At 41.1% G+C, this 72,089-nt stretch overlaps 1 protein-coding gene across 1 annotated transcript; it reads left to right on the forward strand.

Annotated features, from left to right (window-relative positions):
* Window positions 1-5,549: 5,549 nt before the first annotated feature.
* Window positions 5,550-58,345, forward strand: LOC115254630 (titin-like). Its single transcript, XM_062855349.1, has 4 exons — window positions 5,550-6,031; window positions 49,156-49,272; window positions 54,778-57,189; window positions 57,249-58,345. The coding sequence occupies exons 1-4, from the start codon at window positions 6,017-6,019 to the stop codon at window positions 57,513-57,515; spliced, it is 2,811 nt and encodes a 936-aa protein (XP_062711333.1). The 5' UTR covers window positions 5,550-6,016; the 3' UTR covers window positions 57,516-58,345.
* The last annotated feature ends 13,744 nt before the right edge of the window (window positions 58,346-72,089 follow it).

The following is a 72,089-nucleotide window of genomic DNA, read 5'->3' on the forward strand; positions in this document are numbered from 1 at the left end:
ATTCACAATAGCATCGGTGCTTAACAGTACCGTCTCAAGTACTTCGTCACTTGGATGACAAAAATATTCAGCGATGGCTGCTGAAGCGGCTTTGACGGAGCGGTTCATTCGCCCCCAGCATCTGCCCATGTGAGGCACCGATGGTGTATTACAATGTCGAGTTGTTCTGGCGTTTGATAATCTTGATGAATTTTCTGCATTTGTTCTGTCAGTAGCTTGCTATTTCCTTGAAGCAGGTTCCTTTGGCGGAGTAGAATGCTGATAGGAATCCTCTACGATTAGTAAACCGACGAAATTGTCATCACGTAAAACTGCGTCGATAAACTGCGTGGATGATCTCTAAGTGTACCGCACGTATAATCAGGCACGTGAACAATTCCACACATTATTCTTACTCAACCATTATTAGGCCGAAGTATCCAGCCGGTAACAAAACGAACGAATATAAGGAGTAAGCAGGACTACCGGAAGTGCTGCAATCATTGGTGCTAACGGAACGGCCTTCATAATTTGGCACAGTTGTCCGCTCGATGACCGGATGCAGCTGTGGAATTCTGAACCGCTGTCACATTTCGTTAAACACCGTGTCGTTGTATATGCGCAGGAAGCGTCGGCGATAGTTATCAACTAATAGGCGAGAGAGTTCGTGATTATTTGATAGACTTGGCTTTGAAGGAAGACAGCACTAGGATCCGGCTGTTCATTCTGATTACTCCTTCTTCATTCATAAAAGGCTGTTCTTGATTTAGTTCACTCAATTTCTCCAATTGCTAAACCCTGTGAAACCGGAATTCTTCCAAGTGTTATCATAGAAGAGGTAGAATATGATGCAGCATATTTTTTCTGGAAATCCTAAGTCATCCAAACTGTTCTTGAGTTCAGATCCTAAAATCTAAGGGGGTAACAGTAACGTATTTCATTATACAAAGCTACGATTTGTATTCCATCATGTCCAGTGAATCCTCTGAAAGTTCAAAAGATAGTATCAGATCAGTCGGGTTAACCTAGGTCATAAAAACTGTTCTTGAGTGTAGATCCCAAAGTCTAGGAGTGTAACGGTAACTTCTTTCATTATACAAAGCTATAATTTGTAAGCTATCATGTCTAGTGAGTCTTCTAAAGTTCAAAAGACAGTATCAGATCAGTCGTCCAAACTGTTCTTGAGTTCAGATCCCAAAGTCTACGGGTGTAACGGTAACGTATTTCATTATACAAAGCTACGATTTGTATTCCATCATTTAAGTCCTCTGAAAATTTAAAAAACAGTATCAGATCAGTCGGGATAACCTATGTCATCCAAACTGTTCTTGAGCTCAGGTGCTGAAGTCTACGGGTGTAATGGTAACTTTTTATATTATACAAAGCTACGATTTGCAATCTATCATGTACAGTAAGTCTTCTGAATGTTCAATGGACTGGGGTCATCCAAACTATTATGATGTTTAAAATCTAGCATCTACAGAAATTGAAGTTTCTATTTTGGCTATATAGAGTTATGTTGTTTAATCTATTATACTTACTGGAGCTCACATAATTCAATCAGAGACAATAATCTAGCTTCGGGATATTTAGAATCGCACACACTGTCCTGAAATATGGATAACCTGTACCATGGAGTCTACAGTCGTAATAATATCTAATTATCACAAATCTATCATGAGGTAACCGTTGAGAGTTAACAGGATCATGGATCGTATTTAACTGTGTATTGTAACTATCTTCTAAGCTCCATAACAGTAAGGATGGACCATAATATTCCAAAAATATGTGTTCGTCCAACGGACTGGACCCTTTTTGTTGTGATGGATTTTGGGAATAAAAAACTGCTAATTATTCGCCGTCCTGCCATAGCGAAGGCATGTGAGCAACTGATTTTTATCGATATCGCTAAATTTTACGTAGGTGGTAGTAAGCCTGAGATGGTGCATGGTCTACAAACAATATGTAATAACGTTTATTGTTCCTCTAACTACTAACAAAACTACTGGCAAAAGCTATGGTCTTTAAAGTAGTTTGGTTGATCTAGAATATTTTAAAACTATCTTGGAATGACGCATAGCTCATTGGGAGAATAACTACTGTTACTGTCAATAGTTGAATTTCATAACCGTTTAGACGACGGGCGACCCTTAATGTCCTAAAGGCTCATAATACTATATGGTGGACTTCAGGTTGGTCCAGTAACCGCAATTGATTATGCAACATTACCCAGTATATCAGATATGGCTGCTGTCACGAGTGTAGACCAGAAGTTCTGAACTTCTGAGATAGTTTGGCTGACCTGGAATACCCCTAAATCTCTAAATCACATTTGAGATTTCAATAGCTTCACGGATTACAGCAGTGCTATTATTTATGGCAATGCTATTATCCATGGCGAAAACACAAAAGTTATTCTTATAGATTTAAAGGACTTCGTTATAGGACAGTTCGGACAACCCTGAATGTCCCAAAGGTTCAGAATAATATCAAGAAGACTTTATCCAGAAACCGCGATTGATTATGCAATGTTACTCAGTATAACAGATATGTGTAGACCTGAAGTTCTAAACTGCAAGGTAGTTTGGCTGACCTGGAATATCCCTATAGTGTCTACAAATGACATTGTAGATTTCGAGAGCTTCGCAGATCCCAGTAGATTATGTAGTGCTATTGTTTATGGCGAAAACAAATAAAATAATTCTTGTAGATTTAAAGGACTTTACTACAGAACAGTTTGGGACACGTAGAATAACCCAGAATATGAAACACCTCAGTGTCGAGCCCTCGGATAAGAACGCTGCTCTGGGGTCGTTACCATTGGTCTCGGCTCATTTTATTCTGATGTTGATTTTCCGTTGCAATGCTTTATTACGGTCACCACCTTAGAGTCCTTAGAGGATATCGATAAGCCGCATATAAAACGCTAATAAGAGCCCCGATCCTCAAAGGAGAACAGACGCTTAAATTAACGGAAGCAAACTTTTGCTTTTCCCGGCAGGCTACGACCAAAATTCTAACCGGAGTGGGTTACCCAATCTACCCTAAGGTTGCTCGCAGTTTTCGGCTGGAACCACGGGTACGTAGGGATAGGGTTTGCTAGGCAGAGGCTTGTGATTTCAATGGAATCTGTAGTACGCGATACCCACCTTTTACAGTCTATTTCTGTTATAAATTCTTCTTGAAATTTCTTTTGGAACTCTGTTATGAATTACGATTAAATCTGAAAAATGTAAAGCCACGAGCACACTTTTAAAGCATTTGTACTTCATATAATTTATTGCATGGCAGAATTTCTTCTACGATGATATCGTTATTTATATTAAAAATGTCTAAAAACTTATTCTTTTTCAATTTCAGTCATTCCATATGAGAAAAAATATACTGTTCTAGAAAAGTTGTCAGAAAGTATGAATGAAGTATTTCAAACCTTTTAAAATACTCACTTCAAACGATTTGTTTCAGTAAGCTAAAATGAGTATTTCAAACAATACTGTCCCGGGCAGACGAGAATATCTGAATCATAGCTAATTCCGAACAAATTTTGATATCATAGCACAAGGTGTTATTAAAGTGTTATTCAAAAAATTATTGCATATCACAATCATAACTGAAAGTGATATGATAGCAATTTTAGCTCTCAGTATGATATTGGGTTGTGATTACCAGCCACACTTTCAAATTAACGTGAATGAATACAAATTGTTGCGACCACGGATAATGCTTCATACGTGGGTTAGTAATAAAAGCTTTTAGTAATTCCCGTAAGTTTTTGCGATTTTTAGAACTGTTTAGAATGTTTTCGTATGGGCACAAACGACCTAAAGGTATTGACTCTCTTCACATAAATTCATTGCAAAAGGCGGCTTATGAAGGCAATGATTGGTTCTGATTAATGTTGACATTTACATGACTTTTTGCTCTAGGATATTACATACTTTTATCAATTACATCCACCACCGGCACACTATTCCACCAAGGCTAGTTCTGCTATTGAAATTCCGTCGAAAGCATATATTAACCTTCTACTTAAGCTCCTTTAGGCACAGTAGGGCTTGTAGAATTATTGTGCCTACGGTTCGGTACCGGCCGCGAAGCTTGAATTTCGCGAACTCGAGAGCATTTCGTAGAAGATACTTCCGGGCGACCGGGCTTTCCAATCAATTGTAGGAGCGGCTCCTGGGACTTTTATTTGGTCTACTTACGATGAGTGGATCCTATTTCTTCTGCCTATTCTACGCGCAAATGTTGACGATCTCTGCGGAGGCCCCAATTCATCACAGAACTTGTCTTTGACAAAAGAGCAACGTTTTACAGTCAAAACAACTTCAAAAAGTCTGAAACTGTGCATTTTTTTAGTTTTTTTCTCGAAACTTCTGTTGACATTGAGATAGCAGATAATATCTATACAAGATCAAATTTTGTTCTTTTAAAAGAACTTACACACATACATCCACGCGGTGATTAAATGTTAGTGTAATGCCGTTAGTTGATTCGTTGGATGTAAAAACGAAGAACTTGATGCTCCTTTTTTCTTTTTGATTTCAGCAATAAGCAACAGTTGAGTGGTAACTATCACCACCAGCTGATCCGAGGGTCATGAGTTCAATATTGGTTATTGGCTTTTCGTTACTTTTTTTTTCTTTTTTGTCAGATAGCCTGTCAGATCATATTTTGATATTGATTTGCCGTTCCGTCGGCAACTTTTGACTGATATTATTTTGATCTTGCAATATCTTATCGAAATATTATAAAGCTATTTCCCATATAAATTTTTGATATTATTTTTGATGTTTTAGCTCTTATCTCAAACAAACCAATAGCACTCCTTGTTCGCCAGTAATTCAATTTTAAATAGCTAAAAGTGATATTCGTTAGATGTTGCCGTCTGCTCGGGGTGTTTTCATAAAAACTAATATCATTGCATATAATCAAGCTTTAAGGGCTATCCAGAAATTGTTGAAGAGCATATTCGGCTCATAAAAATTATAAATAATTATACTACTCTATCCGCCTTTCAAGCCTGTACACGCCCGATCAAAATAAAAACTATTTGCAGTAAACGAAACATCCCTAGACCCATCAACAAAAATGTAAACATTGCGTGTACCGTGCAAAATACACGTTTGCATCTTCTGCTCTATTCCCCGCGTATTCAACTTTCCGCAGAAACACCAAACTTGTAGTTGTTGATACTTGGGAACGACATGGTACACCGGTAAAAGACACACGGTGCATCATACTGCAGTCAAAGCACATGTGCGCAAACTTCCATGCAGAAGACCTGAACTCACAACCACGAACAAACCACGCGACCGGTTGCACTCCACGATCGATCGCCGAGCAAAAAAAAAAACAGAGACGAAACCCCAACAACCCGACCTCCCGGACTGAGAGACCCTTGCGCGCCGCGCGTGTGCTTTGCCCACATGAGCCAAGAGAAAGAGCACGCGTCGCGTCCGAACTGAAGTGCTTTCGAAGCGGGAGCCCCCGGCCACACGCGGTCTCTGCGGTAATACCTCTGGGGAAGAGATAGATTTTATAGTAAACATTTCTTTCTTTTAAATTCAGTATCGTTTTGGCCGTAACCGTGAACGGACGCGTTTCGGATCCTATGTGTTTGCCGTTGTCGCCGAGAAGCAGCCGAAGAAGCTGACGACAGGAAGCGGTGTTCTAGCTCATCTTTGCTCATTGTCGCGAAAAAAGTGAAGCACACGGAGAGAAGAGAAAGATTCTGTGTAGAAGTGGCCACAGGGGGAAGAAGTGAATCCTGCTTAGAGGAGATCGTTTCCGGGTGTGAAGAATCATTCGGTTTCGGGCTTAGTGTAGAATCGGATGGACTGTTTTCCGGACTTGAGGAAGAAGTGATCGTATAGGATTTTGAAGAACAGTGATCAGTTTCCTTCGAAGAAGTTAGAACGATTTCTCTGGAAGACGTTGAGCACACCCCCAAGCAGCAAGTATTGGATAATTACGTCGAATCCATCGATCGGAGAGTACCAGCCATTTCACCAAGACGCTTCACTAGGGAGAGAAAATGAGGAAGTGCTACGTAAGTGATTAAAGTTGATTTTACTTAACCCGTATCTCGTCTCGTACTCGGCAGAGTGTTGTGTGAAACCACAGCATGCATCTACATAGTTTGTTACGAGAGAGACTGATCCAAAAGATAAGGGAGAAGAAGCTAGTGTGGTGGCGAGGCACGCGGAGAAGACATATAGATAATCAATTTCTTTCGTCTCTGTACTTTGGGGCTGCTTTGTGTGGTATATGCACTTGCTAAGAATCGCTGCTCGTGGACTCCGATGTGATTAATTGTGGAGCGGAGAGACTCGGAAAATTGCTGAAGATTATTTATGGCAGAGATTTGCAGTGATAAAAGGCGGCAAACGAGTGTCGGCGTAGCATTGTGAGGTGTTGAGAATGTTGATAAACTGTTGTTATGAGGGCGTCACATGATTTTTTCTAGTAGATATGTGTAACAAGCCGGTCTATTGCAGGGGCAGTTTTAATTTTTAATGAACAGATTTGAAAATTCCTGAACGTTAATGGAACATTAATTTATGTGTGCTGTAACTCTTAGAATAACTTCATTGAATTGTCTGTGATACACTGTCGAATGGTAAAATGTAAACAGAACAAAATGTTGAGTGTAAAAATAGGTCGAATCAAGCTTTCAAAGGCACATTTTCCGAGAAAAAATAATTGTCTACCTTCTGTCCCTGAGCCATTGCAGCATGTTGACAACATTTTACTACGATTTATCTCCTGAAAACATGAACTATTTTCAAAAGCTTCAATGAACACGTTATAATTAAACTGACGTTTGCACCTGGACATTCATGGACATTACAGTCGAAAGTTCTGCATTTTTAGATACCCAATATAGCCAAACTCATAATCAGAAACCTTTTTGACTAAGATGCAGTCAATTACGAAATCGTATGATATTGATTACATAGTAAATTTCTTCATAACAGTTCAACGCGATATTGTATGATTAATTCTCTGAGCTGTGCGCAATACCCATAGCCTTACAAAGACGTTTTTAAGATATTATACTTGTCGTTCATCTTGAAAGATTGTGAACTTACCACACATCACACTTGTCCTAACAATACAAAATACTGTACACATAATTTTAAAACGACACCAACATTTCAAAGGGGCGTAACAGCTTCTGAAACATGTGGGTCGTATTTTCTTTGTTGTTATTATAATTATTGTCAGCTTTCATGGAGATTTTATCTCCTTCAGGCCCGTCGTTGCACTCTTCCAAAATAGTTTTGACCAATTGAATTATTGTCCGAATTATGCTGAATTACCTGACATCTTTGTACCTAAACGTCAGAAGGGCGTAGCTACTTATGAGTTCATTGCCTGGGAGACATACGTTTGTACATTTTTCAAAGAATGGTAACATAACAGGAAAAGTTCGTAGATTCCCTTTTTATATTGGCGTAGCTAGGATATTTTTCTGAAGGAAGCCCAGGGGAGGCCTGACTTGAGATGACTTTAAGGCGAAACTGGAAGCATTTCCTCACTTTTTGGTTTTTGATTTTTTATTAAATTACGAAGCAATATTTTCAAAAACGGTTTTCGTACACATGTAGAGGATGGATCAAGGTATCTTCTGATTTTTTTTTCGTAGTGGAAAATGTTTTTCGTTTTTGCAGAAACCATTTTTGAATGAAGTTTCACAAAAAAATGGTTTTAGAAAAAATGTAAAACTTTTTTAACACCAAAAAAAATCAGAAGATACATTGATCCATACTCTACATGTGTACGAAAACCGTTTTTGAAAATATTGCTTTGTTATTTTTTTTTTAATCAAAAACTGAAAAAATGAGGAAATGCTTCCAGTTTCGCCTTAAGCGGTATGGTCGCCCGATATGTGAATATACAAATCGGCATTGAAGTTTTAAGGAATCAAAATTACTGTTTTAGATTTGTTCCTTCTTCTTCTTCGGCTCTACGTCCCCACTGGGCCTGCCTCGCTTCAACTTAGTGTTATTTGAGCACTTCCACAGTTATTAATTGAAAGGCTTTCTTTGCCTGCCATTGCATGAAATTGTATACTGTTATTGTTAGGCAAGTACAATGATACACTATTGCCCAGGGAGCCAAGTAAATTTTCCCGTCCGGAACGGGAATCGAACCAGCCGTCTCCGGATTGGCGATCCATAGCCTTAATCACTAGGCTGACTGGAGACTCCAAATCCTTTATTTTTTGTTTTTTTTTTTTTATTTGTTCCTATAGTTTCATAAACTATATGAGTATGAATACTTCCGCCATGAATTTTGCAGTGATTCCATTATGGATTCCTTCAGAGATTCCTTCAAGAATTCATCAGGGATTCCACCAGACATACCTTTTGGAATTTGTCCTGGGATATCTTTAGATGTTCCTCCAGTGATTTTTATTTTATTTTTTTTGTGTATTTTAACTTAAATGCTTATTCTACATTCCAGTGATTGTTCCAGTGCTGTTTTTGCATTTTCCTTCATAAATTTCTCCAGAGATCCTTCCATAGATTTCTCCATATATTACTTCCAAATTTCCGCTAGAGATTGGTCCTATAATTCCATTTGGTTTTTCTGCAGGAATGGCATCCAGAAATTTTTCGAAAATTTTACTATAGATTATTCAAAAACTAATCCAGGAATTGCTTCAAAATTTTGTACAAACAATCCTTTAGGAATCCATCCAATAATTCCTTCAGTACTTTTTTTATCCAGAAAATCCTAAAGAAATTCTTCCAGAAATTCGCTAAGAAAGCTCTCCTGAGATTCTTTGAGGCATGCTTCCGGGATTCCTCATGTTTTTTTTTTCAGAATTTCCTTCAAAAATTTCTCCTGGGATTCACCCGAGAATTCTTTTTGTGATTCTTTCAAGAACGACTTCCGTTATTATTTTAAAAATGCCTTCAAGAACTCTTCTAGTGATTTCTTCAGTAATTCCTCCTGGAATCCTTTTATAAACTCCTGAAGGAATCAATCCAAGTCTTCATCCAGAAACTGTTTAGAGATTCTTCAAGAATTCCTTTTAAGATTGATTCCGAGATTCCTCTTGAGGTTCCTTCAGGAACTGCTACAGGTATTCCTCCAAGAGTTCCTCTACGTAATCGTTTTAAGATTCCTTTAGGATTTCCTCAGTACTTCCTCCTGGGATTTCTTCAGAAACTCCTCCTGGAAACATATCAGAAATTGATCCTTACATTCCTCCAGAATTTCCTTCAGCAATTGTTCCAGGATTCCTGTGGGAATTCCTGCAGGGATTCCTGTAAAAATCCTACAGGGATTCGTCCAGGAATTCCTCCAGAGATTCACCCAGGTTTTCCTCTAGAGATACCTCAAGGAATACCTCTAATGATTCCTCCAAAGGGATTTCTCCAGGAATTCCTTCAAAGATTGCTCTGGGAGTTCTTTCAGGGATTGCACCAGGAATACCTGTAGTTAATCCTTCAGAAATTCCTTTCCTGAAAATTTATTCAAGGGCTCGAAATTTCAGGAATCTGTCCATCATCTTTTCCAGGGATTCACCCAAGCATTTTTCCAGAATTACCTAAAGTTTTTTTATTACTTGAAGGATTACTGAAGGAATACCTCCAGCGATTCCTATTTGAATTCCTTAAGATAATTTTGGTGGGATACAGGAATCAGGAACTTCTCCAAGAAGTCGTCCAGGAATTTATTCTGAATTCCGAGAAATCTTTAAGCAGTTCATCCACAGACTTAAGGACCCATTAGATATGACAAATATTTGCTAAAACAAGCCCAACAAATGTCCAACACAACGTGAAACATAGCAACTTTGGAAAATTGTCGGAATTCAATGGCTAATATTTGGGGCTGTCCATAAAACACGTGGTCATGAGGGGGGGGGGGGGGGGGGGGGTGTTCGGCCAATGACCATTTTGTATGGACAAATAAAAAAAATTCTATGGACTAATGACCACGGGGGGGGGGGGGGGGGGGGTTTGAAAAGTCCCAAAAAAATGACCACGTGGTTTATGGACAGCCCCTTTGGCATAATGACAAACAGTCAAATGTCACCTTTATGCAGGAGTTCATTCATGATTTTCTATAAGAATACACCCTTCTGCTCCTGCAAAGTAGTTTCTTCATAAGTTCTCCCTGTGATTCTTTCAGAAATATATCCTGTTATTCTTTTACAGTCACTGTGATTGAAGGAATTCTCTCCGGGTTTCCTCCCGAAATTTCTCTAGCTAGAGCACCATGAATTCCTCTAGGAATTCGTTCTTAAATTTCTCCAGTCGTTTCGTTTTGAATACATTCCAACTATTCGCCCACAAATTCCTGCAGGTGATTTCCAGGATTTTTCTATCATTTGAGAGTTTTTCGGAAATACCACCAAGAAATTCTTCAAGAATTTCTCCAGGGATTACCTTCAGAAATTCCTCCAGTGCTAGTTTCAAGGCTTTTATAAGAATACCTTAGAAAAATCTTCTGAGAATACGTTATTTGACATTTCTATAAGATCATGTTTTGAGATGATTATATATGCACACAGATCGAAAAAAGAGTGTAAAATTTTGTGACATATGATGCACATAATTGGAGCGTGAGATATCACAGAAGTTTACATGACATGTCATATAAAAGTCATAAAATATCATGTAAACTTCCATTATATGTCATGTAATTCAGCATGACTCTGTGTGTTTACATGACATATAACACAAATTTACATGATATATCATGTAAACCATCACAACACTAAGTTTACATGACTAAACTGAAGTTTACATGACGTGTGAATCTCATTATTTTTATCTGTGCAGTATTAGGAGTATAAAACTGTCTTTAGAGAAACTCCGGTAAGGATTCCTCGGAACAAAACAACTGATGGTTTATTCTTAGAGGAATAGAGATCCAAGTTATTCCAAGATTGCTAAGAAGCATAGACAAATTGAATGATTAGTTATTGAAAATTTCCAGCTAGCCATATAAGACATTATGCAGAAATTTTCAAAAAACCTTCGGACGGACTTACATTATGTTCTACTGGAGAAAATAACTGGTTTCAGACACTTAGTGTTCGAGATGGACTTTCAGACATATTTTTCTGTTCCGTTGAACCGGGTCTGGGTTCAATTTTAAATATTCGTGTTTTTTCAAGAATTCTGAACTGTTCTGAACTGTTTCGGCGTTATCCGAAATATTTCTTCCTGATATTTCTTAAGGGATGTTTTTTCATGGAACAGCTCTATCGATTCTTCCAGTGATTTCTCAAGGTATTTCTTTATGGATTTCACTCGGTATTTCTGCAAAAACTTCTCAAAGGCAAGGTTGCGACCATTCATTTGCAAAGATTTACATTCATTTGCTATTATCTCAGTTCAGAAGCATGCTATCGAAAAACAATGTATGGATGAATTTAACCTTGTAGTTTTATCTGAAAGTTTGCCGAATAACATTGGGGTCGCAAACGTATACCAAAGTCGTTAGCGAGCTGTGAAGGCAACTCTCCACGCGGTGAATGTAAATTACATTAACGCTGTGGAAAGATGCCATCACAGCTCGCTCATGACTGTGGTATGCGTGTGCGACCCCAATGTTATTCGGCACACTTCCAGATAAAACTACAAGGTTAAATTCATCTATACATTGTTTTTCGATAGCATGCTTCTGAACTGAGATAATATCAAATGAATGTAAATCTTTGCAAATGAATGGTCACAACCTTGCTCAAAGGATTTATCCAGGAATTCCTTGTAGGGTATCACTATGAATTCATGCAGAAATTCCTCCAGCGATCCCTCCTATGATTTCTTTAGAAATTCCTACTATTGTACCTTCCGGAATTCTTCTATGGATTTTTCAGGAGATTTCTTTTGGTATTTCTTCAGGAATTCTTGGTGAGAGGATACAAGACAATCTTCTTTGGGTTCTTACAGAAGTATTTTCAGCGATTTCTCCAAAATTTTCTTCAAAGATGCGATTTTAACCAGAGATTCCTCGACAAATTTCTCATGCGATCCCTCTAAGAACTCGTTTTAACCCACATCCAGGAAATCCATCTGAAATTCCTCCTGCGGTTCATCCAGCAATTTCTCCTAGGACTCATCCAGCAATTCTATATGATGTACCTCCATGAAATCTTCTATGGACTATACGAGAGATTGCATTCTCGCTGGATTCTTTCGGGCAATCTTCCTGCGATTCCTTCAGGGACTCCTTCGTGCATTTCTCCAGAATACCTCTACCGATTCCTCCAGGGATTTCTCGAGGGATTCCTCCTGGTGTATATTCAAGCATCTTCTTTTAGGATTCCTTCAGGCATTCCTGATGGGATTTCACCAGAGATTTGCTAGCTCCCGGAATTCTTTCAGGGATTCCTCTAGAGTTTTATTTTGGGAATCCTTCAGCTGGAATTGCTGGAGGGAGGCCAAGAGGAGTTCCTGGAGGAATGCCATGAGAAATTTCCAGAGTTATCCATGGAACAAATTCCTCTTTCAGCAATTCCTCCTAACACTCCTCCAAAAATTCTTACTATAATACCTCCCAGAATTCTTCTAGGGAATATCCTAAGAATTATTCCTGAGATTCCTTCAAAAACTCTAGTTGGGATTATTCAAGGCGGATTATTTGAAAATTTAAGAATCGTTCAAGAGTATGCTCCTGGACGGGTCAACAATCGCTGAATTAACGAATTATTATATGTTTCAACACCAAACCCCTACCCAATATTTTGGCATTTGCCGTTTTATCACTCAACCGTCGAAGCAATAGGAATTTATGGTTGAAGTCTTATGTAAAGCACTGGTGGATTACTGAAGACATCTTAAGAAAAATTATTGAAGTTCTTCAAAACATTTCTACGGAAATTTTTTTTTCGAGAATACCTCCAATATTTCCATATCATTTTCGGAAAATCCTCCGGGAAAAGCTTTTGAGGCCTGAGTAAACTGCATATATATACTTGGAACTGAAAACTTTGAAGTAAAAATATATTGCGCAAGCTTTGCCGGCATGCCTGAATAAATTATTGAATGAATTTCTGGAGTCCATCAAAGACGAGCTCTGAAACGCGCCTGGGGTCCAATGGACCCCAGGTATCCCTTTTAGGGTTAAATAAATAAACTAGATTAAAAAACTACTGCCTTGGCTTATGGATATGCTACAGCTGTTAAGATGGCGTGCGCTGATTTTATACCCTACTTCGTCTGCCAAGTATCTCGCCAGTATCTCGTGGCGGGCACTGAGATACTCTATACCCAAGGAAGTCAAGAACATTTTCATTACGAAAAGTTCCTGGACCGACCGAGAATTGAACCCGTTATCCTTATTTGAACAAAACAAGATCGACCTAATTCCTTGTTACGTTCTCGAGTTATGCGCTGCAAAAATATGCTACTGCATTTTTTGTATATAAAATACATATTTAATATGCTTTTGTTAAGTTGCACTTGAATGCCTGTCATATGTTAAACCAATAATACGGGTAAAAAGATCCCAGATCAAGCCTTACTTGACCATTCTGTACGAAAAATACGTAAGTATAAAATGTACCTACCGATAATGTGTAATAATTAAGCATACATCCGGTAACGTATTTCTTTATTTATCTACCTTCCAAATTATTTTTCTCAACCACGAGGCATTTCCAAAACCGTAACGTAATTTCCTGCATAACGCCAAAGGGTCAATATAATAAATCAATAAACTGATGCTTCAGGCAATGGATTTTCCTGTTCATAATACACATGCATGTCCAATGCTCATACTCATACACATGGATCAGTAAACTACTTGTGCTTCCAGGTCCTACTTAAACACTATTAGGCAATGTAAGCTTTATAAAATGTACCGTGAAAACACAGAGAGAAGTCAAAATCCGATCAACATCAACGTCGTATGACGTAGATATGCCTCTTCACAGCGCATCACATGTTTGCAAGCATGTTGAGATGTCTAACATTAGATACAGATATGCACTGAATCGTGCGGTCGTACAATAGGTATCGTTTGTATATTAATACTAGCGTACGAGTGCCATAAGTAATCTCACGCTCCCAAATTCATCCTATACGAATTACGGCATCGACTGATTCCGTTCTTTTTAATTTCATGCTTGATCACTTCTAACAAAAAATACAAAAATTAGAAACAAAACCAACAGCACTTTAATTCTTTGCTTTTATTGGTATGAAAACGGTAGTCACATGCATGATAAGGGAACTAATACACTAGAAAAACTGAATATGAGAATTAGGTTGTCCCAAAAATTGCACATGGTCAAAAAGTTTGGGGGCTCACCCTGCAAATGATAGCAAACTTTTGTATGACGGCAACTTTCAGAAATGACGTTTAGAGGTCGCACACTGGAGTAACAGGGTCCAATTCATGGCCAAAAAGTTTTCACACGTTTTTATGGTGTATTATGTATGTACTAGCGGTAAAATTGTGAATTTAGATATTGAGGAAGCATTTTGGATTATAAATAGCCATATTAATCCACTTAAAGGCTAGAAATGATTTCTTATAACCTCTCTAAGGACAACGTTTATTTTCACCCCCAAAAATCGCTTGAAGCGTCGAACATTTTTGTTTGACAACAGAGAACTGAAAAATAATTATATTTCCATGAAAAATATTGTTTGGAAACAAGGGCCACCTCGTTTCATAGAAATTCTCCAAGAAGTGTGAGAGAAATTCAATTCTTTTATAAGTGTAGATAACATGTTTATGTCTTCAGCAAAGTTGTAAGGAGTGTCATAATTGGCAAACTTGTTGAACAATTGTTCTATCTTCACAATTTTTGGGAATATGGGCCGTTATTTTTGAACGGTCCCTTAAACTCAGTTTGAATGTTGTACCTTTTTCTAGATATTTTGGGAATCACATTTTCATTTTGGGGTAACTTTTATAGTGCCCTGGAAAACACATCAAAACTCAAAAATTAATCATGGATTGAAATTTTAGGAGTTTGAACATGATATTAGAAGCCGTGTGGAATATATCAGTTTGAATTGTTCTATTAAAACATGGCATTTTAACACAACTTTATACGTAAAAGTAAGTTCGTGGAGTACTGAGTGAAAAACTCAATGAGTTTAGCTATAAAAAAACAATATATATCTGAAAATATTTTCTGAACGGTGCATCAACATATGATTACATGCTACAAATAGTGAGCTCTTTATTTGAGTTGTTTTTGATTTTTTTATAACAAATTTTGAACACAACAGTTCTAGCTACATTAGATAACTACTGCATTGCATATATTTAGGCGTTTATCGGTGTGTGGAGATTTCTGCCCAAATTTACTAAATTAATTCCATTTGACACATTTTGTTAAGAGATAGAAGAGCAGATTTGTATTCTGCTATGATCTATCTACCGAGAATAAGTGACCGTTCATTGAAAAAGTAGTCGAAACGAAGTTGTTATATCAAAATGAAACATAAATTGTAACTAAAAACTAGTCAAAAAGGTGTAAATTTCAAAATGATTTATTTTTTCGTCTGGTACTTTCTGGTACCCGTTCTCTTGCGATTCACAAAGAATATGCCTTATATTTTATTATAATTTTATCCAGATCGCGGAATGCTGCAGAATCTGAAAACTTTTTGAATGCTGAAACTGGTTCAAAATTGGCAAACAACATGATTTTGACAACTCTTCTGTAAGAGAGCAAAATAAATGAAACCAGGTGAAGTTTTTTGTTTAAATGATACACCCTTATCAGGAGAACTGTGTTACATACTCAGTTATTTTTTCAAATGGTCAATATTTCGATAATTGAAGTTCTTCCGATGAGTTATGATGCAAATGAAAAAAACAGTAGCGAAAATCGTCAAATTTCGGCATTTATTCTTAAAAAAAATATGCATCCCAAAATATTTTATTGATTGCCACATGATGAAACATTACTTCATTTATTTTTAAAAAATATTAGACTCTGGAAAACCCTGAAAAAAAATTTCGACTTATGGCCAGGAATTTGGCCCATTTACGCCTGTGTGGGTCGCCCCGGCGAGATTATTGAAAAATAGCCATTTTTCATAATTAATTTCATACAAATATTTTTTACCGTACAAAAAATGGCAATACCCACTATTTTTATATTTTTTGATATGGATCCAAACTACTTGGGAAAAATAATTAACGACATGTTTTGAAGGTAACTTTTTCATACTAAATTTTTGAATTTACTATAATTTGTCATTTTTTGATATACTGTGCCTTTTACCCATCATAAAAAGTATCTGAACTTAATGCTAATTAAAAACAATTTCCATAAAAAGATCGTAAATTTTATGAGAAAAAACTTTGCCGAAGACAGCATTGCGTTTTTTCTATCCGTTTTAGAGTTATTCACGATTTACTATTTAGTGAAATTGGAATTTTTAGGTATTTAAAAAAATCACTAAAGAACTGCCCAAAAACACATACATAGTAAAAAATCACGTTTAGGAATTATGGTTGCATCATTATTGAATTTTCTTTTCCGTTGTCAAATTCATTTTCTTTGATACAGAAATTCACCTACTAGCGAGAAACTTTATCATTAGGTACCATTTTGAGATGCCTCAGTAGGCCATGGCATTTTTAACGGTTATGTACTGACAATGGTTTATACGAGCATAATACACAATCAAACGCACGGAACATTTTCTATACCATTTAGAAGGTGATACATTCCACAAAACATGCTGATTTTATTGTTCAATGATGTTGTTCTAATAGTTCAAAGACATAAATAAAACGTTCTAGTAGTCCCTATCATTTTGATCAACATATAGGACGATAAAAATGACGTCACTTGTTTATGCCCAAAACTGTAGTTTACCAATAATAGCCTACCTTGTCTTATTGTATCTATGCCATGTATGTGTTATGGTAATCAAATTGTTCTAACCTTGGATACCATTACGTTAACTCACTGGTTCATCTCATCCCACCCGTTTCAATTTGCCTCGGTGTATCTTATTTTAGGTGTTGATAAGATAGTTCAAATCAGTAAATGTCAAAAAAGACATGCTCTGTTTTTCAGAATGCCTTGAATTGGTATACATATTGGTATTCTTACGTAAGATCGCGTTTTGAATTTGGTATGATGCAACGTATTCGCCTTTATTCACTTTGCCACTGTATCCTGGGCTGTTTCACTGGTGCAGGACTCATACGTCTGCGTGTAGAAAAATAATTGAGAATATCGACAGGAAAGTAGGATAAACGCAAAAATATATTTAACATTTTGTGGAGAATATCTTTAAAAAATCAATTGGCAGTACAAAGCTTGTCAATAGAGCTATCTTTTTTTAAATCTTTGCTAGTTAATTTCTATATGGAGGGACTGAATAACAAAAAATCAAAATCAATCAATGATGTAACCATAATTCCATAACACAATCAGGACAAAAACTTAGCATACGTGATTTTTTACTTTGTATGTGTTTTTGGGAAGTTCTTATGTGACATTTTTAGAAAAAATACCTGAAAATTCAAATTTCACAAAATAGCAAATTGTGAATAACTCTAAAACGGATAGAAAAAACGCCATTCTGTCTTCGGCAAAGTTTTTCCTCATAAAATTTCCGATTGTTCTGGCACCACTGCTAAGCTTCGCCAGGATAATGACAACCCGAAGAATGACAGACAAAGCGGTCTGTCAGAAACGTCATGAGTTGGAAGCAGCAGGGAAAAATAGCAATAAGACGAAAGACTTGAGTAGTGGGCATGAAATGCAAGTGCAGATTGAAATCTAAATTTATTATAATTCTAATTGAATTCGGGCCAACTGCAGCCAATAATTGTTGAACTAGTTTGAATCATTTGCCAATTGACTGCGTGCGATTCTCGCTGTGAAAAGAAACGGCCGGTACGAATCTTTAATAGTTTTCGGCATGAAAGTTTATTTTTAAGGTTAAGCGATTATGACTAGCGCTAATATTACATTCTTGTAGGCCGCAGATTACTATTGGTAATTTATTCGGAAGAGGCTCTTGTAGCGATCGTAAGAGTACTAAGCTGATAAGTACGAGCGTAGGAGGTATTATTAATCTATATAGTATTTATTACTTCTTCCCGAATATCATTATTTACATTTTTGATCCTTTTACTGTGAACTTATAGGGGAATTGGGGCACGATAAACCCTTGTGAATTTGAGAAGTGTCGACAAGTTATTGGGAGAAGAACAAATGTAAGACCGATAGCTACTTATATAATGTGGTAAAACTATTATTAATGAGACCAATAAATTTTCAGCTTTGAGCTGCGTTGACGAAAGGCGCTGCTGCAGAGAGTTTTTTACCTACAAGAACATTCTCAAAGATTTGGCCAAACATGTCTCATGAACAGGATGCGAGAACCCGAACTCGTTCGAAAACATGGTGATGTGCGACGCATGCCTGGATTGGTATCATCTGGGCTGCGCTGGTGTTACACCCGGAATAGAGCACAGACCGTGGCACTGCGAAAAATGTACGCCTCCTGTCCCTCCTTCGATCGGAACAAGTCTGGACAAGGATAAAAGAAATAAGAAGTTAACAGCGAAGGATGCTGCTGGTTCAATCAACCCGGAGAACAGTCGTAAGAAAGACGGGGATAGAGTGGATCATGAAAAACATGGAGCATCGCTGTTAACCGCCAGCGGCCTCAAGAACGTGCCTCCACGCGCGTCATCAGCCGTCGAAAAAACTCCTAAAAAGCACCCGGATATCTCGAAGCGAGCTGAAACTGTGAAAGGATCAGTGCGAGCCAGTACCCATAGCTCTCGCGGCTCCATCCAAGTATCATTACAGCGGTTGGAAGAGAAAAGAAAGTTGGAACTTCAGAAGCTCGAAAACCAGCGACGAGAGCTAGAACAAGAAAGGGCTCGCCTGCGGAAAGAAAAGGAGCTAGAGGAACAGGAAAATGCGATTGCCCGGCAGCAGCTACGGGATTTGGAGCAGTACTTGGAAGAGAAGCACGAATTAGAGGAACAACTTGAAGATGAAATTGTTTCTCAGTGCACTTCACGATCCCGAAAGTCGATGACGCGACAGTGGCTGGAAGACCAGGAGTCGCGCGACGGAGTTAGGCGAGAAAAATGCGAAAAAGAAGAAGCTTCAGTGGCCGGCGTCTCCGCTGCTGGAAGATCATCGAACGAAATAGAAATAACAGCGAACACTCCTCCCATGTTCTCAAAAAGCAAGCCTGCTGCTTCTGAGAGAAGAGCAACAGTCGAAATCGGGAATAGGCACCGTTTCGAGAAGGAAAGGGAAGCACGTGTTAATGAAGAAATCATAACACAACCGAATGCAAATCAACTTGCCGCAAGACAGCTTTGGCCAAAAAAGCTGCCATCGTTCTCGGGTGATCCCGAGGAATGGCCTATATTTTACAGCAGCTATTTGGATTCCAATTCAGCATGTGGATTTTCACCGGTCGAGAATATCATTAGACTCCGCGAATGCCTTGTAGGCCCAGCACGTGAAGCTGTGGTGACAAAGTTGATGTTCCCGCATGCCGTGCCATCGATAATGGAAACCCTTCGAAGATTGTACGGGCGGCCTGAATTGCTCGTGAAAAATCTTCTTGCGAAAGTTCGACGTCTGGATGCTCCAAAGCCGGAGCGGCTAGATACCCTAGTGAATTTTGGAATGGCCGTTCAGCAGCTGTGCGACCATCTGGAGGCCGCGAATCTACGTAGTCATCTGACAAACCCGACACTACTAGAAGAACTTGTGGAGAAGTTACCGGCTGCTATTAAACTTGATTGGGTCCGACACAAGCGGTTATTCGTCGATCCATCTCTGAAAGAGTTTGGCGAATTCATGGACCGATTAGTGGTGGATGCTAGTGAGGTGACGACTCTCATACCACCTAAGAGCAGCGGCAGCAACTCCGAAAGAACAAAGTCAAATCAGAAAGCCCACATCCACACTCACAACGAGAATGCAGATACGTCGAGAAACGACCCCCCTCGAAAGCCATGCCCAATTTGTGCAAAACTTGACCATCGAGTTCGAAACTGTGACGAGTTCAAGCAGCTATGTCTTGAGGCGCGTTTAAATGCAATAGAGAAGAACAAACTGTGCGAGATTTGCCTCTACAATCATGGAAACTGGCCGTGTAAATCAAGATACTTCTGCAATATCGGAGACTGTCGCGCTCGGCATCATCCTCTACTGCATCGAGACGCAGAAGCGACTGTGGTGCGAGCCGACTGCAAGGCGCATCAAATTGCAACGTCGGCCGTGTTGTTCCGCGTCGTTCCAATCACATTGCACAATGGAACACGGAATATGGACAGTAGTATGGGACACGCTTGTATGGGAAAAATAAATCCTCGCTCCAGTCGACTTTTTAGATCCCGTTCAGGTCCCATATGAACTGTACAAAATTTCAGCCCAATCGGTGAAACTATAATTTAGCGCAAGCGGTTCAAAGTTTTCATAGGATTTACTATGGGAAAAGTTACACTTTCAAACAAAAAATCCTAGAGCTCAACCTTTGTCTCCTTAATTCAAATCAATCATTGCTTCTTGTAGAAAAATCATCTACGAAACTTTCTGTCGAAGACCGCAAAACGATTGGATGCTTGTGGAAAAAGTTATTGATTTATTACCGATTAGTGATCCAACGAACGGCTTTTTGTTTTGTTTTATCAGCAGCACTGCTGCTACCGTTGTTGCATGGGGTGGCGGGAGGCATCACCACCCCCAGAAACAGCAGCAGCCAAGGCGGCAGCTACAGTGCTGCTAATAACACGAAACAAAAAGCCGTTCGTTGGATCACTAATCGGTAATAAATCAATAACTTTTTCCACAAGCATCCAATCGTTTTGCGGTCTTCGAAGGAAAGTTTCATAAATGATTTTTCTACAAGAAGCATTGATCGATTTGAATTAAGGAGACAAAGGGTGACCTCTGGGATTTTTTATCTGAAGGTGTAACTTTTCCCATAGTAAATCCTATGAAAACTTTGAACCGCTTGCGCTAAATTATAGTTTCACCGATTGCGCTGAAATTTTGCACAGTTCATATGGGACCTAAATGGAATCAAAAAAGTCGACTGGAGCGAGAATTTGATATTTGTCTCATACTAATGGACAGTTTCGCTTTTCTTGATGAGGGCTCATCTCACACCTTGATCGATGCCAGTGTGACGCGTAGTCTAGGAATCGTCGGTATTGCGGAGCCGTTGGAATTGACGTGGACCTCGAATGTTAATCGAAAGGAAAATTTGTCAGAGCGCGTTGATTTGGTGATTTCAGCAAGGGGTGCACAGGAGCGATTCAAATTGTCAGACGCGCGCACTGTAGCTGCGTTAAATCTACCGAAGCAAAATTTGCAAATGGATGAAATGGCCAGTCGTTTTAAACACCTGGAAGACGTTCCTATGGCTTCGTTCCAAAACGCCGAACCGAAGGTACTTATTGGTTTGCGCAATCTCGAACTCTTAGTTCCGATTGAGAGTCGAGTTGGTCGACCGAATGAACCCATCGCTGTAAGAAGTGTTTTAGGCTGGACAATCTATGGGCCTTCGGGCATGAACCCCGATGCACGCCCATTTTTCGGGATCCACGGGCACAAGACTATCGCTGAACGGGAGCTGAACGAGATGATTAGACAACAGTTTGTTCTAGAGGACACCGGAATCAGTCCTTCTCCATTGCCGGAATCTGCGGAAATCACTCGGGCTAGGGAGATTCTGGAGCGAACAACAGTTCGTGAAGATGGGCGATTCGTCACTGGATTACTGTGGAGAAACGACGAAATATGCTTTCCGGATAGCCTACCTATGGCGATCAAAAGACTGAGAAATCTTGAATCGAAGTTAGCAAAAAATCCAGATTTATGCGACAACGTACATCGGCAAATCCAAGAGTACATCGAGAGAGGCTACGCTCACAAAGCGAAACGAGATGAACTTCAGGAGGCCAACCCTGATCGAGTGTGGTACTTGCCACTCAACATAGTGACACATCCTAAAAAGCCAGAAAAAGTACGACTTGTGTGGGACGCAGCCGCAAAAGTGAACGGAGTGTCACTAAACTCCCAGCTGTTGAAGGGACCCGACTTGCTGGTTCAATTGCCGGGAGTTATCTGTAAATTTCGTGAAAGACGCGTCGGCTTCGGAGGAGATATCGAAAAGATGTTTCACCAGATTCGTATCAAACCAGAAGACACCCATTCGCAACGGTTCCTTTTCCGTTTCAATACAAGCCAGCAGCCCGATGTCTACATCATGGACGTTGCTACATTTGGAGCCACTTGCTCTCCATGCGCTGCACAATTCGTTATGCACAGAAACGCGGAAGAAAGCGCGATTGAATTTCCGGAAGCAGCACTGGCCATCAAAGAGAAAACGTACATGGACGATTACTTCGACAGTGCTGATACTCCGGAAGAAGCGTCGGAACGTGCCTTGCAAGTAAAACTGATTCACTCGAGAGGCGGATTCAATATGCGAAATTGGGTAAGCAACAGCATCCACGTTCTACAAAGCTTAGGAGTAGCGTCGGAGCAACGACTGCTCTCGATTGACTGCAGTAAAGAAGAAAAACGACAACGTGTTCTCGGCATAGCCTGGGACCCTGAAAAGGATGTCTTCGTATTTTCAACGAGCTGGCACAGTGATTTGACTCCGTACGTGTTCGAAGATCGGCGACCTACCAAGCGGATTGCTTTGCGCATCATAATGAGCCTCTTCGACCCGTTAGGACTGCTGGCACCGTTTTTGATCCACGGTAGAATGCTGATACAGGATCTTTGGCGACTTGGCTTGGATTGGGATGCTAACGTAGGCGATAAAGAGCATGAGAAGTGGCGGCGATGGATCAGTCTACTTCCGAGTATCACTGAGCTAGAAATCCCAAGGCACTACTTTGGATCTGCCCATCCCAGCTCATATGGGTCATTACAATTGCATGTCTTTACCGATGCCAGTGAAATGGGCTACGGATGTGCGGCTTACTTTCGACTCGTGTGCGACGGACAAGTACAATGTTCACTGATTATGGCTCGAAGCAAAGTAGCCCCTCTCAAGTACCAGTCCATTCCGCGAATGGAACTCCAAGCGGCGCTTTTGGGAGCACGAATGCTACATACTGTGAGCGACAACCACTCATTGCCAATCGCGCATAAGTACATCCACACGGATTCGGAGGTAGTTCTAGCCTGGATTCGTTCGACACATCGAAACTACAAGCAGTTCGTCGCTTGTCGAATTGGGGAGATTTTGTCACTGACTGAACCCAGGAACTGGCGATATGTGCCATCGAAGGAGAATTTGGCTGACTGCTTGACAAAGTGGGGCAAGGACACCGTGCCCGACTCAAACGGAAGGTGGTTCAATGGTCGAAACTCATTTCTCTACAGCGACATGGACGATTGGCCAAAACAAAAGCAAGTTCCGGAAACTATCGAGGAGTTGAGAGCACATCTCTTATTACATAATATCTCGGTACCTGAAGGCCTTATCGATGTTGGGAGATTCTCAAAATGGAAAGTGTTGCTTCGAACAGTTGCACTTGTACATCGTTTCGTATCGAATTGTCGGCGGAAAACAGCAGGACTTCCAATTGAGGCAGTAACAACTTCTGCTTCTGTTCACAAAAACCACACAATGCGCCCGTCGATTCCTCTACGTCAGCACGAGTACCTTCAAGCAGAACAACTTCTGTGGAGAGTTGCACAAAATGATGCCTATCCAGATGAAACAAAAATTCTACTCAGCAATCGAGATGAGTCACATCTTGACAAATGGGTAAGCCTGGAAAAATCTAGCCCTCTATATAGGTTGTCTCCGTTTGCGGACCAGTTCGGCGTTATTCGAGTGGAAGGCCGTACAGTCAACGCGAGTTATGCAACGTTTGACGCCCGCTTTCCAATAATACTACCCAAGGACCACACAATTACAACGCTGTTGTTGAGCGACTACCATCGTCAATACGGTCATGCGAACCGTGAGACGGTGGTTAATGAGGTACGGCAACGATTCTACATCTTCAATCTACGGTCGGCGATCGACAAAGTGATGCGAAGCTGCCAGCGATGCAAATTGACTAAGTGTCAACCGCAAGTACCTCGAATGGCACCCCTTCCCGAAGAGCGTCTAACGCCATTTATCAGGCCATTCAGTTACGTCGGTGTAGATTACCTGGGCCCTCTGGAGACATTCGTAGGACGTCGACGGGAAAAACGATACGTGGCTGTTTTCACATGTCTGGTAACGCGTGCCAAGGAGGCGATTCGAGCACTTGACGATGGACGCAAATTAAACGACGAGATTTTACTGACGGTGTTGGCTGAAGCGGAAGGGTTCATAAATTCCAGACCTCTTACGTACATGCCTCAGGGGTCAGCGGATGGGGAAGCAATCACACCGAATCACTTCCTCTTGGGGAGATCGTCTGGAATGCAAGACCCATTGAGAACACCGGTGGACTTGGCGTCAGCGTTAAGAAGCAGCTACCAAAGGTCACAATTCCTGTCTGATGCAGTTTGGCAACGATGGCTGAAGGAATACTTCCCTACCTTGAACAAACGGTCCAAGTGGTTCACCGATGGTAAGCCGGTGCAGGTTGGTGATTTAGTCTACGTTGCCGAAGGAAGTCGAAGAACTTGGGTGCGTGGCCAAGTGATGCAGGTGATCGTGGGGAGTGACGGAAGAGTTCGACAAGCAATCATAAGAACGGCGGGAGGCAAGGAGCTGAAGCGACCGGTCATCAAGCTAGCAGTGATGGAGGTTGCTGGAAGTGAATCCTTCACAGACCCCAAAGGTCCTCACCAGGATTCACGGGGTGGGGGATGTTCTGGCACCACTGCTAAGCTTCGCCAGGATAATGACAACCCGAAGAATGACAGACAAAGCGGTCTGTCAGAAACGTCATGAGTTGGAAGCAGCAGGGAAAAATAGCAATAAGACGAAAGACTTGAGTAGTGGGCATGAAATGCAAGTGCAGATTGAAATCTAAATTTATTATAATTCTAATTGAATTCGGGCCAACTGCAGCCAATAATTGTTGAACTAGTTTGAATCATTTGCCAATTGACTGCGTGCGATTCTCGCTGTGAAAAGAAACGGCCGGTACGAATCTTTAATAGTTTTCGGCATGAAAGTTTATTTTTAAGGTTAAGCGATTATGACTAGCGCTAATATTACATTCTTGTAGGCCGCAGATTACTATTGGTAATTTATTCGGAAGAGGCTCTTGTAGCGATCGTAAGAGTACTAAGCTGATAAGTACGAGCGTAGGAGGTATTATTAATCTATATAGTATTTATTACTTCTTCCCGAATATCATTATTTACATTTTTGATCCTTTTACTGTGAACTTATAGGGGAATTGGGGCACGATAAACCCTTGTGAATTTGAGAAGTGTCGACAAGTTATTGGGAGAAGAACAAATGTAAGACCGATAGCTACTTATATAATGTGGTAAAACTATTATTAATGAGACCAATAAATTTTCAGCTTTGAGCTGCGTTGACGAAAGGCGCTGCTGCAGAGAGTTTTTTACCTACAAGAACACCGATCTTTTTATTAAAATTGTTTTAAATTAGCATTAAGTTCAGATACTTTTTATGATGGGTAAAATGCACAGCATATGAAAAAATGACAAATTTTAGTAAATACAAAAATTCAGTTTCAAAAAGTTACCTGCAAAACATGTCATTAATTATTTTTCCCAAGCAGTTTGGATCCATATCAAGCTGTAAAAAATATAAAAATAGTGGGTATTGCCAACTTTTGTACGGTAAAAAATATTTGTATGAAATTTATTATGAAAAATGGCAATTTTTCAAAAATCTCGCCGGGGCGACCTCTAACCGTCATTTGTGAAAGTTGCCGTCATACAAAAGTTTGTTTCTAACACCCTTAGCTATCATTTGCAGGGTGAGTCCCCAAGCTTTTTGACCATGTGCAATTTTGGGACAACCTAATGAGGATGCCGTTTTCTAAAACTGGTCCACGTAACGTGAAACACAGTAATACTGTACACAGCAAAAACAATCTTGTGATATCACATCATTTTCGCTGCACATCAGTCACGTCGTAAAAATGATGTACAAATTACATCCTTTCGACGCAGCAAACAAGCCGCCGCAGCTTGAAAGTGGGTCTAGTAATCACTAGAACAGGATCGATAGATGAATCATATATAAGTAAAATATTGGGATTCGTACACGGATCCGTTGATTGTGAGGCGTATCCCTTACCTCTCGGCTATTTCACCTAGTTAGAGGGTGGCTGATAAATATGGTACTGCTTATAGGTTTCTGCTGGAATGGGTTTGTTGACACTTTCCGGTGCCAACCAGCGAGTACATAGTGAGTGTGATAATTGTTGAAAAATTATGTATCCGAGTAAAATTACATTCGAAAATGGATACATCGTCGAGAATTACCCGCCTAGATATTACAAAATTATTTGCTGTGTACATGTGCAACGTCCAGCAGTGTAAGCTAAGCCTTGATATTATTTTTTTAACTGCCTTGTTATTACTAAAAGCAGTTTGTAGCAGTTACTTTTAACCTCCTACATCATTCTTTGTCTTCTGCGTGATGTTTGTCGATGTTCTGCTTCCACCTTTCAATCAAAATGGTCACTTTCGTATCCTTGCATATAACAGTTATTATTGATCACTATAAAAGTAATAAGAGCCTCTGATCATCTGTTGTTTACCAACTTTGATTCGTTCGATTTTCGTACCTTGTCAAATCCCTAGCTGCAGCAATGCGGTTCACATTTCTGTAGCTCTGCTCTAAAGCTATGATAAGCACCAAGATGGTGGGTCTATGTATAAGTTATCCTGATTATTACCATAATTTTTAACATTATGATAGTGTTTTTTTTTTTAACAATGCACACAGATACGCACAATTCGAATGTTTACTAAAACAGTAAACCGGCAAGGTGGCATCCCCAAACAGTGCAGTCCGGGAGGAGCATCATAGCCGGTTCGTAGCATATACGTATGCGCGTTAGCTAGCGATCGGTGTCGGTTGATAGTTTTATGAAACGTGTAAAAAGCGGCACGCGGTTTCACAAACATGCACCTCTCAACCTGGTGATGGTAGTATAGTGGCGCGGTGATTCTCTAGCCACTTGGGTGTAGTGGCACACTGTTTTGGGATGATGATGATGATGATTATCACTTGCCGAAACGCTACTTTTTATTGTTATTATTGGCCGGTTATTTTTGGCGCTATGCTCTTTTCATGTTGGAGTGAGATATTGCACGGTTGCTTTTAATCTGTTTACCTACAATATATGGGCACTTGGGTGGTTCGCTGGCCGTTGCTTCGAGTAAAGCTTTACCTAGGCAGGTGCTTGGTTCGGGCTGAGTGGCTTGATTTGGAGTTTTGTAGGCAGTTGAAAAGAAAATTGCGTTAACCGATGTTTGTTTGGATAAAACTGGAGGCGGTTCGCGAATTATGCTGGAGAGGTTCAAGTGATGGTGTAATAGGGCAATAGGCTGTAGCAATAGGTGAAGTGTTTTTCCTTTGATCCTCATGAAGAAATCTGTTTAAGTGTTGTCTGTGACAAGTTAGGCATAGCTTTCCTTGAGTCGTGTAGAAGTTAACGATTTTCATCCTGCTGGTATGCTCGTCATCACCATAAACTGTAGCAAGAACAAGTTTAAGTCAACTTATTTTATTTTTTGTTGAGGCTTCCCCACCATGTGTCTTCAAGAACTGATACCACGTACACCGTTGACCTTCTGAAGATAATGGCCTTATCAGAAGGTTCTTGTCGACGTGGGGCCTCCACTTGCCCGGACCTTGTCGGGGACCCCTTTCCGTGGTGGTCGATTCCGAACCCTTGGAATAACTCTTGATTAGCGCCAAAAGTTCAAGCGCCACCTTCTTCAAAGATTCGTGACGATCCAGGCGATAGCCGATAAAATGCGATCCACCCAAGCTCGTCAAAACAAGATTATACGAAGTCGTATCTCCACCACATGTGGTAAGCAGGACCACCATACCTAAGTATGGACGGGACGCGCTAGCCAGCAGCTGTTGGACATCATCCAGGACAGTGCCACTATAGATGACGAGGCTCTCTTGCAGGCGTAGCCAACATGACTACCGGAGAAAATCTTATCGTCGATCATCACCCCAAGTGTTTGATGGAGCGCTTCGAAGAGATAGTGTAATCGCCTACACTGATCACCGCTTGCTGCTATGATTTTTGGTTGTTCACAACCACCACCTCAGTTTTATGGTGAGCCAATTTCAGTTTCTTGCAACCCATCCAGTCACAACTGCAAACTGCGCCACACACAAATCCCTAGACAAATCCACTTCTTTGATTGTAGACCTCAAGCGTAATATCGTAAGCAAAATCTACGATTGCCAGTCTCATCGGGAACTTTAACCTCTACACCTATTCGTATATGACAAACACCTCTGTGTCGTAAACTAGTACTTGATTTTTGAAGTAACTTCCAAGAATCTTCTACAGGTACCCGGGTATCCCCACTACCCAGACGCAGGAGCGCATCAGCAAAAACTGCCCAAGTGGCGCTATTGAACACGCTTCATACATCCAGAGTCACTACTACACAGTAGCAAATCCTTCTCCTCTTGCGCTGGAGCGCTATCTCGGCAATCTTTGTAACCGACAAGATAGTCTATGGTCGACCTCCCCGTTCGGAAGTAGCTAGAGAGACCATTTACACCTTTATTGTGCCTCGACATTCTGTCGAGGATGATCTTTTTGAGCACTTTCCCCGCCGTGTCGAACAAGCATATTGATCTATATGTCGACGGGTCTCCGGGTGGTTTCCACCATCTTTGGCAAGAGAACCAGGCTCTGCCGCTTCCAAACTACTGGGAAAATTCTCTCGTCCAGGCATTTCTGCATAGCAGACCTGAACATCCCCGGAGCCTATGCAATACTTAACTTTACGGCCTAGTTCAGAACTCCGTCCGTACCAGGAGCCTTACCTATTTGGCTTTCCCCGCATGTTCCTCTTCGGTGACCCTCTCCTCATTGCTAGCCCCAGTCCTTAGCTGTCCTACAAAAGTAAGCCATAATGACGCGGAATGATGATCCCCTCCAACATCTCTGGAGACTACTTTGTAGGAGCCATTACACCTCTTGTCTTGGCCATCAAGATCCAGTAGGTATCACCCCACGGATTTGCATTGGCACTCTGACAGAGACCCTAAACGCGCTTGCCCTTATCTCAGTCTTCAGCGAAACTTTGGAAGCGGCGTACACCACCCGCCATTTGTTTCGCTCTTCCCAAGATCGTGCTCGCTGCATCCGCTGCCTTGCCCGTAGGCAGACGCGGCGCCGGTCCGCAATCGCTTGAATCCACTAGCAAGCCGGTGGTCTCCCATTTCAAGGGTGAACTTGCCTAGGTACGGTCACATTCAGTCTTGTAAACATTCGGCACTTTACACTATCTTCATTTCGTTGCCACAGTCGGGTGTCAGCTTGCTTTGTTACATTCGTGCGCTACCGTTACCTCTTACACACAACACGAACGGTAGATCGAAGATCAATAAACATAAGAAAGGGTCAAATCAATGTCGTCTGACACGATGACATTTGTCCATTTCTCATTTTTCGCATAGATTTTCAGCCAATTCCGATTATGAATGTTAATATCAGTTTATTCTTGCATGTTGTATTGAATACGACACACATATGGCCAACATAGCTCTTATTATGGAAGAAGACAGGAATAACAAAAGCCGAACCGTCTTTCGAAGCCGCTATCGTGGTGAAGAGTTTTTTTTTTTGTTTCGTTCAGTAGTTTGATTGCTTGTGTTGCGAATGTCGGAGACAAAAGAGGCCGAATATCGATGAAAAGATTCAAATGACTGTGATCTCTAACAAGACTGGTCACATTGCACGCACGCGAGAGCACCGCTTCCAGTTCGGTACCGCTTAAACCGAGTATGTTTCGCTCACGGCGGAGCGCTCCCCTAAATACCTCGTCGTTGAAGTATGATGCCTTCTACCTAGGAAGGGTTCACCTTAGCCTAGTTGCCCCTTGCTCTACCCGCTGCCTGCTGTTGTTATAGTGACTACAATGTAGTCGATACTGTAGCAAACTACCAGGTGATGACTGTGAGTGTAGCTATCGTCTACTCTCCAGTTCAAACTACTTGTTACACCAGGACTACAAAAAGAAACGTTGATGACCGACTCCTTTCCTTTCCGGCTGAAGGTACTTTTGGTGCCGGCAATAACCAGATCGACATCTAGCATCATCAGTGCCTCTAGCAGGATTTGACCCCACTGATTCGTGAAACGGTTTCCCCATTTCACGACCAAGGCATCAAAGTCACTCGTTATTACCACCGGGGAGGAGGGAGTTGGGGGTATCAACCCTTCGATCATATCGCCGCCATTTTTCCGGACCCATACGCGACCCCGTTGTCATTACTGGCGGGTACTCGGTATGGGTCCACTATGATGGCGATATCCGTACCCCTTCCCCACTCAGAAAGCGTCTGGCAAAGCAGTTGCTGAACTGCGTCACAGTGGTTCAGGTTCAGCTGCGTCACCTGCACTGTGATTTGTTCACTACGGCTTTTTAAAGGCCGACCGGACACCTTGAACACCCATTAAGTGTCTCTAATTCACGGATTTCCCGGTACAAATCAAACAAATGGATGTCCTCGTGCAGCCTTGTGTCTTATGGCATTCGGCGCCCCATCTCCTGCACAGTTTGCTCCTGTCAGTGCCTTCGCAGTCCCATGATTTGTGTCCTGGGTCTTCAACCTCACATTGTTGCCGCAGTACCATGACAAGCTCTTTCGCGTTAGTCGTCTAAGTTTTTAACCTTCATAGTCGCCTCTGCTGTAAAAGCCTGGCGCCTCAACGCCCTCGCCAAGAATCTTTTCCGCCAGACATTTGTAGACGGCGCTTTTGCATTCCTTATCGCACTTGAGCTCGAGGATCATTTCACCTGTACGAGTACTTCTAATACTGCGCACATCGGCTCCCAGGTTCACGAGCTTGGTGTAGCTTCTTATCGCCTTCAAGACGTCCGAGTACTTAGACGGTTCAGTTTTGATGACAAGCGCGTCACCCTTCTCCCGCTTGGCACCTGCCATCCTACGTTTTCTAGCCCTGGTGTCCCTATGCACCTGCATATCCATCGGTTTCTTATCCATCATCCCACTGACCCGCCCAAACTCGTCGTTACTGAGGACCAATCAGTGGTCACAACTCTCTGTTAGCCTTCGTTTCGGAACGCCTGTCTGGGATCCGACGAGCCGGCTATACTACCGATCTTCGGGGTTAACAGCCGCAAAGCCATACGGGCGCCACCCGGCTGCTTGTCACCTGACGGCTGCCTCGCACGCTTCTTCGATTGCATGTCGTTAGCAACAGCATACGCAATACTGTTGGGATTATCCACGAAACCGAAGGCCTCCGTCTGGATAGACTTCGGAACCTTTAATCTTACGAAATCTGTCACTACCACAGTTGCCATGAGTTTCTCGTGGTCCAGCCTGGCTTGAAGGCAATGCATTGACTTCGAAGTCTACTAAGGTCATGATCTTGGTCATGCTTGGAGTCCTAGCTAATAGCTAATATTAGACTTCGTGGACACAAAGTCACTAACCGGGGAGGAATGAGATAACCTACGCTGGCACTACGTGCGCAGTAACTTCCTACCGCATTGGTTTGTGAAACGGCCTTCCCGTTCTACGGTTCAGACATTAAAGCTACCTGCTGTAACTGCCGGTCTCTACGCCCGGTCAAATGGGCTGACACACAGTCCAGCACCTTGCTCGATAGGCCATCGCGGAGTTGCATTGTAAGATGTTGATACCAGCTCCAGGATATTTCGTTCCGCATTTTGAACTCTTACGGGATCCAGTTGCCATGATCGACAGGCACTCAGTATGGATCCGTTATCATGATGGTATCCGTTCCCAACTTAGAAATTGCCTGACACGTTTCAACATTTTGATCAGCCTACCTTGAGGCTTTTTACTTTAACGTACTCATTAGCGCTCGCCACAGATAGCTAAACCAGGGAAACCTGTGTCCCATTATATCCTTTCCGTACATACATAAGGTGCCAACCTCCTGCCTTCTTTGAATCGGGATGGGCCGACCTCTTCAAGCCTACCCTTCGCAACTTTACGTAACGCCTGGATGGCGACTGACTTACTGGCATTACTGCCTTTCGGAGTTAACAACCTCGTGGTTTTGCAAGAGCCACCTGGTAGCTTCTCCCCTTGTCATAAGCAATTGCATCCGATGCTCTATTTGAGCTACCCGCGAATACAGACTTTGCTTCAGCATCACTAGCTCTGCTTCTGCAGCAGCTGCCAGGAGTTTATCATGATCCTGCTTGGTCGCCATCGTTGAATTACGAAGTCTCATTAGGGTCTGCTTGAGGTCGTTACTGATGTTCGACTCACCATTTAACAGCCCACCGTTGTGCAATACGTATACGTATACGTAAAGTGCTTTTCACGAGATTGCTGTAATGTACTATGCTTCAATGAGGCTGACGATTTTCTTACAGACAGTCTTGCGCTTCAGTTCACTCTACAAGTATTGTTAACACTTTTTCGGTATCAATGAACACCTGATAGAGAGCCTCATGAAATTCATTGACTTGCTTCAGGATGATACGGATCATAGCAATCAGTGTTAGTGCCACTAGAGAGTCATGAGATATCGTAGAGTAGCCGAATGTCACAAGTATTTGCGGCTTTCTTGCCTTCTTCAACTACAAAGTCCATTTACTTTCTGTTGTCCGGTCTACAAGAGTGTTTCACGCCTCTCTTATTAATTGACTAGCGCTAATGAGCTACGGCTTTGGCTTCTCGTGTTTTCGCTCGCTCGTTTGCGACTTTTCCGTTCCTCTATCTTCATCCTATTGCCATCTTTGATCCATGGATGCGCACCTGACCTGGATTTTATTAGTCGGTGACGTTCAAGGCGTCATCAATGACGGTCCATTGCTCTTCTTCATTGCTTTGGTTGACCTTCCAGAAAATTCACAGCACAGTTATCCGGCTCGTCGACAAAGAACCTATTTACCGTGGCGTGTTCCCCTCGGCGTGTGTTAAATCGGCGACACCCGATCTTCTTCTGTTGTCGACGTTTTGGTTGTATATAAGTTATTGTTGACTGCACCCCAAATTGGACTGACACAATAGTGTGCGCACACCTTCAAAGTGTGATTGCAGCGCATGGCCACGTCGGATCGAGTTGAGGTCTTCGGTGCACTTATTCCTTGTAAATGGAGGAATAAGTGCACCGAAGACGTCGAGACGATCCGAGGCAAATGTGCACTTTTATCACACTTTTAAGGCGTACTAATAAAAGTGTGATAGTCCAATTTGGGATGTAGTCTGCAATAATTTGGCGTAAATCTAGCCTTGTGTTAAAATAACGTCAAATAAACTTTTATACAACCAAAACTTGCGCTGCCGTAACTCTTGTATGACATGTGTATTGCTTGGGATCCCCAAAACCAATTTTCACGTAAAATATAGGTTATTTCCATGTTATATGTTTTCTTATACAAACAAGTTATAATGCAGCAATAGTGACTTATCCGTGCAAAAATTGAGGTGATATGCGTGCATTGGCGGGACAATAAAAACGCTATACGATTTGAAGCGATTGACAGTTGTCAATGATGGCTGAGTTCACTTTCTCGTAGCTGTTTGGCACTGCACTCACAGAAATACAGAAGCTATTCTATTATTGTAACATGAATATATAAAATTGCATTGCTTCAACATAAACGATTCACGCTTATGCTAGTTTATATGTATACTATAACGAGTTTATCTTTACATTTATGCGACTTCATTCAAATACCTATGCGTGTTGAACTGTCACAATAAGATAACGTATTAAATGACGTTGTAAAATGATCGCAGTAAGTAATAGATATGCGAGAGCGTTAAGTGCTTCAACTGTAAATAGCTATTTTTTACGCGGCCTATAATTAAGCTGCCGCCGTTTTATTTGGTATTCCATCGAATACACAGCGCAACAAAAATTAACTATTGGTCTGTCTCAAGAGCAAACTTATGTGTCTCCGACAGATTTTGGGCTGCCAAATCCGAATCCGGGCTTAAATTTGCTCCAGCACGTCACAATTTTAAGCTATACCTCAATTTATAGGGCAAAATATGCGATTTTGCCCTTTTTGATTGCATGCCATTAGGCATGGAAATATTTTTTTCAAGCAATCAAAGGGTAAATTGCTCAATTAACATTTAAATTAACGACTCATGCAAAATATTTCATATTACCAAATCAAATTTGATAGATTTCAGCATTTTATGTTAGTAAGTGAACTTGCATGCAACTTTTGGAGGGTGACTATATGGGAAATATCGTACTTAACATAAATCGCCTACAACTACTAATTTCGATTTAGTAAAACAAGATATTTTGCATAAGTCGTTAATTTAGATGTTAATTGACCAATTTACCCTTTGATTGCTTGAAAGAAAAATTTTCATGCCTGATGGCATGCAATCAAAAATGCCAAAAATCGCATATTTGCCCTATAAATTGACGTATAACTCAAAATTGTGACGTGCAGGAGCAAATCTGAGCCCGGATTCGAATTCAGCGGCCCAAAATCTGTCGGAGACACATAAGTTTGCTCTTGAGACAAAAAAAAAATTGCGCTGTGATATTAGGCTTCGTATGACGTCCTGCCGGCATTCGTGCGACGTGTCCAGTCCTATGCAACGTGATTTAACAACTTGACAATATCAATGTAGTTATACAGTCTTTGATTATTAAATGAAATATGTTTAAACTAGATCAATTTTAACTAAAACATTACGTTCTCGGTTAGGAAATTTGGCTTATCAGTCCTTGACTTCCTAGAACGAAAACGTTTGCGATTCGTACCTACGTTTCGGTTACAGTTATTACCATCCTCAGGGGAAGCGAAATTGTTCTTTGTTTAGTGGCTTTGCTTTGAACGAACCGTAAATGTTATCGTTCTAAAAAGTCAAGGACTGATAAGACGAGTTTTCTAACCTAGAACATAGATCTAACAGTCGAACTCTCGCACATCCCTGTCATAAAATAATATGAATTACTCGACATTACTACTTATTATGTAAAAGTTTTCAAAATGCAATTTAATGTCGTTTAAACCATCATAATTTACTAAAAATTGCTCAGGCGACTGCCTGGAAAAAGTCAACTGTATCTTCCATTAAAACCAGACTTCAGCTTAGCATATACCGTCTGAACACCCCACACTGACCAACGATCTTCTCTCCCCCAAACCGTGTACATCTATTACGAAATCGACGACGACGACGACGACGAAGCTGCTTTAGTCGACGACGGCCAACCTGTCCCAATGAGGAAGCCTGACAAACTCCAATTAAGTCATCCATCTTTCTTCCTCGAAGACTTGCTACTCAAACTCAATCGACGTCGACGATGACCGGGCGGGCACGCGGCAATAGCTCCATAATTGGTCGATTAGTTCTTCTGTGGTTAGTGTCTGTCTGCCTTTAGCCGTGCCGCACCATTGTCCAGCGCTTTGTCGATCGGTATAAACAAACGGCCCAACGAAACAGAAACCGGCAAACTGACTAGTACCTTAACAACAACGATGATGAACATCATCATCAGCTAGCTCGCTAAGCTAGCTAGTGGCTGGCGTTGGCAGCCGTTGTAAATCGTTCGTTTAGTTAGTCTATGATACCTTTCACTGAATGATCATCCCGAGCGAGTCGATAGGTTGTAGCCAGTAGCGATCGGATCGAATCAGGTGCTAGTGGCACGTAAATGGACCTTTGCTGGATGTCAACTACCTTTTAATTGGTTGCCTATCTTAGCGAAATGGCCATTTGATTGGAAGGTGACTTGAATGCGTGCATGGTATTCCAGATTGTTCCGAGGGTGGTTACGGGTGATGGAAAAAGATCAGCTACTTCTGTGTCTTGCTATCACGTGTAGGTAAAAACGGCAGCCTATTTATTGCACCGATAAACAAATAGAAACGCTCCGTAGAAAATCAAAAAGCGCTCCATAAAGAATTAACATATGTTCCATGAAAATGTGCAATGTTACCCATAAATAATTGAAAACGTTCTATACTTTATAAAAAATGTACCGGTAAAACATAAAGATTTCTCATTAAAAGTGAAATTTTGCACCAATAAATAATACTGAAATGCTCCATAATAAAATTCAAATGCTCCATAGAAAAATGCAAATGCTCCAAAAAAATTAAAATTGTATCCATAGAAAATTGAATGTTGCTCCATAGAAAAATTAAATTGCATCATAAAAAATTGAAATTGTACCAAAGAAAATAGATGAATTCACCATAAGTATTATCAAACTGCACCATAGAAAATATAGATTGCTCCATGAAAAATATAAAATCCTCCATAGATAGCATATTCTCATAATTTAATTCGACAGGGCTGAATTGCTCTACATTGTATTGCTTTAGTGGTGCAAATGTTTCAAGTATGGAGAATTTTCAATTTTTTATGGAGCAAATTGTATTTTATGTAGTGCAGTTTGATAATACTTATGGAGCATTTGTCTATTTTCTATGGTGCAATTTCAATTTTTTATGGTGCAATTTAATTTTTCTATGGAGCAATATTCAATTTTCTATGGGTTCAATTTTAATTTTTTATGTTGCATTTGCACTATGGAGCATTTGTATTTTATTATGGAGCATTTCAGAATTATTTATTGGTGCAAGATTTCACTTTTAATGAGAAAATTTTATGTTTTACCGGTACATTTTTTATAAAGTATGGAACGTTTTCAATTATTTATGGGTAGCATTGCACATTTTCATGGAACATATCGGCAATGATTTTTCATAAGGGTCTAACTGAGTTGATCGATTTCTCTTCGTCGACTCTCGCTTTCGCTAATAACTTGATCAAAACAAACAAAATCATTATTCTTTTTGTTTCTATAGCAACATGTAGTCGCCTTCTTCGCATTTCAACCAAAAAATCTTTGGAAAACTCAATACACATTCTGTGATAACACAAAGAGAAGATCGATGAAGAGAACTCGAAAATGTCAGCTAGGCCCAAATGAAAAATCAGTGTCGATATGTTCATTCTTTATGGGTTGCTTTTTGATTTTCTATGGAGCATTTGCAATTTGTTATGGTTGCAATAACCTTTTGCCGGTAAAAACCAGGGGACTGTTATGGTCTTCTTGTTTTCTTACTCAGCATTAAAATTATGCTGCTGTGTTAAAAGATAGGTTGTCAGCTTGAGCCTCACGTTTGAGCTACAGTTAGGTTGGCTACGAAAACATTGCATTGGTGGGATGGGGATGCCAATTCCTTGGTAAAAATATGCACACTGATAAAAAATGATGATTCGATGGGGTTTTAGGTCCATAATATTTCTAAGAAAATTAACAAATTAAGCTTGTTCTAGTATTGAATTCAAAGGAAGTGCTGTGTATCTCAAAAGTTTCCTTTGGTAGGAATAAGATATGAAGAGCAATCCAGGAGGATAGAAGCGAAGGGGTGTAAGTGATAAAACTCAACTTTCGAGTAAATGAGATTTACAGTTTTTCATCATTTTTTTTTCATCCATTAAAAATGTATGGAGCTTCAAAATCGACCCAATTTTTTACGATTTATAGTAGTTGTTTAATCATCGTAAAAAAATTAAATAAAAAAGTTTCTAAAAGCTTGAAAACTGAAGAATTTTTTGATATGCTCAGGTCAAAATCGACAAAATGGTCACTTACACTCCTTTTCATCTGCACCCCTTAGTCATAATTCTCTTGGGGGATATAGATTCACAAGTCTGTGCTTATTACGGTCTCTAAGTACTCCAAAATCTTCAGATCATAGGATCATCATCTCGTCTTCTTCTTCATAGTTCGATGTGCGAAGACTACTAATCCAAGACAGACCAGCCCAGGCCAAGCCCGTGGACAAGGGGGGGGGGGGTGGTTGGTGTTATCACCCACCCTCTCCCCTCCATTACTGACGCTCCATACACTAGGCGTCCTGCACCTTTTGCCGAAATTGTGAAAACCCCTCTCTCTGTACACGGGCCTGGCCCAAGGACTAGCCTGATTAGTTCCTAGCCATTATACTTTGCTATTGCATCACGTTGAGAACAGCTCACAGAGTACGATTTGGGTAAAAAATGACCCTAATGCAAAAACATTAAGCAAGAAGATTCGTCGTTATTCGCAGCCAGTCTCGTGAACGTCAAATTTCCTTTAGCCCCCTCATGTAACCAGTGCAAAATTTCATGACTGCTCTAATTACGGTACTGGTGTGACAACACCAAAAGTAATTAACCTGTCATCTTCCTTCATGTTACTTGTCCCAAATTAAGTTCATTCACTAATTGCTCTGCATTCATTTCACAAACCAAATTTCAGCATCATAAAACTGGCTCTCGTGGTCCACATTTGCATACCCTCTTGTCTCCAATCCATCGTACATTTTTCCATTCATCATCCACCATCCACGCGCTACGAACCTCCACTGCTCTGCTCACGTCCCACTGACATTGACCGCCTCGTCATGGCCACGAACCACCAAACAACAACATAACCGTCTTTTAATTATTCCGCAATCGCAATCGGCATAGGCCGGCTCGGCAGTGATGCTCTTGACTTGCTAACTGCCCATGCATCGGTTATTGATCCGCGTTTGGCACCTTCTTGATCCTCCTCGCCTCGTCTCGTCAGTTCCAACCAAACCGTATAGGCTCAAAAGTTTTGGAATCAAAACAAAACGTTTAGAGGAGAAAAGGGTAAAACGTTTGATTTACATACATAGATTTATTTGTTCATCATCACATTTAAGATGAGGTACAATCAACAATAGGACGCCACAATTCTCGGTTTATGGCTGCCGCTCTCCATCCTCGGTAACGCCCAATGCCCGCCAAGTCACGCTCCACCTGGTCCACCCATCATGTTCCCTGCGGTCTACGCCTTCTTGTGCCAACCGAATCAGCCACAAACACCAACTTTGCAGGGTTGGTATCCGGCATTCATGCAACATGCCCTGCCCACCGTATCCTTCCGGCTTTGACCACCTTCTGGATGCTGGGTTCGCCATTAAGTGCAGCGTAGTCTTCTAGTCGAGTCAAGTACAAGACACTGAAGACGACCTTACAATTGAGGTCGAAATACGTATCTATCAAAGGGTGCAAATTCTTAGTGGATTTAAAACGAAGACTTCAGCTTGCTTCAAGAAGTCATACACAAGCTTCATATAACCAAGATCAAGTTTACCCAACACATCTCTAATGTCTTCCTTTTCTGGTTTCCCTCGGGCCCTGAGGAATGCACATAAACCGGATCTGTCAATACCGTATTCGGGACATTCCCACACAACATGATTGATATCTTGATAGCCTGCACCACAGCTACAAAGACTGCTATCTGTGAGCCCTATTCGATAGAAATGCGAGCATGTAGTAGGCCGTCCCTTATTTTGCAAAAAATGGAAATGTTATAAGTTCGTTGTTGGAAAATGATCGTTTTAGCTAAGAAATAATCGTGGCAAAATTTGAAGTCCGTATCTCAAGGCTAAGTGGTCCCTCAAGGGGCCTAAAGTTGTCAAAAATTGTAAGGGACAAAAAAAAACGCGAAATTTTAATCAATAAAAAAATCCGCAATTCTACTAAAACCGATGATTTTAGGACCCTAAAGGACCAACAATGAGCTTGGATTCGCGAAATCTCTACTCGTTTTTGAGTTATTGACAAAAAACTATCAAAAAATAAGCATTTTTGACAATTATTGTTTTAGAACCCGAAGGAAACCCACCCTATTTTGCTCAATAACTTAAAAACGAGTAGAGATATCGCAATTCTGAGCACATTTTATGGCCCTTGAGGGTCCTAAAACCATCGGTTTTAGTAGAATAGCGTATTTTTTCGTCGAAAAAAAAAATCATGTTTTTTTGGTGCCATACAATTTCTAAAAGCATTGCTAAATAAATTACTGAAGTTAGGCCCCTTTAGAAATTACTACGCCTTGATTTGCGGGCTTCAAATTTTGACACGATAATTTTTTAGCTCAATCGATCATTTTCCAACAACAAACTTATAACATTTCCAACTTTTGTAAAATATGGGACGGCCTAGTGACCATGTGGCTGGTGTCATAAAGCATCCTCTTTGTTTTATGCTTGGAAACAGTCCTGCAAAAAATCAGTTCAGTGCCGGTTTTTCAGCCGAAAATGAATGACTGCGGCGGTCGTTTTCAGTTCCTCGATGTGAGAACTGACAGAGTCCAAGAGCTCCATTCGTGAGCAACCCAACAAGCTCAATCCCCAATCATCCACACACTACTCATGCTGACAGGCCATTCGTCTCAAGCGGTAGCTTGTGAGTGCCCTATACGCTACCACGGGTGAAAACACTCAAATACAGAAAATTGAATGGAAATTTAGCCCTGTCAGCTCTCGCTTTCAGCACGCTGCGTGCGAGTGTGAGTACCTATTTCATTGACAGGAAAAACAAAACGGAGAAAATGAAAAAAGCAAAATATTGCTATCATAAAGGCCTGTCGAAAAATTGCAGCACTGCTTGGAAACAACCAAGAGTACATGGGAATAATTCATAAAATCATCCCAGGTGTCCAGATACCTCAGTCTAAAGCTGCCTTCAAATACAAGAATATTGTTATTTTGTTCGAAGATTATTTAGAATATATTTTTATGGATTTTATAGGCGAAATTTGGATTTTGTTTTCGGCAATTTCTTTATAAATTGTTACGGTTATTCCCATAAAAATTCTCTTTACGATTATTTTATTATAATTGCAATTCTTTTGCAATTTTCTCCAGTAATGTATTCAAAATTTGTTCTTCAAATTCTCCTTCCGAACTCCTACGTCAATGTCTTTGAAAATTGAATTTAAAATTTTCTCGGATATTGCTTTGGCGATTTCTTTGGAAATTCCTTCGGCTGGTTTAGACAATTTCTTTGGCGATTTAATTAAGATAAATATCTGTTTTTTTTGTCTGTATTAACGAGATTTTTAACCCTAGGCTACACAGAAAAAAATATTCATGTAAAATTCAGCGAGAAATCATGCACATAAAGGGAATGCTAGAGTTAGTGCATATTTACATGAGATATCATGTAAAATTACGTTACAATCGTGTAAATTTCCGCCAATAGTCACGTAACCGGTTGGAGTCCATGATGGTTTACGCTATGGTTGGCGGGAATTTACACGATGGTAATGTAATTTTACATTATGTCTCATGTAAAAGTGCACTAACTCTAGCATTCCCTTTATGTGCATGATTTCTCGCTGAATTTTAATTACATATTTTTTTCTGTGTAGTTTATCTCGGGTTTCTGTATTTTTTATATTTTTTTGCAATTTCTCATCGTAATAGGCTAATTTACTTCACGTAAATCTGACAGAAAAAGGCCTACTTTCCCACACCAAATTAACAGTGCTGTAATCGTTCATTACAGCACTGATTTGCGTTGCGTAGTGAACCATTACAGCACTGTTTTCAGTTTTGGTCAACTTCTTGATGCTTTCTGGGCGCAGTTTTGAAAATTGTGACAACTGCACAGTATAACCTGTTATGTTCAGATTTTCTTAAACATGGCTATGAACATCAGTGTGCAGTTTGATGAAAAAGTTTTGTTAAAAACTATCCTCAAGGATAATTTATGGAATTGCAAAAAACGTTGTACGCAACTCAGTGCAGAACTCGATTTTTCCAGCACTCGTCGTAATTATCCAACTCGGCAAGCCTCGTTGGATAAATGTACGACTCGTACTGTAAAAGTCGTCATTCTGTACCTTGTTGCGAAAACTACTATTTTATATTTGTATTTATTCCCCCATAAACTGCTTCAGCAATTCCTTTAGGGATTTCTTCGGCAATTTCCTTGGAAAGTTGTTTTGAAATTTCTTTAAAAAAATGATTGTGAATTGTTTTATAATTTCCAATAAAATGTATTCAGCTGATCCTTCAGAAATATCTTTGGCAATTTCCTTATAAATTCCTTCCGATTTTTTTTCTTGGAAAATTCAACGGGAATTTCTTAATTTTTTTTTTCTAATTTTTCAAATGTTTTAAATATATTTCAATATTTCAAATGGCAATTGTTGGAGCGGGGAGAGATTCAAGCACGGCACTGATTTTACAGCAGATCGAAAGTCGTTGTTTCGTTGATCAGCTTAAACTAAATAGATTTATTGAATTTCAATCAACTTATAGATAATACAATTTTTCTCACAATTCTTAGTGCTTCCATCCGTTGGGTTTCAAACCTTTGCTCCAACTACTATTTCAATTTATGATTCTAATCTGTATGCTTTCTTACTACTTCATCCACTATCGAAGGTCTTTCTCTTTCCACTGTTTCTTTAACTGATCTTTCACTCTCCTTCATCTGAATTTGAGGTTACCAGCAGTCATTGCCACGCCAACAGCAATTATACTAGGCATCCTATTCGCCATATATTTGTGATTTTAAGGCTCTTATAATAGAAATTTCTTCAACAATATCGTAGTGGATTCCTTCGTTTATTCCTTTACATATTTCTCATGTAATTCCTTTGAAAATTTAGAAATTGAGAAATCTTCATTTATTTTTTTTTACAGATGAAATTGACAAAAAAGTTGAGATTTCCAAAAGAATTACTAAAGGAATCTGATAATGTATTACCGATATTAATTACTAATGGAATTTTTATGGGAACTGTCAAAGAAAAATGAGTCAAGAATTAGCCTAAGTTAAAATTAACGAATAAAAAGAAATTAAAAAAAATCAAAGAAAAATTTCCGAAGAAACTTCCTGAAATCTGCTTGGGAAATTTGAAATGGAATTTCTGAGGGAGTTTCCATAGAAGTTTTCAAAACAAATTTCAGTGAAATTGCCGAAGGAAAATGCCAAAGAAAATCGGAAAATGATTACAATAAATTTGTCGAAAAAAATCAATAGAAATTACTAAAGGAATTGCTGAAGGACTCCTCAAAGGAATATTTGAAGGAATTTCCTAAAATGTTTTCAAAGTAATTGGCGAAGGAATTCTAAAGGTGATTTCCAAATGAATCCCGATAGAGTTGCCAAAGAATTTTCCAAAAAAAAAAACTCAAAGATATTTGCTTGGGAAATATCCAAGGGAATTTTCGATAACATTCATATAGAAAATATCGAAGCATGTTCGAAATGAATTGTCAAAGAAACTGCCGCAGATATTGATATTGAAAAATTCACGAAGAATTTGTCTGAAAGATTCGTAGGAATAGCAAAAATAATTCACAAAATTGCTTTTGTAAATTTCAAGGAAATTTAAAGGGATGCCCGAAAGATTCCAGAATTACCACCAAAATTCTGAATGCTATCGATGTAGAAATTCCCATAGAAGTCACAGAACATATGCCCGAAAAAGCATAAGGGAATTACAAAGGAATTGCCGAAAACATTTATTTATTTATTTATTATTATTTCTTTGTCTTCGATATAAATCGTACAGACTGATACTTTATTTTAACTTAGGGGTAGGCGGGGCAATATGGACACCCTAAGGTTTTCGCCAACTCTACCTGGCAAGATGTCAAAAAAGTTTAGTTTTTTGATACATGTATCCTTTTAAAGTCTATTTAGCATCTATTGCATAAGAATGCTCACGAAGAAAAATTATTTATCCACTTCAAAAAAAATGTTTTGAAAAATGTTAGTTTTTCATGACCGTCTTCAAGCATACGGGGCAGAATGGACACCCCCATGGGGCAATATGGACACCATGAGACTTTTACGAATTTCGTACATTATTTACACCTATAAAGTCATTTCATTACAAAACAACTATTATGGATGAATAATACGCCGAAGTAGTTCATTTTTGTTCAGTTAATTTAAATTCAGGCTGTCTTGGATAAAGCTTCGTTTTTGTCGGCATGTACAGCTGTGCCTAGAGCAACTATTTTCCACTTCTGTCGATTTTTGACCAACTTGTTTCACCCTATGTCTACTATAGTGAACATTTAACCGAAAATATACTGAAATCGAAGAATTTGGTTGGTTTGTGATTTAGGTTATATTTTTCCCTTGCCGCTTCTTTCAAAAAGGTGAGTGTCCATTTTGCCCCGGCAGCAGAAGATGTTTCCAAACTTGATTTTTGATATAATAAAGAAGAAAATATTAACATGTTAAGCATGTAGATACAGCAAAACTACTTGCATGTGTTCTAGAAATATCAGGTTTTAATCGACCTGCAAAAAATTAATCACTAAATCTTATTTTAGATGGTGTGAAAATTATAATTTCCATGCACAAAAAACGGAGGACGCAACTTTTTCGTGTAAAATCAAGTATAATTTTAATTTCGAATGTTTCTTTCCTGAAACTACGTTTTAGACAAATGGACTATATTCTCTATTCATTAAAAGTTCAAAAAAAGTTCGCATATTCCAAAATATTGAGGGTGTCCATTCTGCCCCGAGTGTCCATATTGCCCCGCCTACCCCTATAGCTTATTTCTAAAATTCTGCTTCGTCATTCCAAATTCAAAAATATTACTGGCTTCGTTGAAAACCCTTATGCAGGTCAATCATAAAGAACAAAAACATTTGGTGCACCTTCCACTGCAGTCTCCCGTCAATCGCGCGGTTGGCCACCACGGCAGCACCACGCTATTGCTGAGTACAAAAAGCGAGATTTTTTCAACGTGATCTGAGTCATTTTAATCCAAGTGATTTAGGTCTGATTCACTTCATATTCAAGTCATTCAGGTCTGATTCACTTGATATTCAAAGTATCAGGTCAGTTTCACTTGATGTTCATGCGATTCAGATCTGATTCACTCCATATTCAATAGTTTCAGGTCTGATTTACTTCATGTTCATGTGATTTAGGTCTGAGTCATTTTAATCCAAGTGATTCAGGTCTGATTTATTTCAAGCTCAATAGGTTCAGGTTCCATTCACTTTATAATTAAGTTATTCAGGTCTGGCTCATTTCATATTCAAGTTATTCAGGTCTGATGCACTTCATGTTCATGTGGTTCAGGGCTCATTGACTTCGTATTCAAGTGATTCCGGTCTGATTCACTTCATGTTCAAGTGATTCAGAGCTCATTCACTTCATATTTAAGCAAATCAGGACTGTCTCATTTGATATTCAAGTGATTCAGGTTTGATTCACTTGATATTAAAGTGATTAAGGGTCCATTCACGTCATATTCAAGTGATCCAGGTCTGATTCACTTCATATTCGATGGGTGCAGGTCTAATTCACTTCATGTTCTAGTGGTTCAGGTCTGAGTCATTTTAATCCATGTGATTCAGGTGTGATTCACTTGATATTCAAGTGATTTAGGACTGATTCTCTTCATATTCAAGTTATTCAGGTCTGAATCACTTGAACATGATTCAGATCTGATTCACTTCATATGCAAGTGATTCAGGTTTCATACACTTCATTTTCAAGTGATTTAAGTCTGATTCACTTCTTATCCAAGTTATTCATGTCTGAGTCATTTTAATCCAAGTGATTTAGGTCTGATTCACTTGATATTCAAGTGATTCATGTCTGATGCACTTCTTAATCAATTGATTCAGGTCTGAATCACTTCATGTTCAAGTGATTCAGGTCTGAGTCATTTTAATTCAAGCAATTAAGGTCTGATTCACTTCATTTTCATGTGATTCAGGTTTGACTTACTTGATATTCAAGTGATTCAGGTTTGATCCACTTTATAATCAAGTTATTCAGGTCTGATTCACTTAATATTCAATAGGTCTCATTCACTTTATATCCAAGTGATTTTGGTCTGATTCACTTTAAAAGCAAGTGATTCAGATCTGATTCACTTCTAGTTCAAGTAATTCAGGGATCATTCACTTCATAATAAAGTGTGTCAGATTTGAGTCATTTTAACCCAAGTGATTAAGGGGTCATTCACTACATATTCAAGTAATTCAAATCTGATTCACTTGATATAGATGTGATGCAGCTTTGATTCACTTCATAATCACATAATCAAGTGATTCAGGTCTGAGTCATTTTAATTCAAGTGTTTCATGTGTGGTTCACTTCATATTCAAGTGAGTTGGGACTAATTTACGTCATTTTCAAGTGATTCGGATCTTCCCTTTTTCCAATTCAAGTGTATCCGGTCTGATTCGTGTCATATTTATGTGATTCATGTTTCATTCGTTTCAATATTCAAGTGGTTTGGGTAATGTTCAAGATTCATGCGGATGCTACGCATCCGTGCAGAAATGAGTGAGGGGAGAGAGAGAATTAGAGATATTTATTATTGGAAGAGAAATAAGAATGTCAGCGATGATCAATTTTCCATACTCACTTGTGTCACCTTGTCATGACCTTCCGAACAACTTTGCCGAAAACTTGAACTTTCTTTCCCATCAGGATCACGAGATAGAACTAGTAAAAATGCTCATTTTTTTATGCTCACTAGTGTCTCCTAGCGGCAGAATTGTGAACCAAACTGCATATCATTATGATATCCATGACCTTCCGATCAACTTGATTGATGACTTTTTTGCATATTATCATGATTTTGAGATATAGCAGCACAAACTTAGCTGTTTTCAGGTGATGCTAAACTTTTTGGAGGGTGATGCATTATGACACTGAGTGTTGCGATACTTTTTCAAGTGAGTCCGTACTTATAACGGGTAGTGTATGTGTGATTATGTGTTTGTATGTCTGTGTACAAAAAGGGTCACTTACTTTTAAGGCACTTCCCATTCACCGACTTTTCGGATTACAGCTCGTATCGAACCGTAAATTTACCGCAGTACAGGTCGGACTCGATTATCCGGGGGTTCAATTAACCGGGGCTCGATTATCCGGGGACCAAATATTTTTTCGTTATGTTTGAGATTTAAGATGGCAATATGTCAAAAGATGTAGCAAATGTCAAATGCAACACCCATAAATCAGATTCACCTTATTTGAGAATTATTTTTATTATGCAAATTTTTCGGCCAAAATTCCATTCTCAACAATTATGGTTATAACCATTAAGGACTATAACATCATACAAGCTTGCTTCTATGTTTATCGAACTGTTTTTGATTGATAAATCTTAAAAATAAAATAAAAAAAAGTGTGGCTCGATTATCCGGAAATTCGATTATCCGGGGTGACTTTTTTTCGAAGTCACCCGGATAATCGAGTCTGACCTGTATTTACTATTAAACATGATTCGGATTGGTCAAGGCGTTCCGGAGTTATGGGCATTTCAGTGATCCGGACCAGCAACGGTAGAACTGGCCGTATAAAAAATGAACCAAGCCCCATCATGCGATACATCAAACTGCGGTGATTTTTGTAACCTTTAGCATGGTTGGCGAATTTTGTGCGGAAATTAAGGAGATCAGAAATTCTACGATGTCGGTCCAAAATTGAAGATGGCAGCCTCATATTCAAGATGGCGGCTCCAAATTCAAGATGGCGTGCTATTTAATAACGTTTTAGGCGTTCAAAGCATGCTATAATGGGTATATTTGGTATGGGGAAGATGTCTGGACCCCAAAAACGGCAACCAAAATATCCAAGATGGCAGTACAAAATTGAAGATGGCGGATTCAAATTCAAGATGGCGGCTGTTCTATGTCAAAACCAAACAATATGGATATATGTTGTATGGGGAAGATAACGCAGTTCAAAAATGGCGACCAGAATTTCCAATATGGCGGCCTTAAATCCGAAATGGCGGCTCCAAATTCAATATGGTGGCTGTTCAATGGAGTTTTAGGCCCTGAAACCATGTAATATGGGTATACTAGGTATGGGGAAGATGTGGACCGGAGGTGACCAGAATATCCAAGATGGTGGCTCCAAATTCAAGATAGCGGCTTTTTCTTATAAGTTTGAAACTCAAGCATCAAAAGCCAGCTAAACGATATGATTTCTCGTGCCATGAAATGGATTTCTGTTAAACGTATGAAAGTGCGATATACATCAACATCTCACTTGAGTGTTATTGAATTTGGTTTCGAAGGCACAAGAAAAGCGCCATCCCGCTAGGTGGATTAATTAGGTTTAAACCAAATCAAGAGATGATTCTTGCATTATATCTTTATTTTTGTGCCACATTTTCATTCATGCAGTGAGATTATGTGGAGGCTCGGGGCCATGAACCTTCTTCCGCTTCCACATCAATCTGGCCTTGCTTACTCGTGTAGCGGATGAGTAACAAATAATGATTTTATTTCAATTGTGTAAAAAACAAATGTTATTTAGTAAAACAAAATGTTTTCTAATAAAATACGGAGTCGACTACCGAACAAAGGTTAACCGCTTTGATTTATTTCACTGCCACTCCCAAGACAACTGAGACAGAGAATTTTTGAGTATTTTATTACAACGGTTGTTTGACTATCATTCCTTTCTTCCCTAATGATCATCAAAAGGTGGTCCGTACGCTACCGTCAGACTTCCATGGCGCATTTCACGCTATAACCTCCTTACCGGCTCTACTGAAACCGTAGGCCCGAGATTCAAAACAAAACGCCAACTCATTGACTGCCGCACGCTTCATTGAACCGAATCCAAAACAAAGCTCCAAGATCAGCTGCGTCCTCGATCCTCAATTGCTATTTCTCCACACTTCCGATCCAGCGCACATCTTCTCATTGGTACTTCCGAATTGCGCGCAAGTGCCACACATAATAAACGCCAAAAAAGCCAAAACCAAGTCATAGCGTAATTAGCGTTAAACGACCGGTGAAGTAATTCGGATATCGGTTGTAGTTTGACGCTTTTTTCATCGGTGCTCAGATGATGATTCATCAATTTTGTTTTTTCTTCTCCATTGCGATGACTTTTTTTTTCTACACATTCCATACAGCGGATCTGACCAGTTGTTGACGCCGTGGACAACACGCGGTTTAGCAATTATCACCAACTGAACTCATCTGAATGTGATACATACGCGTGTGTAATTGGATCATTGCACCACCACCACACTTGCTTCCTTCTTCGAATGCTCTAATTATTTATTCTACATACATATGGGGCTGTCCATTAATTACGTAAGGGGATTTTTGCGATTTTTCGACACCCCCTCCCCCCCTTGTAAGATTTTTTGTATGGGAACCTAAATATTTTTGTATGGCGTGTAAGATTTCTCGAACCTCCCCTCCCCCCATAAATCCTTACGTAATTAATGGACAGCCCCTATCGGAAAAGGTTGTGTCGATTCGGGTAATTGAGAAGGTACTTATTGGATTTTCTTTTTCTTCTTCTTTTACAGCTTCTTCTGCTACTACCGGTAGTGTTTGGGACACGGCCGCCGGCTGCCGTCTTCGAGGACGTGTTTGAACTGGGACGACCGAATATTGCCTACCTGGCCAACCCGGGCAGTCAGAATGTGAGTGATGGGAGGTGCTGAATCTGAACGTGTGCAAGGAATCATTCTTAAATATTTTCCAACGAACACCCATAACTACACATTTCTTGCTTCTTGTTTTAGATTTTAGATGTTTGTTAAACAGAGCTTTCAGATGGTTCTACAAGACACAAACCCGAAACAACACCATGGACCAGACATCTACGTACTCAACTGAAACGGATACATCAACTAGATCAACTATTAACAGTTTAAGACACATTACTTGATAGCGAATTTTTGGACTACTAGTTCAATCAAAAGGCATAACGATTTCGAACTTTCGGACACTTTTTGACGAATCTCAGATAGGATTCCAAATAAATTGAGGATTTCAGTCCTAGGCAGGAGTCCAAACGAATCCCGGGGCAAAATTCCGAGCGCATCCTGAGCAGAATTCATGAGATAGATTCTGAGGAATACAAGACATTCGAGCAAAACCTGAGCAAGATTCTAGGCGATTCCTGAACAGGATTCCAAGCGAAAACACGATTCCAGCTGAATTCTGAACAGGATTCGAGGCGAATCTTGGACAGGATTCCAGACAAATCCTGGACGGAATCTTAGACGAATCCTGGACAGGATTACAGACGAATCCTGGACAGCATTCCAGGCGAATTCTGAATAGGATTCTAGGCGAATCTTTAACAGGATTTCAGATGAATCCTGAACAAGATACAAGCCAAATCCTGGACAGGATTACAGGTGAATCCTGGACAGGATTCCAAGCGAATTCTGGACAGGATTCTAGACGACTCCTGGACAGGATTCCAAAGCAGAATTCCAAGCGAATCCTGGACAAGATTCTAGACGACTCCTGGACAGGATTTCAAGCGAGAATTACAAGCGAATCCTGGACAAGATTCTAGGCGATTCCTGGACAGGATTTCAAGCGAATCCTGGGCATGATTCCAGACGAATTCTGAATAGGGTTCGAGGCGAATCATGAACATGATTCCAGGCGAATCTTGAACAGGATTCGACGCGAATTCTGAACAGGATTCCAGTGAAATCTTGGACAGTATTCCAAGCGAATCCTGGACAGGATTCCAGGCGAATCCTACATAGGATTTCAAACAAATTCCAGGCGAATCCTAGACAGGATTCCTGACCTATTCTGGACAGGATTCTAGACAAATCTTCAACAGGATTCCAGGTAAATCCTGAACATGATTCAAGGCGAACCCTGGACAAGATACTGGGAGAATCCTGGACAGGATTTCAAGCGAATTCTGTTCAAGATTCTAGGTGATTCCTGAACAGGATTCCAGGCAAATCTTGAATAGGATTCCAGGCGAATCTTGGACAGAATTCCAGGTGAATCCTACATAGGATTCCAAACAAATGCTGGAAAGGACTCCATGCGAACTCTTGACAGCATTCCATGTGAATCCTGGACAGGATTTCAGGTGAATCATGGACAGGATTCCAGGTGAATTCTGGACAGGATTCCAGGCGAACTCTTGACAGGATTCCAGTAGAATCCTGGACAGGATTCCAGGTGAATCCTGGACAGGATTTCGGGTGAATTCTTGACAGAATTTCAGGTAAATCCTGAACAGGATTTCAGGTGAATCCTGACCAGGATTCCAGGTGAATCCTAGATAGGATTCCAGGCGAATCCTAGACAGGATTCCAGGCGAATCCTAGACAGGGTTACAGGCGAATTCTAGATAGGATTCCAGGCGAACCCTAGACAGGATTCCAGGCGAATCCTGGACAGGATTCCAAGCAAATCCTGGGCAGGATTCCAGGCGAATCCTGGACAGGATTCCAGGCGAATCCTGGACAGGATTCCAGGCGAATCCTGGACAGGATTCCAGGCGAATCCTGGACAGGATTCCAGGCGAATCCTGGACAGGATTCCAGGCGAATCCTGGACAGGATTCCAGGCGAATCCTGGACAGGATTCCAGGCGAATCCTGGACAGGATTCCAGGCGAATCCTGGACAGGATTCCAGGTGAATCCTGGACGGGATACCAGGCTAATCCTGAACAGGATTCGAGGCGAATCCCGGACAGGATTCCAGACCAAACCTGGACTGGATTCTAGGCGAATCCGTAACAGGATTCCAGGCGAGTCCTCAACAGGATTCTAGACGAATCCTGGACAGGATTTCAGACGAACCCTAGACTGGATTCTAGGCGAATCCATAACAGTATTCCAAGCGAATCATGGACAGGATTCCAGGCGAATTCTGGACTGGATACAAGGCAAATCCTGAACAGGGTTCGAGGAGAATCCTGGACAGGATTGCAGACGAAACCTGGACTGGATTCTAGGCGAATCCGTAACAGTATTGCAGGCGAATCCTCAACAGGATTCAAAACGAAACCTGGACAGGATTCCAGGTGAATCATGGACAGGATTCCAGGCGAATCCTAGACAGGATTCCAGGCGAATCTTAGACAGGAATCCAGGCGAATCCTAGACAGGATTCCAGGCGAATCTTAGACAGGATTCCAGGCGAATCTTAGACAGGATTCCAGGCGAATCCTGGACAGGATTTCAGGCGAATCCTGGTCGGGATACCAAGCAAATCCTGAACAGGATTCGAGGCGAATCCTGGACAGGATTTCAGACGAACCCTAGACTGGATTCTAGGCGAATCCGTTACAGGAATCCAGGCGAATCCCTAACAAGATTCCAGACGAATCCTGGACAGTATTTCAGGCGAATCATGGACAGAATTCCAGGCGAGTCCTGGACGGGATATAAGGCAAATCCTGAACAGTATTCGAGGCAAATCCTGGACAGGATTTCAGGCGAAACCTGGCCAGGATTCCAGACTTATCCTGAACAGGATTCCAGGTGAATCCTTAACAGGATTCCAGGAGAATCCTGGGCGAGATACTCGACGATACTGAACAGGATTCCAAGCGAATCCTGGACCAGATACAAGGCAAATCCTGAACACGATTCCAGGCGAATTCTGAACAGGATTTGAGGCGAATCATAAACAGGATGCCAGGTAAATCTTGAACAGAATTCTAGGCTAATCCTTGACAAGTTTCCAGGTGCATCCTGAACAGTATTCCAGGCGAATCCTAGACAAGATGCTAAGGAATACAGGCGATTCCTGAACAGGATTTAAAACGAATCCTTAGCAGGATTACATGCGAACTCTGGACAAGATACTAGGCGAATCCTGGACAGAATTCCAAGCGAATCCTGGGCAGGATTTAAAGCGAATCCTGGAAAAAATTCTAGGCGAATCCTGGACTGGATTACAAGCAAATCCTGGACAGGATTACAGGCGAATTCTGAGCAGGATTCTAAGCGAATCCTGGACAGGATTCCAAGTGAATCTTGGACAGGATTCCAAGCGAATCCTAAGCAGAATTCCAAGAGAATCCTGGAAAGGATTCAAAGCGACTCCTAAAAAGGATTCCAAACTGCATTCTGGTCGAATCCTGAACACGATTTAAGTCGAATCCTGAACAGGTTTCTAGTCAAATCCTGAAAAGGATTCTGGTTGAATCCTGAACAGGATTCTGCACGAATCCTGGACAGGATTCTGGTCGAATCCTGGACAGGATTCTGGTCGAATCCTGGACAGGATTCTGGTCGAATCCTGGACAGGATTCTGGTCGAATCCTGGACAGGATTCTGGTCGAATCCTGGACAGGATTCTGGTCGAATCCTGGACAGGATTCTGGTCGAATCCTGGACAATATTCTGGTCGAATCCTGGACAGGATTCTGGTCGAATCCAGGACAGGATTCTGGTCGAATCCTGGACAGGATTCTGGTCGAATCCTGGACAGGATTCTGGTCGAATCCTGGACAGGATTCTGGTCGAATCCTGGACAGGATTCTGGTCGAATCTTGGACAGGATTCTGGTCGAATCCTGGACAGGATTCTGGTCGAATCCTGGACAGGATTCTGCTCGAATCCTGAACAGGATTCTGCTCGAATCCTGAACAGGATTCTGCTCGAATCCTGAACAGGATTCTGCTCGAATCCTGAACAGGATTCTGCTCGAATCCTGAACAGGATTCTGCTCGAATCCTGAACAGGATTCTGCTCGAATCCTGAACAGGATTCTGCTCGAATCCTGAACAGGATTCTGCTCGAATCCTGAACAGGATTCTGCTCGAATCCTGAACAGGATTCTGCTCGAATCCTGAACAGGATTCTGCTCGAATCCTGAACAGGATTCTGCTCGAATCCTGATCAGGATTCTGCTCGAAACCTGAACAGGATTCTGCTCGAATCCTGAACAGGATTCTGCTCGAATCCTGAACAGGATTCTGCTCGAATCCTGAACAGGATTCTGCTCGAATCCTGAACAGGATTCTGCTCGAATCCTGAACAGGATTCTGCTCGAATCCTGAACAGGATTCTGCTCGAATCCTGAACAGGATTCTGCTCGAATCCGGAACAGGATTCTGCTCGAATCCTGAACATAATTCTTGTCGAATCCTGAACAGGATTCTTGTCGAATCCTGAACAGGATTCTTGTCGAATCCTGAACAGGATTCTTGTCGAATCCTGAACAGGATTCTTGTCGAATCCTGAACAGGATTCTTGTCGAATCCTGAACAGGATTCTTGTCGAATCCTGAACAGGATTCTTGTCGAATCCTGAACAGGATTCTTGTCGAATCCTGAACAGGATTCTTGTCGAATCCTGAACAGGATTCTTGTCGAATCCTGAACAGGATTCTGCTCGAATCCGGAACAGGATTCTTGTCGAATCCTGAACAGGATTCTTGTCGAATCCTGATCAGGATTCTTGTCGAATCCTGATCAGGATTCTTGTCGAATCCTGATCAGGATTCTTGTCGAATCCTGAACAGGATTCTTGTCGAATCCTGAACAGGATTCTAGTTGAATCCTGAAAAGGATTCTAGTCGAATCCTGAAAAGGATTCTAGTCGAATCCTGAAAAGGATTCTAGTCGAATCCTGAACAGGATTCCAGTCGAATCCTGATCAGGATTCCTGTTCATTCCTGAACAGGATTCTGCTTCAATCCTGAACAGGATTCTGGTCGAATCCTGAACAGGATTCTGGTCGAATCCTGAACAGGATTCTGCTCAAATCCTGAACAGGACTCTGCTCGGATCCTGAACAGGATTCTGCCTCGGATCCCGAACAGGATACTGGTCAAATCCTGAACAGGATTCTGGTCGGATTCTGAATAGGATTCTACTCGAATTGTGAAAAGTATTCTGCTCTAATCCTGAACAGCATGCTTGTCGAATCCCGAGCAAGATTATGGTCAAATTCTGAACAGGGTTCTGGTCAAGGTTCTGGTCGAATCCAGAACAGGATTCCTTAATTATGATACCAGTAGATTTGCGTTACAGGGTTAGGATTCAAGTAGAACCCCAGACAATCGATTTGTCATTGAAACCATCACCTGATAACTCTACCCGACCTACATCGGACCACATAACAGATCGACCCTATGGATTATGAATAGATATTCAAACTTCAAAGAACACAGATTAACCCATTTCCCCCGTCAAACCCCATTCCAGGGCATGCAAGCCTATCTGACCAAAAGGAACCGCCAACTGGCGGACTACAACTTGGCAACGGCCGGTTCCCGGTACAACCCATACTACACGGCAGCAGCCAGCGAACGCTACCAAAACTACGAGGAGTCGCAGAACGATCGCATCCGGTTGGAGAATCTACAAAAGATTGCCACGGTGCGCACCAAGCGGCTGGACTCCCTAGCGATGCCCCGCAGCTCCAAGAGGCTGGAAGTTGTTCCACGGGAGATGCTCCGGTTTACTTTGGCCGATGCGATGATTGCTCCTCACAAGGAGCCGGAGGCACCGACGAGGGAAGCTAAGCAGGTTAAACGGCGGGCGAAACGTGAGGAAGGCCGATCGGGAAAACGAATCGAACCGGTTCCACGGGAGATCATTTGGTTCCAAGCGGAGGATGCAATGACACAGGCTCCGGAGACGGAATCGGCTCAAGGAGTGAAGGTTCATCAGAGGAGGAAGCGATCGGCCGATCCAGGAGTTAACAAGGAAGGACGGGAGATGGTTTCGTTTGAGTTGCAGGATGCCAAGACTCCGGAACGAGATGCCAAGCTGTTTGAGCAGCAAGTCCAACAGGAGAACCCGAACTTGAGGATGCCGTTTATGACTTCGGATACGTTCAAGAGGGGATCTGTTTACGACGAAGTTGTTGAGCAACCGGAGGGTAGGAAGAGGGAGCCCAAGAAGGAGAATAGGGAAGCCCCGAAAGCTGGATCCGATATGAGCATTGAGGAAAGCAGGCGGGTAAAGATTATGCGAGGTAATAGGAAGAAGGTGACGAATTATGAGGACTTGCCGTTTGGCGTTCAGAAAGCAATTGATTTGGCAATCAAGGAGAACGAGCGAATGAATGTGAAGCCTATTGAAGAACCTACCAAGCCACCAAAGTTCTACTTCGGTGACAAGAAGCCTAAGACGAAGAAACCCTTCAGCTCTACGACTGCCAAAGCGACCTTCCAAAACCCTAAGGACACTAAGTTTGTTCCAATCCCTCCAGTGGAGACTGGCTTTGTTCCAGTGAAACCAACGAAGAGTGATTCTAGCGAAAACTTGAAACCAGAAAAGGGGAATCCTGCTTCGTGGTGGGCAGTATCGAACTTGAACCGGCCAAAAAGACTGCACCAAAAGGCTTCCTATCCTCCTCTAGTGGTCAATCCTCAGTATGTCAATACATACAAGCCAACCATGGAAACTTACAAGATGAAGGAACTATCGCCAGGCTACGAGCATTCTCATGAAAATACCTATGAATACGAAACACCGAAGGAAGTGATCATTCAAGATAAACCAAAGATCCAATACGTGATCAAGGAGGTACCCGTCCCCGTACGTATCAAGGAACCTCGTACCAAGATCACAGTCAAGCCTTCAATCTCTATCTCCTATGACAAAGAACCTTCTGCTCCATCGTCATCTCAAGAAGCTGGACAACCCGAATACAACAACCCCTACGGACCGGTCGAACTCCGCTACGAACAACCCAAAGAAGCAAAACCCTTCCAAAGCCTCAAGATCATAGTTCCAGATTCCAAGGAACAGTCGCAGCCTTCCTACTATGAAGGAAATCACGTAGAACATTCCCATGCCCCGGAATCATCGCACTCGGCAGAAAGCTATGAATCAACTGGAAGCAGCATCGCCGCACTCTCCGCCCTTATCGGCAAACGTCCAACAGTTCAACTGAAAGGACTCAACGAATTACTGCATATGCCCATTCCGGTGGGTAACGCACAACCTCTGCAAGCAATGAAAACCAGAGTACGACCCCAGGACAGCACGGCTCCGATCATGTTCCCTGGGGAATCTTCCACTCCGGCGCCAACTCTTCCCAGGAAGACCACCGGCTACCGCAGTGTGAAGATCGAAAACGGACCAAAGATTGTGTACGAAGATAGTCCCAAACCGAGCACCCTGTACCATACGGTGCAGATGAACCCTCAGCTGAAGGTTCCAATGACCAAGGACTACACCCCGATCAAGGAGGTCGTTTCGGATATTTCCGACGCCGACATCGTAGGTCCAACCATTTTCGCTCCTACTCATGCCACGTACATTATCGGATCGACGGTGGCAACCCCAACCGCCGAATCCTTCAGCTATGAGAGCGATGCGAAGAGCCATGAATCAGCTAGTTACCAACAGATTCATACGATCCACAGTACACCAAAAACTATCGTTGAACCCATTAGCGTACAGTATGAACCAAAAGAAGTAGAATATAAGCAGCACTCGCACTACCACCAGCACCATCACTACGATGCTTCTCATGATGCTCCTGAACATCACCATCATAACTACGAAGAGCATGGTCAGCTAGTCCGCGCCGAATACCACGGATATCAAGATCCCCACGATCAGCATGACCATCACGACGACGATCACAGTGAAGATCACGACGTAAGTATCGTTTGTTCTAATGCGAACTCCACTAATACTCTCTACCCTTTTTCTAGCAGGACTCGGAAGGATACGCCTTCGGCTATCGAGTTCGTGACTTCCACACCGGAAACGACTTCGGTCACATTCAGAACCGGGACAACGGCGTAACCCGCGGCGAGTACCACATTCTTCTTCCGGACGGCCGAGTTCAGAACGTGCGCTACACGGCCGACGAGCAAGGCTTCCACGCGGAAGTGAGCTACGAAAGCATTCCAACGCCTCACGAATCGGCGCCTGCGCCTTCGGTCGTAGCTCTACCGCCATCAGCGTCAAGCCACTCGTAAGCTCCCAACCACGTTGCAGAGATGGGAACGGTGTAAATAAGAAGCGAGAGCAAACACGCGACGTCGGAAAAGATCGCGATCGAGAAGCGCTCGGGGAAGGCGTAATGGCGTGGCTGCGTCACGGAGAGCTTGAGTGTTACCATCAATCGGAGGGCAAGCGAGCTTTTGCTAGTCACCACCAGAGGGACTGATCTAGAGAAAAGCACTCGATCGCCGCCAGTTACCTACTAGAAGCTTTGCAGCATGAAACGCGTACTCCCCTGTTACCCCTCAATTTCAAATCGATCAAGACTGACCTTACGTCGTTCGGCGCTCTCCAGACTGTCGGACTGTATGCATTGATTTAAGTATTCTCATTCTCGATTCATGTTTGTTGTTAAACTTATTTCGTTACACACATCATTCCTCCGGGTTCTTCAGTTTGCTGTTAGACCTTACAACTGTTATTTAATTGTATTATTTAATTTATTTTTTAAGCTACCACTCCTTCCCAGAACAAAAGAAAAAACTGTCTGATGAACTGACGCACCAAAATGTTGATGTGATCTACGGGACTTGTGCAATCTTTTTTTTTTTTCCTAATTTTACGTTTCTATTTCCTAGTAAGACCGAACGAACGAATACTCAATATTCATCATAAGCAATCACGTTAGGTGGATAAGTCGCAGGAGAATGATGATCAGAAAGAAAAGTATTAAACCGATAGATTTACACTAATGTTAAAAGTAACTGCAAAATCAAATGAGCACCATACAGTGTAAATGTTATCGTTGCGTAGGAACTAAGCAATTAAAACCAAAAAGGAAATTGTACCTTGTTCACGGGAAGAAAAGTCGAAAATGTTGCATTAAAATTGTTGATGTTGTTAATGTAAGATATTGTGTTTGTTTTATTCCTTCCTATAGGCAGTACTTTTAAACGCATCCCTTTTAAATTTGAAAAATCCCATAGAAAGACATAGGTGTTACTCTTAGTGATAATGTATGAACATTTTTGTTCGTTACATTTATGTTCCATCAAATCGACAATGATTTTTCATAAGGGCCTAACTGACTTGATCTATTTCTCTTCGTCGACTATCTCTTTCGCTAATAACTTGATCAAAACAAACAAAATAATTATTCTTTTTGTTTCTATAGCAACATGTAGTCGTCTTCGCATTTCAACCGAAAAATCTTTGGAAAACTCAATACACATTCTGTGATAACACAAAGAGAGGATCGATGAAGAGAACTCGAAAATGTCAGTGAGGCCCAAATGAAAAATCAGTGTCGAAATATTGGGACTGTTTTTTTTAATATTGAGGTTATTTAGCTGACAAGATAATATCGGATTATTAATACCTGGCCATGAGATTTATTGGTTCCTTGATAAGAACTATGCAACAATTTATAGAGAAAATAGGAAATTGATGGGACAACTGTTTTGCTTCCAATGATAATTATTAGCTCTCAAATAAGGCCGATGCAAATACTATTTTTCTTTTATGTCCGAGGCCACTCATTGGGTACGAGGGGGGGGGGAAAAAATAAATAAGGAACAAACAAAAAAAACTATTGAAAAATTAAAAATTATAATCACTACTGAAAAAAAAATTGTCAACTATTGAAAAATGGTTGTTTAAAAAAAATTTGTTTTGAAAAAAGTGTCATTGGCCGCCATGTTTTTTTTTCGCCCCTTCAATATTATGGGGCTTTTGAAAGGGGGGGGGGACATATAACAAATTAAATATTTCCATCGGCCTAAAGAGCTCATCATATATCAAAAATTTTATGATAACTTCCTTCAAAACAAGATAAAAATGATGCCTTCATCATTATATAAACTTTTTGCCACAATTTTCTCTGCTCTCAAATGAGAAATGTCTCTAATTTCAAAATTAGAAAAAGCTAATTACACCGTCTCCGACCTTTCGGCCACTACAGACTGAACATTACAACATTAGACAACGGACAACACATATAACACCCAGTGGCCCAGTGGAGAATTTTCCGTTTGACGAAAAGTTTTCCCCGACTGGACCGGGAATCGAACCCACACTCCGAGGCTTACGAGACAATTAAACGACTGACGCCGCTAACCGCTCGGCCACGAAACCTTTAAAGACTAAAGAATTTTACGGAGATATTTTTGAAAAAAATCTCAAGAAAACCCTGGAGAACTTTTCATAGGGTCCCATATTGGAATATTGAAAAAAATCCTGCTGATATTGTTGAAGAAATCCTTGAGCCACCGAAGTCTCTGGAGATATTTCAAAAATAATCCCTGAAGAAATTTCAGAAGAAAACCCTACAGGAATTTTGAAATTGATAGCTGGAGGAATCACTTAAAAATTCTCCTGCAAAATCACTTAGAAATTTCTGAAGGAGTTTTTGAAATAATTCCTGGAGAAATGTCTGAAGGAATCCAAGAGATATTTCTGAAAAAATCAAAGGAGGATTTGCTGAAGAAATTCTTGGAAGAAAATTAGAGGACACTCCTAGGGCAACCTCTGGTGAAATTTCTAAACCAACCTCTTGAGTTATTTCAAAAGCATTTTTTAAGTAAAGAAATGCCTGGACGTATTTTAACAAGAATCTGGAGATGTATCAAGTGAAACCAATTAAAATTTGCAAATGAATCCCTTCATAAATCTCTAGAAAACATTTCTGGAGTAATTACTTTAAAAAATGGAAAAATTTCTAGGATTACTCGAGGAGGAAATCGTAGAGAAATATGTGAAAAAAAGAGAGTGAAACAGGAATCTATGAAACAATTTTGGAAATAATTCATGGCAGGTTATCTGAAGGAATCCAAGAAGAAATTCGTGAAACAATCCTTGGAGTAACTTCTTAACCTTCCGGCAGTCGCGCGATTGGCAGCCACTGTCAGCACCACGCTATTGCTTAGTACAGTGAGATTTTTTCAGCGTGTCAAAAAATTAAACAAAATTAAACAGCGCGATCGCTGGAGGGTGAAGAAAACCCCCTAGCAAATATTAGGATACTCATTTTTTCATAAATTCAAAATGGATTATTTTAACGTGCAACTAAGTTTGAAGTATTCTGCAAAAACATAAAAAAGCAGTTCTATCGCCCAAATTTTCTTATAGGCTTCCAGAAAATTTTAAACTAACACAGGAAATATATTCTTAGTTTAAGCAGGAACATATTCAAGCACAATTAAGGACAGACTTGTTAGAATCCCAAAATGGCCGCCACAATGGCCGACTTTGGCATCTACTCACGATTTTGAGGGCACAAATCTCTTCGTAAACAAAACCAGCGCACTTGAACTTCTTATTTTAAGCTTATTATAAGTGAGCAAGAACAGACTAATAAAATGCATTGTTCTTTGAAGCTTGCTTCTTGAGATTTGTGCATCTGAATTTCTCATGCACTGTTGATGCGGGACGTCAAGACGTTTTTCCTTATGATACTTCAACCACCGACAAACCGACGTGCCAGCTAATACGAATTTCCTAATTTTTCTTGGCAAGATACTCTCCTTTCAATCACTAGCACCATCAGAGCGATGATTTACACAACTTCATCTTTATCTGTGCGTGCGTACAGCAGATGTAACTTGTTACAGTGGCGTTTCTGTTTTATCACTAGTTGTTTTAATCACTACTCGATCAAATTCACGATTTTCTATTCGATTTTATCACGATTTTCATTTCGTTTTTATCACACTTGTTCGAAAACATTCCGAAATCAATATTAAATCAATTCAGCATTGCCCAGTCCACTAAAACTGGTAAAAATGTAACTGGTATATGAGTCGTAGATATATTTTGCAGCTGAACGATTTAGAATAAAAAAAATACATTTAATTCTCCTTTCGTCAAACTCACGGTTTCGTTTATTTCACGGTAAAATTTTTTTTGACCGTGATAAAACCGAAAAACCACTGTATATTATTTTACTCATATAGAAGTAATAATCCGCAACCAATATTTTGCGCAACGAGAAAATTTCATTATAAAAGTTGAAAAACAATGCCAACCGTTGAAAGTTTTTTTTTTATGTGGAGGAGTTCCATTGATGAGTTCTATAGTACGGTTAATTATATCTTCAACTGGTTAGATAGAAATAAGAGTGCACGTGATGTTTACATCGATCAGCTGGATTTTTTTTTCGCTTTTTCATGACATTTTCTTTGTGGTTTCTTTTGTCAAAGATGTAAATGACAGAACGAGTTTCGATTTTCAAACGGTTTTAGATTCAAATTTCTTGCCAATCATTGAAACAGAGTGTCACGCCGGTTTGTCGGTGCTTCTACGCTGTCATAGTTCAGCAAAGCAACGTGAATGATATTGACAGTTTTGACACATTTTTGATTACCAAACATTAAACTCTTGTTAATTCTCTATGTTTTCTTTCATAGATGCTAGATAATGACTAGATTAATTACTTTGCAGAACTACGGTTTCTTAAAATACTTGCTGGGCTTGAGAAGCACCAAAGTGAATCTACAAGGATTCTTTCGATAATTCGTCTAAGAATTCTATCACAAAATCCACCAAGTATTATTATAGAAATTCACAAAAAAAAATACAGAAGTTCTTTCGAGTGTTCCCACAGGAATTCCTTCAAGGGTTAATTTAAACGTAATGTTAGGCCAGAGCCGACTCACCTTCGATTTCAGTGGATGGAGTCAACAGTGCACCAACATCGAGTGTTGTTCGAAACGGTGACTGCTCTATCGATGTACCATCAGTCATGCAGGGAACCGGGCGATCCTCGATTCTCGGTCAATTCGGCAGTCGGCAGTTATTCCTCAGGCTTCTTTCAATGGCGGGTGTATAAATTCACAGGATTTACGAAACACAATATCGCACGGTACACGACGTTTATTGCTTTTAGAGAAACTACATAACTTCGACTACACTACATATATTTAAAGACTAACAGAATAACGTTTAACGTGATACAATCACGGCGGTGTTATTCAACCGACGACCTGCTTGCAACTGACTCTCTTACAGCAAAATATCCTAAACCTATCCGTATCATCTGTAATAGTGACGTCATATAGTCCGACAACCATCCTATACTCTGCCTTCTGCTAAATACTCTTCTCTCTTATAACTGCTCAATCCCAATAGCTACCTATGGCCCATTGCCTATCCGTCGATCGGCTGCGATCTCCAATGTCCAGCAGACAATGGTCCAGACGTAAACATTTGGATCATCTATATCGCATTCTGGTTATTGTAGTGCTGGCTAGATTTCTAGTTGTAAATCAGGGTTGTATCTTCGTGGGGCACTCTCCTATTAACATTCTCACCCACCCTGAAATTACGGCAATTTCTGAAACGAGAATAAATGCTTCCTCTTCGAACGTGTGGCATCAGGATTCACTTGCAGATACAGGTTGGCCTTCTAATTGATCAGTAGACTCTGAATCATCCAGCTTGGGAATTAGACAAATGCCCTCAACCGGTCGTTTAAGCAATCCATCCTTAGTCCTTAACATCACAACTCGAACGATCTTATCATGGCCTGGGCGTACCTCCACGATTCTCCCTAATTTCCAGCGCATAGGTGGCAAGTTCTTATCACAAACTACTACTAACCTACCGCATCGATTACAGCCTTTGGACCTAATTGCTTCATGCGTCCTTGTAATTGACACAGATATTCTCTACGCCATCGATTCCAAAAAACCTGAAGCTTCTGTTGTGTCTGTTGGAAGTGATTCAATCGGTTTGTTGGTATGGTTTGCCAATCTGGTTCCGGAAGGTCCTGGAGTGATGAGCCTATCAGGAAGTGACCTGGTGTTAAGGGTTCTAGATCTTCAGGATCGTCGGAGAGAGGTATAATGGGTCTAGAATTAAGACATGATTCGACTTGAACCAGCAGTGTTTGAAAATCCTCGGGAGACATGGCATGTTCTCCTACAACTCTCAGTAAGTGGTGTTTGGCAGATTTAACGGCTGCCTCCCATAGCCCACCGAAATGGGGAGCACTTGGCGGGCTGAAATGCCACTGGATGCCTTCATTTGTGCAGAATTTTGTTACCGATTCTTGGTGCTGGTTATCGTTGAGTAATGCAAATAATTCCTTCATCCTGTTCCTCGCACCGATAAAATTGGTCCCATTGTCGCTGAAAATATCGGTACATCTGCCTCTTCTTCCTATGAAGCGTCGCAATGCCTGCAGAAAACACTCGGTGGACAAATCCGAAACGAGCTCGAGGTGTACTGCCTTCGTTGCCATACAAATAAAGACAGCAACATAGTTTTTGATTGCAACGCGTCGTGGACCTGGTCGTACAAGCACTGGGCCAAAATAATCTACGCCTGTTTTCGAAAAAGGGCGTGATACGGTGACCCTGGACGGTGGCAATTCACCCATGAACTGCTTCACCGGAATTGGTTTTGCCTTGAAGCACCTCATGCAACGATGAACAACATGACGAGCTACATTCCTGCCTCCTAATGGCCAAAACTTCAAACGAACAGTGCTTAGCAGCAGTTGAGGTCCAGCATGCAACAGAATTCGGTGGTAATGCTCAAAAACCAGACGTGTCAACGAATGGTGTGCAGGCAAGACTAGGGGATGTTTAGTTCGCTCAGGTTCGTCGGAATGATGAAGCCTCCCACCAACATGTAGAAGCTGGTCCTCGGAGAGATATGGATGAAACCACTTCAATGGTGATTTTCGGGATACAAGTCTTTGATGCGATAAAGCTGTGTACTCATCAGGGAATGACTCATGCTGAACCAGACGGACGATAGTAATTTCAGCTTGTTGCAGCTCTGAAGAAGTAATGAATCCTTCTCGCTGCTCGTTTGATTTGTTTTGCAATCTCCTTATCAACCGCTTCCACACTGCTGTGCACCTGACCAGACTGTTATAGTTGGGAAACCTGCTGACGTACCATTCACTGAAGCTCGATGAAGTGCCACTTCTTGCGGCTACAGTCGTTTGTCGCCTCTCCATAAGCTGATCGTCTTCTTCCACTGATTCCAATATTGCAATCGGCCAATTTGTTTCGTCTTCCATAAGCCAACTTGGACCGTGCCACCAGAAACTGTTTTGATTTAAGTCTTCTGGTGAAAGCCCTCGAGAAATCAAGTCTGCAGGATTATGAACACATGCTACGTGACGCCACTGAAAACCTTCTGTTAGCACCTGGATCTTGGCAACCCTGTTTGCTACGAACGTAGTCCATGTAACTGGAGAACCCTGGAGCCAACGAAGTACGCAGGTCGAATCTGTCCAAAAGTAAGCGGGTATATCGATTTTGACTGATTTTTTGATGATTTCGAAAAGCTGTGCGGTGAGTAAAGCTCCACAAAGTTCAAGGCGGGGTATTGTCTGACACCTTAATGGTGCCACCTTTGATTTTGCCGCAAGTAGACAAACAGTTATTCTGCCTTCCGCATCCTGGCATTGTACAAAGACACAACCTCCATAAGCTCTTTGAGAAGATCCGAAAAACAATGTAGCTGTATGGACACTGCATTCGGAACGATTGCGCATCACTTGATGCGAACTTCATTCAGCATTGGTAGTAGATCATGGAATTTCCGCCAACGCTCACCCACCGTTGCAGGTACTGGATCGTCCCAATCGAGTTTCTGTCCTTCCTTGTTTCGCCATGCCCATAGTTCTTGAAGAAATATCTTCGCTGTGGTGATCGTAGGTCCTAGTAAGCCTGAGGGATCAAACAGGCTTGCTACTGATGCCAAAATCTTACGCTTGGTGATTAGTTCGCTGGCATCCAGAGGAGGGATGTTGAACTGATACCGAAATTCGTCCATTGACGGTATCCAAGTAAGTCCCAGCGTCTTCACAGAGAGGTCTGGGTCCAAATCGATCCCTGTTGGTTCTTGGATTGCAAGTTCCTGTTGAGGAAGTCCTTCCAATGTCGTGTTATCGTTGGAAGCCCACTTCCGAAGACGGAAGCCTCCGTGCTGTAGCATCTCCACTAGTTGCCTACGTAGCTCTGTAGCTTCTTCAGTCGTGTCAGCACCTGTTATCACGTCATCCATGTACGTGTCTTCAAGAATAGCTTTCGCTGCTAGCGGAAAGTGTTGTCCTTCATCCGTCACTAGCTGATACAGCGTCCTTGTGGCCAAAAATGGCACGGATTTGGTTCCGTAGGTTACTGTTCCAAGTTCGTACGTCGCTGCATTCTCGTTAGGGTGCTGTCGCCAAAGTATGGACTGAAGTGGTCTATCCTCTGGAATGATGTTGATTTGTCGGAACATTTTCTCAATGTCCGACACCAGCATAATCTGCCTTGTTCTGCAACGCAGAATGATCGATCGCAGATCATCTTGAATAACGGGTCCAACATGCAGCGTATCATTTAGTGAAATTCCCGTAGACGTCTTGCAAGATGCGTCGAAAACAACACGAACCTTCGTGGTGGTGCTAGCCTCCTTGACAACCGGATGGTGCGGTAAATAGCAACGCCTTACCGTACTGTTTGAATCGTCTACTTGCTGCATGTGCCCAAGTGCCTGATATTCATCCATAAATGATGTATACTGCTCCCGTAGTCTGGCATCCCTAGCCAGTCTTCGTTCCGTGCCTTGGAGACGTCGATAGGCGATGTTCCGTGACTCGCCCAATTCCTTGAAGTCGTCTCCATCTTTCAAAATGGATACAGTATATCGCCCACTTGCCTCACGCTGAACTGTGCTTGAAAAAAGTTGTTCGCAGCGGATTTGTTCTGGTGAATATGACCTTGTTGACTCGATTTCCTCAATGGACCAAAATCGAGCCACCATCTCCTCCAAACTCTTTGTCGCTGAAACCTGGCTCTCCGATCCCGAGTCCAGAAGAGCTCGTACTGGATACCAATTTCCGTAGTCATCTTCGATGATCACAACTGCCGTAGCTAACAATGCTTGAGACGAGTAACTGCTGGACGAAGTTGAAACCGTAGTATCGGAGGTCGTCACATTAGCCACCTGGGAATGACTGGCGGACGACCCTTGAGGGGGGTGTGATGATTCAGTGCTGGATGTTTTGTTAAGTCCTGAACCGTCTCTTTCGGGTTTGAAGCAAACTAGCGTGTGATGACGTCCTTTGCACCTTCGACACGAGAATTTAGACCGACAATCTCTCGCTTGGTGATGGTGACCTTGTTTAAGGCAATTGCGACAAAGACCATGAGCACGCAACAGAGCTTCCTTGTCGGACGACATCATACGCTGAAAGGCTGGACATTGGAACAGCAAATGCTCCCCCGAACAACTAACGCAACTTCTACTAGGTTCCTGGACAGTGTTGAAACTAGTTTTCACTATCACTGGTTTCAATTTTGCTGCTGTTGACGAAGCTGCTGGCCTTTGCAGTCCCTTGTTATCCACCGTGCGCGAGGGTAACGCTTCTAGCACCCCGATTCGCCGCTGAAGAAACCCAGTTAAGTCCTTCAAAGTTTCTTGGTCCTTGTTTGAGGAAAACTCCTCCCATCCTCGTCGCGTTACAGGATCCAACCGCGAAATCAGCAGATTGATCAGAAGAAGGTCCTTATAGTCACCCGGTTGGATGATCTGATCTAGGGTTTGCACTGCTCGTTGAAAACTATCCACCAGTTTGTGTAAATCGGCGACTGACTCCCTGGCAATAACCGGCAACTCAAATAGTATTTGAACTTGTCTTTTCTTCAGTTGTTTACTATTACTGTAACGCTCAACTAATAGGTTCCACGCTACCTGGTAATTGGCCTTGGTAATTTGGATTGGATCGATTAAGTTTTTTGGTTCACCTTGGAGACACCCCTTTAAATAATGAAATTTTTCAATTTCGGGCAAGTCTGTTCGCCAGTGAATCAACGAAGTGAACAGATCGCGAAAACTTAACCACTCGTTAATGTCCCCATTGAAAGCTTGTAACTTAATCTGTGGTAAACGAGCATGATCTAGACTACCACCCCCTACTGACGTATCCCCCACTCGAAATGACCGGTCCAAAGAAGTCGTTGGCTCCTGCAGTTGCTTGAGCTGATCCATGAGGATGGTCTTCATTTTGTAGTAGCGCAAACTGAAGTCCTTTCTCCTGCTGTCGAGTGGGTATTTCTCATCGGTGTAGCTGGCGTGTGATTTCACTTCAATTATAATAGTGTCCTCGATTTTCTCCCTCAGTTCCTCGAGTCGCTCAAGACGTACGGACATGTCAAAGGTGACTGCATCATTGAGAATGTCCTCCACAAACTCCCAAATATCGTTGAAAGAGCTCTGGTACTCTCCCAATTTGGTCATCAGCATCTTTAGGGATGTTGTCTTCTTCTTCGTTGTTGACGACATGACGAGCTCAGAGTGGTGGATTAGTGAATAGAAAGGATGTGATGTAGACTACTGCTGAAGATCCTAGCTCCGGAAGGGCATATACTGTCCAGAGTTATTTACCTGACAGAAAAACTTGGTGCGCGATGCCCTAAGCTTGATCGATCCGAAAATCCCAACGTCATACGATCAGTATCCACAATTAGCTCCGAGATGAATAGTTACACGTTGCACCAAAGAAGAAGGAATGATTTATGTAGTATCAAAAAAACCTAGCCACGGGTGGCCATATACTGTAGCCTCACCTGGAGAAACTAACAGCGGCGCAGGCCAACCCTTATGATAACAGCCAGCAATATTCCCAAAATGTGCTCGAATAATCAAACACGATCGAAACGTCAGTGATCCAAATCAAGTTACATGCTCATAATCAGGTCAATCGTGTGGATGCGCACATTCATTCGAAGAGGATAATTTCAATTTAACCAAGTGTATATCTGAGCCCCAGCTTCGTGACATATACTGCTAAGTGTAAATTACCTGACCAGAAATATTGTTGCGCTGCCTCTTCGTTGAATGTGGTCCACGTCAGCCGGTCTACAGAGTGTCGCAGTCAAACCGTCCATGTACGCCAGTCCTGTCAATCGTCACCGGGTAGTTCAGCAGCCGTTGGTGCACCTTGGTAGATGACGACACAGTCTCACTCGTCACTCGATTGGTGAGTTGCCCGAACAGGTCGAGAGATGAATATCGGAAATACGAAGTTAGAATCGATCCGGGATTGGCTTCGGCCGTGACATATACTGAGTTCAAAGGTGCTTACCTGTGAAAACAGGAAGTCGTGCAGACTCAGTACATCTAGCAACGAACTTCCGCTCGTCCTATCCGTAGTTGTTAAACAGCCATCCGTGTATGGATCGTCGGGGTATCCTTGTAGTCTTCGTAGGGTTTTCTGTGGCGTAGCCGTCTTCGAAAGTGGATTGATTCTATGCAAAATGGCACAACGGCGCGAAACTTGTTCCGCGTTTCCAGTGTTCCTCAATGGCTTGGTGTTTCAATTGTAGTTCGCAGACAAAGTGATATGGCAGTTTCTTGTAATCCTTTGGTTTCGAAGGCGTCAATGCAGTCGTCGTTCCAAATCACAATCCGGAGTTCGTATCATCCGGCTCGAAGGACCATAATGTTAGGCCAGAGCCGACTCACCTTCGATTTCAGTGGATGGAGTCAACAGTGCACCAACATCGAGTGTTGTTCGAAACGGTGACTGCTCTATCGATGTACCATCAGTCATGCAGGGAACCGGGCGATCCTCGATTCTCGGTCAAGTCGGCAGTCGGCAGTTATTCCTCAGGCTTCTTTCAATGGCGGGTGTATAAATTCACAGGATTTACGAAACACAATATCGCACGGTACACGACGTTTATTGCTTTTAGAGAAACTACATAACTTCGACTACACTACATATATTTAAAGACTAACAGAATAACGTTTAACGTGATACAATCACGGCGGTGTTATTCAACCGACGACCTGCTTGCAACTGACTCTCTTACAGCAAAATATCCTAAACCTATCCGTATCATCTGTAATAGTGACGTCATATAGTCCGACAACCATCCTATACTCTGCCTTCTGCTAAATACTCTTCTCTCTTATAACTGCTCAATCCCAATAGCTACCTATGGCCCATTGCCTATCCGTCGATCGGCTGCGATCTCCAATGTCCAGCAGACAATGGTCCAGACGTAAACATTTGGATCATCTATATCGCATTCTGGTTATTGTAGTGCTGACTGGATTTCTAGTTGTAAATCAGGGTTGTATCTTCGTGGGGCACTCTCCTACCAACACGTAACGTAACGCAAAATTTGCCAATTTTAGACCCTCTCCCTCCCCCACGTAACAACTTTCGTATGGAAAATTTTGAAACCCCTTAGCGTTACGTAATATTTGAATGAACCCCAAAGCATCATTCCGGAATTCTTTGAAGGATCACTTCATGAATTTTTCCATTGATTCCATCAAAGATTCCTTTGGCAATATCACCAAGGATTCTTCCAGATTTTCTTTACGAAACCTTTAGGAAATTCCTCTAACGAAGTCATAAAGTATTTCTTACCAAGTAATCCTTGAAGGATTTCTGCGAGAATACCTTCGAGGATATCTCTTATGATTTATGTAGTACTTACTACAAGAAATTGATCTTCCTCTTAGATTTCCTTTAGAACATTTTCCATGGATTGCGTCAGAAAACCTTCTAATCAATGCGATTTAGGAATATTTATAATGATTCCTTCGGGAACTCCTCTAAGCATTTCTTTAGGAATTCCTTCAAAAATTTCTCAAGCAATCTTCTTAAAATTCCATTAAGGGTTATTCCTGGGATTTTTTTTTTCCAAATATCTCTACGGATTTCTTTACAAAACCCTTCAACGAATTTGTCATGAAGTCCTTCAAGGCTTCCTTCTGGTAAACCTCATCGAAGTTCTCCAAGGATACCTTTGATGATTTCTCTTAGGAAGAATCCTGCTGGAGTTTCTCATGGAAAAAATATCTTTAATGAATTGCTTTGATCATGCTTACAGCCATATCTGAATGAATCTTATGAAATCTACCATAACATGTGAACAAGAACCAAGAGCGTTTCAGTAAACAAACATGTTTTGGTTGCGCTACACCCAAACAAAAATGTATAACCGGAGTTTCTATTTTTTTTATGCATTTTCTAATCGCGTCTCTATCACTCTCATCTTTCTGTTTTCATGCTTTTTGCTGTTTTGCCTGGTTTTGGGTTGATGAATCGCATCGCTTCAACCTAGTCAAAACGGCAGATAGAACTAAAACAGTAAAAGAGTGACAGAGACGCGGATAGAAAATGCATTAGTAATAGTTATTCTGTGTATGCTTTTATTTTTGAGTCTCATCTCATCTCGATCCGCCCACTCACACACCTAGACCTACTACCAACAGATACCGTTATGTGTGTTCTTCCTGATAGCGGAGCGGGATCGAAACACGTGTGTTTACAAAAACCTTAATACATACATTTCACACGTTAGGCTAGACGTAGTATGAGAAAATACGCAAAGGATTCTTGAAGAAATTTGAAAGCCAAGGCATTTTTAGAAGAATTTATTATGAAATACTTGGATCATTTTTCAAAGGAATCAATGGCGGAAAGCCCAAAAAATCCTCAAAAACTTTTGGTGCAAATCAAAAACCAATTTTTACAAGAATTCCTATAGAGTTCCGTGAAGGAATTTCTGCAGCAGGCCTTGGGAGAATTTTTGTAGGATTCCCTGAGGAAATTTATGCAGGATTTTTTTTGGGGATGAATGTGTCCATCGTTGTAGGATTATCTGAAGGAAAACTTCGAAAAATCCCTTAAAGAATCTTTGTAACGTACTTTGGATAAATCCTTGGAGAGCGTTCCTTGCATAAATACTCGGAGAAAAAAAAAATTGGACCCTCTGGAATTTCCCAAAGAATTATTGAACGAATTGCGAAAGACTACTTGAAAAAAGTCGCCTAAGGAATCTTTGAACGATTTCCTACAGCAATTATTCGAGGAGTTTTTGGAGCAATTCCTGCAGGTATAACTAAAGAAAGGCTTGAACAAACTCCTAAGAAATCCTTGCAAGTAAAGTCATAGCACAATTATGGGTCATGCAATTCTATTTGAATTTGAAATGACTGACAAATGATTGTGACAGAGTGACCTATAATTGTGAAATGACTGTACGCTTGAAGACATTTCTAAAAAAAATCCTTGAACAAAATTCCCAAAGGATTTTTTTGGGAATTTCAAGGGATCATGTGGAGTAGTCCCAAAGGAATCGTTTTTGGACACATTCAAAAAACTCTTTATGGAATTCTTCATTAAGTATTCAGAATAAGCAGAGGAGCTAGATTCACTAGCACGAGCACGTCAGCCACTCAATCCAGGCTCTTTGTGCTCTGTTATCGTCAAAAAAAAATCATCACTATCCTGTAACACAAAAGTTATGTTAACTTTTATATACAAAGTGAAAAACACTAAAAAAAGTGAAGACAGAGCTTGATTCTATTAAACATAATACTAGTAAAACTCAACCTATCAGCAGATGGTGGAAGTAACAAAGCAAAACAAAAACTTATCTACAAAAAAAAAGTGTCGAAAGGCGCATATAAGTGGATAAAACACGCATGCAGCGGATTGTGAATAGAACTGGCAATCGAAAACTAGACTGTAATGCAGATTATTGATTGTTCGTCATTTCATGAATTCAATGTTATTTCCAAAAAAAAAACATACATATATTTTGCAGAAAATCAAAATGTTCTTACTGTTTGGCTGGCTTTCCAGT

The sequence above is a fragment of the Aedes albopictus genome, chromosome 3, assembly GCF_035046485.1.
Source record: "Aedes albopictus strain Foshan chromosome 3, AalbF5, whole genome shotgun sequence".
NCBI lineage: Eukaryota > Metazoa > Arthropoda > Insecta > Diptera > Culicidae > Aedes > Aedes albopictus.

Bases quoted from the DNA above. Each gene is read 5' to 3' on its own strand.
- LOC115254630 (XM_062855349.1), top strand. The intron at 49,273-54,777 runs GTGAGTGATGGG...ACCCCATTCCAG, and splicing joins CCAACCCGGGCAGTCAGAAT to GGCATGCAAGCCTATCTGAC. The intron at 57,190-57,248 runs GTAAGTATCGTT...TTTTTCTAGCAG, and splicing joins ATCACAGTGAAGATCACGAC to GACTCGGAAGGATACGCCTT.